Raw genomic sequence first — 72089 nt, forward strand, 5'->3', positions numbered from 1 at the left:
TTTGTTGATGAAATGATGGGTTTGTGCGATGATGTTTCAGAAAGGCGTGTTAGGGGCGGGTTTTAGCGAAATGGTGCGGAGCTTGTAGCCCGACGGTGGCTTTGGGCTCGGTGATACAGGTCCGAGGCCATTAGCCCAGCCCGGTAAGAATCATGAAATCCTCTTTACTTCCTACATCATTTTACTAAATGAACTGACATTCAAGCTATCACGTGGCACATGCTGCATTAAGCCTTTGTACATCAAAATCATTCCACACAGAGGAAGGCTGCAGAACTCTTTGCAGAGGAGTCGTCAACAATTATAGACACTTCACAAAAGGACAGTCAGGGTCATTAGATTAGCTGTCAATGAGTGTTTTCAGAACATCAAAGAAGAAGTCTCCGTTGACAGCTCCAAGTTCTTGACTCATATCCAACACATTCACAGCAGCATGCCAGTGCAGACAACAGTGGAAAAATGACTAATTAGTGCGTGTCACAACTTCGGTTTCACAGACTCTTTCTGTTTACTGCTCAGCACAGGAGGAGTTTGAATAACATGTTGGATGCAGCAAGAATAATTATCTCTTGAAGGCTTCAGTGGCTAATTAAATGGATAACCATGCCGCAATGAGATTCAACTGCATCCATATAGTAGCTCAAAGAAAGAAGATGTAATTTTGACATGGAAAACAAACAGCAACCAATGCCTTCATATAAACCTTTGTGGTTGGTTTATCGTGACTGATTCAAGATTTCACAATTTTATAGAAGGTAACAAGATGTACCGAACCCAAAATTCCTGTCGTAATCCTTCTCCATGGGATTTGAAATGATAAAATGGCCTTCGCCTCAGCCTCTTAAGCTTCTGGTTATGTTTAGTGAAGGACTGAAAAGGGATTACATGCACATGAATTAAAGAGTAGAAAGAGAATAGGAGAATACTCTTGATAAATGAAGAGTGTGACCTGTGAGGGTGGTAAGTGCTGGTGCGTTTGAAGCTAATTCGTGACTGTAGCTTTCAGTTTTGGAGATTCTCCTTAAAGTGCACAGTGAAGTAGCTGATTACTCACGCTCAGACTGTGGCCCAATGCTATTTGTTGCTGAACACTTCTAAGAGAAGTTTGACATATACTTTGCACTTTGAAACTCATAAAAAGGAAAAACTTCCATGTTAAAACTAAGATGGCAAAATAATGGCATTAGTTCAGCAATATGTGAATCAGTCACTGCAAGTCATCACTGACACACACACACACACACACACACACACACACACACACACACACACACACAAAAAAAAAATATATATATGTTCTTTTTGAGCTTTGTTTGAGCTTCCAAACTAATGTTTGGAACTGACTCACAAGTGGGCGAACTGTGAAAATGAGCAAGCTTCAAGGCAATACGTCAGTCATAAAATCTGATTACGCCTCGGTTCGTTGCTCATATGAAGGCATGCCAAAATAAGAAAACAAAACCCGATGCTTGAAACACGCCAATCCCTACTAGCTACTTCACTTTCTTACACTGTTCAATTCATCGAGAATGTCTGCAATATAAAAAAAAATGCAGAAAACCTAAATTTGTCAGAAATTACAGCCTTAACTGAGGTATAGGCTAATCTTAGTCGGTATGCGTCATATCATACGTTGTCATGTAAATGGTGAAAGGACTGAAAAGAGTCACCAATCGACCAATTTCCTCCACTGAACAATCTCTCCAACCTCACAGCACTACAATAAGCTCACCTAAAGGTCACACTTTGTCAATCTGCATATTTGCATTTCATTAAGATTTAATCTCCTTCCTGAAAGGACATATGAACATTGTGTATAGACTATGAAAATGAGGATGTGCCATATGCATGGCTAATCTGTGTGCACACACATACACAAATAACTTTTGCTGTGAATACAGTAATAACATTGTTGATTGGCGAACAACAACTTATATTGTGTCTCACTCTCTCTCTCTAAATAAGTCTCTAAATGTGTGAATATTAAATGATTCATTCACTTAGCCCTGTGATTAGGCATGAGACAGTATCTTTGGTTTAGTCTTGTGAGTTAGTCTCTACCTGAGGATCTCCTTTAATCAGCACATCATGATGTTGGCTGGTTGATACGAACTGTTTATGTTTTCTCTGCTTACAGTAGTTTTTTTTATGCAAGCTACTTTTCTCCTATGATGATGATAGAAGACTTTTTACTTCGGGAAAGATACTTGCTCTTTTGGCCCTGTTCCTGTTTGGAAGAGGAGTTATCATCCTGTGCTTGGTAAAACTTTAAAATAACTAAGTGTCTATTGTGTCTATTCACACTAAGAGCAAATAGTGTGCCTTGGTGGCAAGTGCTATTTGCACTAGCTCCGCCTAACAATGCCTGGCTGTGCCAAACAACATTAAAAATAAAAAATAAAGCATGCACAATCCAACATCCTCAGTGGCGCAATCAGTATAGCGTAGGCCCTATGCATTGTGAATGGATCACTGTTTTTGCCGCAATTAACACAGCTTCGAATCTGCATTTGCAAAGCTTGCTCTTCTCTCTTTTCTCATCACAAATCACATCGGAAAGGCATTTCCAATAACTAACGTTAACAAAGATTAACAAATAAAGTAACAAATGTACTGCTCATAGTTAGTTCATGTTAGTTAATTAACAAATTTTAACTAATGACCATTATTCGAAAGTGTTACCCTGTGCTTTTTTGGACATATACACAGTTGTAGGCCTACCTTTCTTCAAAGTTGAAGAAAGGTATTTTTTGGACTCTTTGTATCACATGTCTGTTCTGTCTTGTGTGCACATGTGGCCGTGTGCTTCTGTCATTGTTTGATCCCTCCCAACATGTTATCTCATTATTGGCTTAATTTGGCCACCACCTGTGTTCTTCGCGATTCCTACTTTCAAACTTTAGTTAGTGTGTAATGTTGCTGTTAGAGCATAAATAATACCTGTAAAATTATAAAGCTCAAAGTTCAATGCCAAGCGAGATATTGTATTTAACAGACGTTCCCTTTCAAAGCCTACAGCGAACGGCCGGTTTGGACTACACCCCTGCACTTACTGCTGTAATGATGTCACTAGAACCGTTTGTTGACTAACCCTCCGCCCACAAGAACACGCAAAATAGGTGCCGTGGTCTCGTTGCTCTCCCACGTGGAGAAGAGCGCGCATTCAGCGCTTGCATCTCCCCGTTATGGTAAGAGGCGGGACCTTTCCGGGCAAAGTGCGCTAAGCTGCTGTCCAATCACAACACGGGAAGCGCTGGCCCAATCAGAACTCGTTACGTATTTCTGAAGGAGGGACTTCATAGAACAAGGAAATCATCAGGCCGTTTTTAGGACAGAGGAAACAGCGCTGTACAGATAAGTAAATTGTGTGAAAAATACTGTGTTTTTTTTTACACGCGAAACATGAACTCATGTTATATTGCACACTGTAAACATAATCAAAGCTTCGAAAACACGCGAAGAACGGGACCTTTAAGACTACAATAAAGTATTGAATGAGAATGTAAGAAGAAGCACATTCTTGCCATAACGATATCTACCGTGATCTATAAATTATAACCATTTAAGAACAGGTTACATAGACCCTAAGGAAGCCAAACTACTAAATTATTATTATTATTAAAGAAAGAAAGAAACGTTGTATATCATTTTGAGGACATTTATTATGAAAAACTGTAATTATACAACATAATGTTGCATAAATACAATTTAAGTACACTAGCTGCAGAGACTTTAACAAAGAAAAAGCTTAAACGTATAGTTCTCCCTGAAATGAGAAAAAATAAAGGCATCTTTTACTCACCCTGCTGATGTTCTAATGCCCTATGTCCTTCTTTTTCAGACCTTAAAGTTGGGGTAAGTGTTTTCTGGTAACCGTTGTTGACATTTCAAATCACCAAAACAAACACGCCATAGAAACCAAGAAACCATATTATTCCGTCAAAACACTGAGCTCAGATTACGAGATCATTGCATTCAAGTTTCAAAATGTGAGGGTGTTCATGTGCATTTGAGATAATTTCGAGAGGACGCGCAGGCAGCATCACTATTACTTGCACTATTGTCATGGCACCAAGGATTAGTCGTTTCACCAGCTCCTCCTTTTCACTTTCAGCTGTGTTTACCCAAGAAGACGAATACGATGCTGCGTTGCTCTTGGCTCTAAATTTCGCGGGTAGATTGCGCCATCATCACGCATTATTGTGCAATAGAATTAAAATATCTATCGTAGGCCAATTTTGTATCATATCATTTATATCACCCCCTTACTACCGTCTTGTGCTTCCCTAGTCTTGTGTCAGGTTCTGATTGGTTGTTTTGGTCATGTGTCACATTTTTATTGGGTCATTGTGTTGATTACTTTCTAGGGGTGTTGAAATTAATCTATGCATTGTGATGCGGACACTGATGCAGTAATAGACCATAATTGATTACAGGCTACTGATGTTTCTCTGACATCATTTGTCATATACGTGCTTCTCGCGCTAGCGTAAAGTGGCGGCGGGAGGCGAAACACAAAAGCAATTAGCCTTATAAATACACCCACTATTTTAACAGCCTGTTAGCATGTGCGAGGCTGCATGCATGCAAGTGTGTGTGTGTGTGTGTGTGTGTGTGTGTGCGCGAGGCTGGATGGGTGCGCGTGCGTGTGTAAGGGTGCATGTGTGCGAGTGTGTAAGGCTGCATGCGTGCGAGTGTATTAGTGTTATTGTAACTGCAATCTGTAACTTTTTTGTGTTCAAAATTTACAAAATGTATATAATGAGCGAGTATAAATAATGAATTCATTTTCCAAACCGTGTTTTTGCATTATCCTGAATCCCTACGGTACAGATATAATAAGTATTTATATTCAGACTATTTTAGACTGGTTCGGGTCGGAGTAGCACAGTACCTGCGTGACTTAACAATATTGCATCATAATTTGGTATGCAATTTGTGAATGTAAGCAAAGTGTTAAACAAAGCATTGTGCATGGCATTGTTAAAAAGATAGGAGGAAGAAACCACGCTGTCAGTGTCAGACAAAGTCTATGAGGTCATTGTCAGCTGAAATGTCAAGTAACTTCTACTTTTTTTAGCATCAGCAGTGAGATGCTTATTATGCCACTGGTGATGAAACAGCTTCTGCTGGCCCAGCCGCCTCCCAAAGGGGATGCTGGCAAAAAATAAAACCAATCTCATGATGTGTAGTGAGGAAAGAGTCTGGAAAGGAACAGGAAAAGGCTGACAAAACAGGGAGATTAAATATAAAGGTGTTTTTTTTATGTAAATACCTTGCTCCCTATAATTAAATGTCAATTGAAACAAGGCTATGAGGACCTTTCATTACAGACAGGTTGTAATGTCTTAAGGTCCTATACAAAAGTGCAGAAAGGGGTATAGTGGTGACACATGAAAGGGGGTGTCAAATAATAGACTAATTAATAATAATAATACAAATTATATTTTATGTGAATGGATATTAATTAATCTTTATATATAGTTTTAAGTGGGCTCACTAGCATTCTTAAATTCTTACAAGCACTTGATGTAACATCCTGAAAAAATAAGAAACTTGTTCTTATACTGTAAATATTTTCCATGCCTGAAGGCCTGTTACAATGCTTGTTTTGTCTTTTGTTCTTGACGTGCATGTGTGTGGGGTGGGGTGGGGTAAAACAAAGGTTTTCAAAGCTTTGAATCAATTTAAACAATTGCGTCAACAGTTTCGAAGCATTCAAAACACCACACGTGGTTGACTCCTAAAAGTAAAGTCTATCAAATGCAACAAACTAATCATCCACTAAGATTAAATATTTGTATAATATCACACGTTTCTGTATGATGTGTGTTCTTAATCTGGCTTGTTTTGTTTGTTCCATGGATGGCTCAGCTAAACAGGCCAATAAGAGACTATTAACTATTACCGCCCAATCAAAACATCTACAAATGTATAAAACCAACTCGGTCTCACGGCAATTCGTACATATTTTACGAGGTGGCTAATCCATACACCCTCACTTAATATTCTGAACTGTTTTGCTAAATCGTACATATTTGCTGAGATGGACAATTTGTATGATTTCGCATGAATGACCTACGCCTACCCCAGGCCCCAAACTGCAGTATAGACAAATCATACAAATTCATACGAGTGAGGTTGTATGAAAAAGCTACCTCATACAAATTTGTACAAATTGGTCGTGAGATAGCAAAACCCATAGACACTTGAGGGCTGATCTTAGTGAATCTGCATCACTGAAATGTTGCTTTAGTTATGAAAGTTATGAAAAAGTTATGATGTAATGAAGCCTATTTTACTGAAATCACATGACTTTGGCAGTTATGATATACGCTCCGAAACACTAATCCATAAAGATTCACAAAGGTTTCGAAGCTTTGTGAAGCAGTGTTTCTGTTTGCTTGGGCTTTGTTTCGGCCAGGGAGTTAGGTTAGTATATTGTAATTTATTTAATTTGTTTCATTTTGGTTAGGGTTTAGGTAAGTGGTTTTAAAATGAGAAATTGTTTTTGTTATTTTGGCTGGTTCAGCTCACAAAGTTAATTTCCCTATTTATTAATTTTATAGCATATGTAGCAGTTTATACCAACCTACTAAATAGTCTGCTCTTTTATCCCTCACTGGCTCATTTTCATTAAAGTAAAATTAAACTTGGCATCTACCCTGACTTAAGTCCTTACGGCCTCTTCTAACTAAAGTGGTGAGGCCTGCAAGTCTGTGACAAGGACCTCTAGCCACCGAAACCCCTGAGCTAAACTGTATGAGAAGAAGCAAAGAGACTTGGAGACTGAACAAAGAATCGAGACGAGGCATGGTCAGCCTTTGCAAAGTTTTGAGGTCTCAAGGAGAGCCACTGAAATTGGGGAAGGATTTGCGTGTTTGTACGTGTGTCAGGTGGATAGAGGCCCCGCTTGGCTGTTTGACATGCAGCACACTGGCATCTGGCTGCAAGCATGGCAGAGAAACAGGCACAGATCCTGTCCTTCTGCACAAAGCTGAGGGATTGAGTCTGTGCCCTCCACTCTGACACCTCTCTGAGTCACCTCCATCCCTCAAAGCTCTAATGCTTCAAATGGGCCTCTCAGGAGGTGGGAGGGAGGACAGATTGCAGTTTCTCTCTTCTTTCGGCAAATGCCTCGACCCATGGGCTGTTTCTTCTGTCTGAAATAAGAGGGACGGGGTTTTCAAGGGTTCTTGGTTAGTTTTAAGTCTTCAAGGAATAGTGGACTTCAATATAAGCTAAATATACAAAACATCAGTTTTGCTTTTCTACATTTAAACCCTCGAAAATGTATCCTGGATACCACTTTACTGCAATTGTCTCACGTAACACTTCCTTTTTTTTAAAGAAAACAAAAATGCTGTTGATTGCGCTTAATCTGTTTTGAACCTTGAGTACTGCTTTAAATATTTTTAATAGTATAGAATCAATCAGTGAACAATGGGATGTGCACAAAATATCTTGGCACTATCCTGGTACAGTACAAATTCTGGGTATTCTGTTCTTCTGAACCATTCCCTTAATGTAATCTGTTCAAAACAATGGCAATTGATATGCATTATCCTGCTGGAAGAAGCCATCAGAGGATGGGTACATGGTGGTCATAAAGGGACGGACATGACCAGAATCAATGCTCAGGTAGGCCGTGGCATTTAAACGATGCCCAATTGGCACTAAAGGCCCTAAAGTGTGCCAAGAAAACATCCCCCACACCATTACACCACCACCACCAGTCTGCACAGTGGTAACAAGGAGCAAGGCTAGAGAGGAGCAATTCAATTGACTGATAGACAACTACTCTGTAAGTGTTTGTAACTTTTCTCATTTGATTGTTTGTTCATTTGTTGTTGGATAAGTGTGTCTGTGTAGTGCTGAGGTGTGTATTATTAGTTTTGGTATATTCTCTTGGTGTGTGTGTGGGAGTTAGCATTTGTTGAGTTAGCATTTGTTTGGTCATTGCCACGTTGGGAAGCGAGTTTGTTGGGGGCGTGGCCAGCGAGGTATTAAAAGCCTTGTGTGTTTGAAACATTTTGGCTAGAGAGGAGCAATTCAATTGACTGATAGACAACTACTCTGTAAGTGTTTGTAACTTTTCTCATTTGATTGTTTGTTCATTTGTTGTTGGATAAGTGTGTCTGTGTAGTGCTGAGGTGTGTATTATTAGTTTTGGTATATTCTCTCGGTGTGTGTGGGAGTTAGCATTTGTTGAGTTAGCATTTGTTTGGTCATTGCCACGTTGGGAAGCGAGTTTGTTGGGGGCGTGGCCAGCGAGGTATTAAAAGCCTTGTGTGTTTGAAACATTTTGGCTAGAGAGGAGTAATTCAATTGACTGATAGACAACTACTCTGTAAGTGTTTGTAACTTTTCTCATTTGATTGTTTGTTCATTTGTTGTTGGATAAGTGTGTCTGTGTAGTGCTGAGGTGTGTATTATTAGTTTTGGTATATTCTCTCGGTGTGTGTGTGGGAGTTAGCATTTGTTGAGTTAGCATTTGTTTGGTCATTGCCACGTTGGGAAGCGAGTTTGTTGGGGGCGTGGCCAGCGAGGTATTAAAAGCCTTGTGTGTTTGAAACATTTTGGCTAGAGAGGAGCAATTCAATTGACTGATAGACAACTACTCTGTAAGTGTTTGTAACTTTTCTCATTTGATTGTTTGTTGATTTGTTGTTGGATAAGTGTGTCTGTGTAGTGCTGAGGTGTGTATTATTAGTTTTCGTATATTCTCTCGGTTTGTGTGGGAGTTAGCATTTGTTGAGTTAGCATTTGTTTGGTCATTGCCACGTTGGGAAGCGAGTTTGTTGGGGGCGTTCCCAGCTGCTTTCAATAACGATACTCAAGTGAGTATAAATAGCGTGATAGTCCACGGCAGCGGAAGCGGCAGTGTGAAGCCCTCCTTGTGTGAAGACCGACGAGTGTAAAGACTTCAACTCTTCCCAGTGCAACTCCTCCCGAGCAAGGACCCCGGCAAGGCACTTGAGTATCATCTTCCTTTTCATTATTTGTGTTCGGCTCTAATTCCTATCTGGCCTTTTCACCATGTGCTTTCAAATCTCAACTATAACTACTAGCACTCGTAAATCACGCTCCGTACGCATGAGACGCCGTAATCCTAATAATTTGCGCTATATCCTAACATCCTCTGCTACTTTACTCTTTATTCCAATTGGTCTCTGGAATTGCCAGTCGGCTGTAAACAAAGCAGACTTTATTTCATCTATTGGGACTCATTCTCAGCTTAGCCTCATGGCCCTAACTGAGACCTGGATCAAACCAGAGGACACTGCCACTCCTGCAGCACTCTCAAGCAATTATACTTTTTCACACACTCCTCGGCCTATTGGGAGGGGTGGGGGTACTGGTTTGCTTATCTCAAATGATTGGAAATTTGATCCATTACCGTCTCTACCGGCCAATTCATTTGAATCGCACTCAATCACTATTACTCACCCTGTTAAAATCCATGTGGTAGTGGTCTATCGTCCTCCAGGTCACCTCGGTAACTTTGTGGAGGAGTTGGATGTGTTACTTTCTAGCTTCCCTGAGGATGGCACTCCACTGATTCTGCTTGGCGACTTCAACATCCATCTTGATAAACACCTAGCTGCAGACTTCAGCACTCTACTGACTTCATTTGACCTTAAGTTAGTATCTACTACGGCTACTCACAGATCAGGTAACCAATTTGACCTGGTCTACACACGCAACTGCTCCACAGACAACACTTTAGTTACTCCATTACACACCTCAGACCACTTTCTCATCACTCTTAACCTCATACTGACTCCTGATACAAAACGTACTCCTACACAGATTACCTTTCGGTGTAATCTACGCTCACTCTCTCCCTCTCGCCTATCCACTATGGTTTCATCTTCACTCCCTCCACCTGCTCAGTTCTCAGCACTGGACACTAACAGTGCTACCGACACTCTTTGCTCCACTCTAACATCCTCCTTAGACAGTTTTTGCCCCCTTTCATCCAGACCAGCCCGCCCCACCCCATCTGCCCCCTGGCTGTCTGAAGTTCTCCGTGAACATCACTCTGGACTCAGGGCGGCAGAGAGGAAATGGCATGAATCTAAAAACAATACTGACCTTGCCTTTTATCAGTCTCTTCTCTCTTCTTTCTCTACAAATGTCTCCACTGCTAAAACAACATACTACCACAACAAAATCAACAATTGCTCTGACTCTCGCCAACTCTTTAAAACATTCTCCTCTCTCCTTTGTCCACCTCCTCCCCCTCCTTCATCAACTCTTACAGCTGATGACTTTGCATCATTTTTCACCAACAAAACAGCTCTCATTAGCAAACAGTTCTCCTCATCACTAACTGACACGCACACCTCAACAACTAACACAAACACGCTTCCATCCTTCTCTCCACTCTCCGAGGCAGATATTTCTAAACTCATCCTTTCCAATCACCCTACTACCTGTCCACTTGATCCTATTCCCACTCACCTCCTTCAGGCTATTTCTTCTTCAATCACTCCTGCACTCACTCACATTGTCAACACTTCTCTTCACACGGGCACCTTTCCCACAGCATTTAAGCAGGCTCGGGTAACCCCACTGCTTAAGAAACCCTCTCTGAATCCAGCACTTTTAGAAAACTACCGACCGGTATCCCTTCTGCCTTTCATTGCAAAGACCCTTGAGCGAGTTGTGTTCAATCAACTCTCTATGTTTCTTGAACGGGACAACCTCCTAGACAACAACCAATCCGGCTTCAAAAGCGGCCATTCGACCGAGACTGCCTTGCTCTCGGTAACTGAGGCACTGAGACTGGCAAAAGCAGCTTCCAAATCCTCAGTGCTCATTCTGCTGGATCTGTCTGCTGCTTTTGACACAGTTAACCACCAGATCCTCCTGTCAACACTTAAGAGGACGGGGATCTCAGGATCTGCTCTCCAGTGGTTCAGGTCTTACCTCTCTGGTAGGTCCTACAGGGTGTCATGGAGAGGTGAAGTGTCTAAGTCTCATAATCTAGCTACTGGGGTTCCACAGGGCTCAGTCCTTGGACCACTTCTCTTCTCCATCTACATGTCATCATTAGGTTCTGTCATTCAGAAACACGGCTTCTCCTATCACTGCTATGCGGATGACACTCAACTCTACTTCTCATTTCAACCAGATGATCCTACAGTCAGTGTTCGTATCGCTGCCTGTCTGACAGACATTTCTGACTGGATGAAAGAGCATCATCTTAAACTCAATCTTGCAAAGACAGAATTACTTGTTTTCTCAACCAACCCAGCACTTCATCAAAATTTCTCCATTCAGCTTGGTTCATCGACCATAACTCCATCAAGGACAGCAAGAAACCTTGGAGTTGTGATTGATGACCAGTTAAACTTCACTGACCACATTACTGCAACAGCCCGGTCCTGCAGATTTGCTTTATACAACATTAGAAAGATTAGACCCTTCCTATCAGAACAGGCTGCACAACTCCTGGTTCAAGCTCTTGTTCTCTCCAGACTGGATTATTGTAATTCTCTTCTGGCTGGGCTTCCAGCATGCACTATCAAACCCTTGCAGCTGATCCAGAATGCAGCGGCGAGAGTGGTCTTTAATGAGCCGAAGAGAGCGCATGTTACGCCTCTCTTCATCAAACTGCACGGGTTGCCAATGGCTGCTCGCATCAAATTCAAGGCACTAGTTATCGCCTACAAAACAACCTCTGGCTCTGCACCAATATACCTAAATTCACTTGCTCAGACTTACACACCCTCCAGAAGCTTGCGTTCTGCGAGCGAGCGGCGCCTCGTGGTTCCATCCCAAAGAGGCATGAAATCGCTCTCACGGACATTTTCCTGGACCGTTCCTACCTGGTGGAATGACCTGCCGATCTCAATTCGTGCTGCCGAGTCTGTAGCCATTCTTAAAAAACATCTTAAGACACATCTTTTCCATTTGCACTTGACCAATACAGAATAGCACTTACTGATCACCACAGCAACGACCAAAAGCGCACACTCCTGGATCATATCTACGTCTCTCATCCGGATTTGTGCCTTCAGGCGGGTATGTTACATAGTTATCATAACTATCAGAATCCAGTGTTCTGTATATTGCGTACGTGAGTTTTTGTTGTAGATGGCTATTGCTGCGCGTTTAGCTAGAATACAAAACCAACCCATTGGGCCACTGAATCTGCATTAACGACAACAGCTGGGGCAACAGCCTTAGTCCTAATGGGTTGTAGCTATCTTAGCTATCAAAATCCAGTGTTCGGCACTTTGCGGACGTGAGTTTTTGTTGTAGATGTCTGTCTTTAAAAAAAAAAAAAAAAAAAAAAAAAAATTGTTGTGTATTGTGCTAATTAATTGAGATTTCTTACAGCTCTTACAGGTTTTTGGCCTTGTCTGTTCTGTTGCTTCTATTACTCTCCCCTTTTTTGTAAGTCGCTTTGGATAAAAGCGTCTGCTAAATGATTAAATGTAAATGTAAATGTAATGCTGGATCCATGTTGTCATTCCATTTACGCCAAATTCTGACTCCATCTGAATGTCTCAACAGAAATCGAGACTCATCAGACCAGGCAACATTTTTCCAGTCTTCAACTGTCTAATTTTGGTGAGCTTGTGCAAATTGTAGCCCCTTTTCCTATTTGTAGTGGAGATGAGTGGTACCCGGTGGGGTCTTCTGCTGTTGTAGTCCATCCGCCTCAAGGTTGTGCGTGTTGTGGCTTCACAAATCCTTTGCTGCATACCTTGGGTGTAACGAGTGGTTATTTCAGTCAAAGTTGCTCTTCTATCAGCTTCAATCAATCGGCCCTTTCTCCTCTGACCTCTAGCATCAACAAGGCATTTCCACCTACAGGACTTCCACATACTGGATGTTTTTTTCCTTTTCACACCATTCTTTGTAAACCCTAGAAATGGTTGTGCAAAAAAATCCCAGTAACTGAGCAGATTGTGAAATACTCAAACCAGTCTCTCTGGCACCAACAACCATGCCACGCTCAAAATTGCTTAAATCACATTTCTTTCCAATTCTGATATTCAGTTTGGAGTTCAGAAGATTGTCTTGACCAGGACCACACCCCTAAATGCATTGAAGCAACTGCCATGTGATTGGTTGATTAGATAATTGCATTAAAGAGAAATTGAACCGGTGTTCCTAATAATCCTTTTGGTGAGTGTATATGATGTATTATGTTATTATGAACTATAGCCCCGTTTCCACACTTAAAAGTAATCGGTCAGGTCATTTCCATGGTGAAAAATAGACTGTAAAAAAATGAATAACGAGTGTGGAAGAGATTCAAGCTGTGCTGCTTTTGCTGATTATGTATAGGTTTACTAAAGAGGTAATTAACAACGACAGAAAAGAGCACATGCATATTCAGAAAGCTTGTAAAGCTAGATTTAAAATGGCAATGTATATTATTATCAGCTATTACGGACATTGAACTTGAGATGGCTGAGACGAACACGTGCCATCAGACAGAGAGCAAGACTGATATTTACTGAATGCAGAACGAACTGAAGTTGTGAAGTTATGCCTTTCTCCACTGAAGTTGTGAAGAGTTTCTAAGGATACTACCACTGAGCTAGAATATTAAAAGGCTACACAGTCCTGACTTATACATTATTTATTGATTTAATATAAATTTGTTATCATTGTTTGATTGTGAAATTATTATTAAAGTGCCCTATTACGGATATTTGAAAGTGACCTTAATGCAGTGTGTAATGTAGTAGTATGTGACTGTAAACAGTCTGCAAAGTTGTAAAGCTGAAAGTGCATCATAAAGTTATGTCATCCCAAAAGAAAGAGTCGACTCTGAATCATGAATCAAGTTGTTTGGACTTTGAAGTTCACACTTCACAAATTACATTTGCATAATGCCCACATCTTGCTGTAAGCTCGCTTGTGTGGATAACATGTCAAGACGCTGTGTTCTCCGCTATGAAAGCGGTATAATCCCAAACGTTTGCTGTTTTCTCTCAATGGGGGATTCATAAAACATGTTGCCCTTGAAAGATGGGTCAGTACTTAGTTTGTTTGTGTAGGTCTCCGGCTAACCCACATTATTACTTACTGAAATTATTATTAGTCTAACTGAAATACTTCTGCAAATCAGCTGTGGGCCACTATAACCTAACACTGTGTCTATTAATCCAGATCTTCTGCTGTTCTTAATACTTTGAATAAAGATATAGGATGGAGCAAGATTCGTTTTGCACAATCCTTCACGTTAGGCTAACGTAGGCGCTGTTTTTGATACAGTTCCTGCATGTGCACCACAGTTAATTAGAAATACAAGCATCGAATTAAAGGGGTACTTCAGCGCTGGGAAGATGAATCTGTATTTAAACTGGGTCATCAATGTAGTAGAAATGTGAAATTATTTTTGAATTTGGTGCCTTCTAGACTGAGAAAAGACAAAAAAATTGTTGTCTCATGGGGATGAAAGACTACAATTCCCAGAATGCTTTGCTGCCCTGTGAGGCCATTCCCAAAGCCACCGCTACTGGATTACAGAGACTGAGTTGGAGAAGACACTACAATTAAAAACTGAACGTGTCTGTTCAATATAATGAGTGAGTATCACAGCACTGAGTATCACAGCACTGAGCACTAATTGCAGGAGTCAGATAAATGAGCTGATGAGCTCTCATAATGAGAGCTGAGGTAATCGCGACTACACTCACGGCATACATTCACAACGCAAGATCAGTCTGGCGCGTTTCAGTTCATGCCTTTGCAAGCTTAACTTTCATAGAAATTAATTTGAGAAGTTAAAAGAATTACATTGCTCACCATAGCTCCGTTTAAATGATCCTGTAGCTGCAAGCTGAGTGTTATCTCCCAATAATGAGTGCCTGTAGCTGAGCTGAGCTGTGAGTGTTATCTCCCATCCCCCATGCGCGAGTTCAAAACATGTGGAAATGGCTCCCTCTGCTGGCTGTAGTCTTTAGCCTTTGGCCAAAAATTCCTCCTATGATGCAAATATCGTCAATTTGCACCATAGGAGGAATTTTTCCAGAAATAAAATGCATAAATCTCTTGTCTCAGGGGGATATGATGGGGGAAAGCACAATCATTTGAATATACTCCAGGGTTTCTACTGATACAAAGCCATATGCTAATCGCTGAAGTAACCCTTTAATGATGGACGTAGCCTACATTAGTTAATGCTGATGTTGAGGAATTACAGCTGCAACATCTCATAATGTACCTCAAAATGAGTTGTGTATCACTGAGAAACGTCATGGCTCAAGTTGTTCTTGCAAAAGAGTTTTGGGTAGAATAACAATTCCTTTCAATGTTTCATCATCCACTAGGACTTGCGCTGGGATTGATGAAAAATCGAAGTCAACGTTACTGTCTTTACAGTGTGTACAATCACTGAGCTTTAAAAAAATCTCAACACAGAGATGATGTAGTTATGGTAATGGGCGAAAATGTATGTTTTTTTTATACCTGTGATCCATGTAAATCTGTTGTTGGAGACAAAATTAGGAAACTTTAAAATAGCATAATATGAGCATTTTAAATTAGAATATTTTCTTTTGAGCATTAAAAAGTCTATCTAGCTCTCTATTAAATGTAATTCCCTTAAACCCAGGCACCCTGCAATCTCTCTTCTCTCTCTCTCTCTTTCTTCAACTGAGGTAACTAGAGAGGACAGGGCAAGGGCACATTGTGTACGTGTGTATGTATGTGTAAGCGCATGGATGCATGTCAGTAGGTGACAACAGACAGGGCAGCTTTCATCTATACAGCTTCTTTGCTCCCATGGGCAAGCAGGCAGATCAATGCTGATGAGTCTTTCAAAGGGAGGACATTGGGCCCGCCATACCAGCTCTGGCTTGCCATTTAATAAAGACTATGCGGAAAGCTGCGCTGGAGACAGCCGGAGGACTCCTGTGCAGTCTTATCTCTGTGTGGCACGGTGTGTTCTGGACTGTGGTGAAGGACAGATTTTATATGATGCAATTTATGCAGAAGCTAGCAGAGCTCAGCTGGATAACCCATGAAAGGTCTGGTTGCGCTGTTTGTCAAAACCTGCTAAAAATAATGATAATATATGAACAAAAGGACGATAATAAAAATGTTGTTTGTGTATGTATGTACTGTATATACAATGATCAGGCATAACATTATGACGTTTTCACACCTGAAAGTCCGCACCAAGGTCTGAACCAAAGTTCGTGTTTTGATACATTTGTATCCATTTGGTTAGTTTTGGTTTCCTTTCACATTGCAGTTATGCAAGCGCACTAAAGAACTTTACATGACGCACTGGCATCCTGTCGTCATCATCTATGTGGGCTGCATCTTAACATTGATTGGTTTGTTAGCAGATGTGCGTCTGGTTTCAGTGTGTTGTCAGTTCAGCGGGTAACTTTGAAAAGAATAAATGAACAGATGCATATTGTTGCCAATACTGTTACTATTATGGCATTACTATCTGCAGCACCAATACTCGAGGATGGTTCAAAAAATTCACCACATGAACGTCCTCATTGTGCAAACATTTTATCGGCGCCGACAGGAGAGGAGGAGAAGATAGGCTACTTTTTTAGCCAAACAATGTATTTTGTTTTATAGTTATGTTTAAATATTATAATGTTATTTTTAAATTTCATCTAGGCTATATTGATTATTAAACGCGCACAGATGTGCAATATATGTCAAAGACATCGGGTCAAAATTATTTTGACCACTTCATTAAGTTTTGTTTTGTAGAAAGCTTTGTATAAATTATATCTTAATTTTAATAAATGTTTTATCATTTGCTGGAATTTAATAAATAAGCTTTAATAAATAATATAGCAGACAAACCGTGACGGAGCGATCATTTGTGTTGCACATGAACTGGAGTTTAATCTGTTTTTTCACTAATCCTACATCAGAATTTCCTGTAAATGGTCTGAAAGTCCGAACTATACAGAAAATGCTTCCACACAAGAAACGAACCGAACCTTTGTTCAGTTTGATCCGGACCGAGACTACCTCTTTTCGTCGGACCAAATTTCATCAGTTTGGTCCGAGGGAGGTTTCACACTTGTAATTTTGAGTCAGACCGAACTGAAAAGTCAGAAAATCCAGACCAAACAAGGTAAGTGTGAAAGCACCCCAAGACATCTCCAAAACTGCAGCTCTTGTGGGGTGTTCCCGGTCTGCAGTGGTCAGTATCTATCAAAAGTGGTTCAAGTAAGGAATGGTGGTAAACCAGCGACATGGTCATGGGCGGCCAAGGCTCACTGATGCACGTGGGGAGCCAAAGCTGGCCTGTGTGGTCCGAATAAACAGACGAGCTACACTCTTAAAAGTAAAGGTTCTTAAATAGTGCAAAACGATTCTTTAGACTATAAATGCTTAGAAAAAATGGTTCTTTAAAGAAAGTTTCACAAAACAGTTATTTGGGGAACCAAAAATGGTTCTTCTATGGCATCACTGTGAAAACCCATTTCTGGTTCTTCCTGGAACCTTTGTTTTTAAGGGTGTGCTGTAGCTCAAATTGCTCAAGAAGAAAATGCTGGTCTCAGAATACACAGTGCATATTATTTAATAAAATAAATGCAGCTTTGATCATAAAAGACTTTCAAAAACACAGTAAAATAAAATAAAACCTTTTTAATAGTGTTTATTAATTTGTTAATAGTTTTTATATTTAAAAATGTATATAAATAATACAAATTATACTATAAAAATGAAATAATTACCTTTTTTGTTAATTAGAAATTATTATGTAGCAGCACATCTGCAGTATTATGTCTCAAACAGAGCATTAATATTAATTTCTCCCGACTCTCTGCATAAGTCTGAATGTCTTAAATGTCCTCTGCAGTAAATAAGCAAAACTCTTTCCCACCCTCAGACTTCACGATGAGGCCAGAGGTCTGTCTGCAATGAAGATGACAAACAGATGCTCTCCTCCTCCTTCCTCTGTGAGTCTATGAGATCTGCCAGAGACTCTCTGCTTCATCAGGGCTAAATGAGGGTTTACTTTATTGTCTGTTTGTTGATTAATGAAGTCTCAAATGCAATTACTCAGAAGCAAACGTAAGGCTACAGACCAACCCTTAGCATTCCTGATTGAGTGTCTCCGCGCAGACGGATCGTTTGTTACAATCTGGCTGTCAGTTGCGCATCTTATTACCTGAACAACGACGCATTTTCCCCAATTGTGATCTGAGGGATGGAGAGATGTTGCTACTTTAAAAAACTGATTCATTCATTGTTATCTCTTTCTAATGACCTTTGCAGAGGTTGAAGCATCACCAATAGGACTGTACTTATCTACTCACTGCTGGGTCACTACAAAAAAACGAAACAGAGGTATGTTCTGATGGAAATGATAAAAGACAGTTAAACCATTTAATCATGCTTTAGGGATTGCAAATTATAATTGCTTAAAATAAAATAAAATCCAGCCCAGAATACATGAATACATGAATAAAAAAAAATTATATTATGCCCTTTTACAAAGTCTAGTACATTTTGTTTTTATGGTCTACTAGAATAGGTTTTAATGCGTGAATGTAAAAATTAAATAATAATTATTTAATTTAATAATTTGATTTTTGAAAATGTTATAATGCATAGTAGGGCTTTATTTCCATGAGTGTGTACATTTATTCAACAGGATACAAATGAATACAGTAACAATGCCTTTTGTTGAAACAACAGTCAAAATGGATGGCTTGCAACATGACTGTTTTGAAAGAATTACAGTAGAATGGCAAGATCAGGTTGTCTCTGCAACTTCATACATCATCTGTCTTTATTGTTTTAGATCTGAAATCTAAAACAATAAAACTGCATAAATATGCAGCTTAAAACAAAGCATAGATGAAACGTAAATGGTCTCAAGTGTATGCAACTGATCTCTAATTTAAAACAGATTCAACTGGACACAAGCAAATGAAAATGTGTACATTTATATTCAAGGAAGAATTTGTACATTTTAAACATTCAAAAGTTTTTGTGCACAGTTGTATATCCACAAATTATGTTTTGACAAATGTTGATGTTTTGGAAATGTCCCGCCCCTTACCATAACCAAGAGTTTCAACATACTTCTAACCCAACTGAACCAGCCCTTGCCCCCTCTACTTTGTGAATGCCTTGGGTGGGAGTACGTTAAATGAGGAACATGTGTATGTACATCCCAGAAAACAACTAAAGACTATAATCTAGGAGTTTCAGGAGGTGTGAAAGAATGCTTACTAAAATAGACGAGAAGCCACATGACAGCGATCACGTGTTACGTGTTTATTCTAAAACCTTCAGTGGGACTAATGCTCACAAATAATGTTTGTAACAGTAAAACCATAGACTGTAAAAAAAAAGAAAAAAAGATGGACTTAGTGTCCTTGCCGTCACCGAAAGAATTCTGAAGGGCAGTTTTGAAGCATAAAGTAGGGTCGAGCTGGCTGTTGCCATCTTGCAAACATGTCATCTAGTGTCATTCCAGGATAACAGAAATGGGCAAAGAGGCGGAACGTGGCTGGAGCTGAGGTGACGCGATGACTAATAAACAGCAGACAAATGGCTATCCACCTGTCACTCAAAGTAGCCATGCCCTTAATTATGCAGAACTTTAAGGCTTTACATAATGTAAACGAATGAGTTATAAAAAAATTCACCCCTCTCACAGTTGTCATGAAGTAGCTATAGACCAAAAACCACAGTTTGTACCAAGCTGTAAACATGCTTTTTTTCTGCTGTAAAGTTGGGCATTTTAACCTGAGATTCTGCTCCCTCTTGGAGCCTGTCTCTATCGGCTAGTCGATGAATTGTAGTTTAATTCACTTCTGTATTGGCTTCAAGAGAAACTGGGGGAAGTTAGCACTTGGGTAAAACCTCATTTCACCAGTGTTGCCACAGTTACTTTGAAAAAGTAATCTGATTACTGATTACTGATTACTCCTTTAAAAAGTAACTTAGTTACTTTACAGATTACTTGATTTTAAAAGTAACTAAGTTAGATTACAAGTTACTTTATTAGTTACATTCAGGAGTTGCCGACAACACCCCTGCCGCCTCAAAATAGAAATGACAACCGTTTTTGGCAACACACTTTATTGCATTTATGCCAGAGCCTGACGGCCCCGACTTTTTTACGCCCCTTTTTTAGGCTTCTCCTTCGTTTTATATTTATTTTAATAATTAAAATGAACAATGAGATGTGCTGGTGGAAACAACATGAGACCATGATAGCTTGCGCCACTGTCGAGAAATGGCTCGCGCAGGGTTAAAGAGTCCGTTTCTTCAGTGCAGCTGCTAGAGTTATGGCCTTTTTACAACCGGTTCCTTCATTCGTTTTCTCTGAGCAGGTATCTATCGGATTGCTAAATGACCAGGAGTAACGTTAGGCCTAAATGCCTTCCGAGAGTCTTTCGAGACGTATTTAATTCTGATCACTCAAACAAACCGATTCAGAAGGTGCATGAAAGCATTTCAAACTAAACCGGACAAATGTAAATATATCTGGTTGTTTAAACCACATGTGTAAATTTTACTCCTGGCAAATAATTAAGAAATAAATGTGTGAGAGCGTGTTATGGTGTAGTCAGATAGATATGACGGTGCTACTGCTACATCGCTGCAAATGAGTAAAGCAAGCCAACGCAAATGGCCGTTAATGAAACTTTAAAATAAGTCACACAAAACACAATCATCTTCAATATAAATGAATGAGACTAATGATCTTACCAGTGCTTAGGTCGCTCTCTCTCATATTGCGATCTTTGAATTTGAAATGGGCTGCTGAATAAAATGCTAGAATCTTTTGCTTTGATGTAAACTCCGTTAAATGAGCATAGGCTATACCGCGGGAATTGAAGATCGGATTTATATTAATTTAGCTGAAGTCTAAGGTAGGCTATAAGACAACCTGTATGTCCTTTTTTTTTTTTTTTAGATTGTGTAGCCCGTTTCGTTGTTTTGAGCGCCGTTGCGAGCAATAGGCTAATCTATCAGCCTGCCTCAGCTCGTCATAAATGCCTTTGTGGTGGTATAATAACTAGCCTACTTTGTTTTTAATGTCAAAGTGGTTATATTTCGTTTCATTTCTTTATTGAGTTCATTTAGAAAAATGTTTAGAGCAATTTTTGTTTGTTAAATTAAAGTTTTAATTTTTTTATGTGACGACCCAGTGAGTTAACCGCATGTTTAATAGCCTAGTCTCTCAAACCAACTCTTGAATTGTCTTGCCTATATAAACTTTAATTTAACAAACAAAAAATTGCTCTGAACATTGTTCTAAATTAGGATAAAAAAGAAACGAAACGAAAAATAACTACTTTGACATTAAAAACAAAACTGAACTATTTTAATGGCTGCAACAATGTAAAAAGTAAAATAAATAAATAAAAAACACTCCAGCCGGACTCGGGCTGAGAATTTTGATAAGCTGTCGGTTTTTACAAAGGAAAATGACTAAAATAGTAACTCACAGTGACTTGGATAAGTAACTTTAATCTGATTACTGGTTTGGAAATAGTAACGCGTTAGATTACTCGTTACTGGAAAAAAGTAGTACTATGTAACGCGTTACTGGCATCACTGCATTTCACATAGTTGTGATGTTATATTGTGTCATGTTTATCAAATTAAAACTAATTTAAAAACATAGACCCACGTCAACAATAGTTCACTTATGTTGAATTTTATCATTCAATTTTATTATTTTTTATTATACTGAATTTTATTGGAACAGCCAATGTCGAACACACCTAAGACATTTCTTTTGAAGTAGGCTTTGTGCAGACCTTTTTCATGATCAAACAGCAATATTACACACTAAAGAAATTTGAAAATGTAAAATGCATCATCTTTAAATAAGTGGGTTCATGTTGCAGCAATATTACTTGAGAATCATGCATCTAACACAGAGATGGTGAAAGATTTACCCATTTGGATATGGCACGTGTATTTTATTTTCAGAACAGAGAAGACTGCTAAGTGCTAAAAGCAGTTGAATCAAGGCTCCAAAAAATAGTTTGAAAATTCTACCTTAGACGAAACCCTAGGAATTTTAAAGAGCGGCCTCTAACAAAGACTTGTCAAATGTTGAGAACCTCATTAGATTTTCCAAAGAATACATTTTAAAAAGAAAAGGAAGAGCTTTATACTGTCAAATATTGGATTTGACAAGATTTAAATGGGTGGTTCTGTTTTTTTTTTTCTAGGCTTGTTCGTGTTTATGGGGTGCAGTAACATGTCTGTAACGCTGTATTTTTCTTGTATTTTACCTTTATTCCACACCACTGTCTCCACTGTCCTTTGAACGGCTCGTTTGAAAATCCCTCCGAAAAAACTTATTGGACTTAGATTGGTTAGATGGCCAAATGTAGTTTCATGTATTTTTATTGGCTGAAGTGCCAAGCACAGGTTGTCCGGAAAGGCTACGCCCCTTACCATCACGGGCAGAAGTCACATCTGGGGCAGTGTTTATGCTAATAGCAAGGGTTTATGATGTCACCAGCCCGTGAAGAAGCTCGTTGTAGTCCAAACCGGCAATAAACTGCCATAACTTTAAAAGACAATATCTCTGTTTGTATAGAACTTTCAGCGCTGTAACTTTGCAGATGCTGTTTATGCTCAAGCAGCAACATTACACACTAAAGTTTCACAAGTTCACACTTACATTTACACACTTACATTTGCATAGAATGCATATTTGTATGCATAATGTTTTTAAATGCATATTTGGCATGCTGTCCGGGGGGAGGGATTCGAGCTAGGAATTTGGCCTGAACCCAGAGTACCCCCCATTTATACATACCTCTTATTGCTGATTAGCTGAATACTCTCCACCTGTGTCAATTATCTGATAGTGCTCCTCCCGAACCTTGATAAATAAAAACATAATTAAAAAAGTAAAATTGCATGCAACCACCCCTTTAACAGTGATTTGTTTCATATATATCTACAGTATGCATTTCATGGCAGTATAGCTCAGTTGTTTTTAAAGTAAAAAGAATAAGCTTTTTTTTGAAGCCTCTTTTTCTGTTGTATAATGCAAAAGTAATGGTTCCATATACTGTAAAATTAAGACTATTGTTGAAGAATAAAATGAATACTTTAGAAAATTGAAAATTGTCTTTAGAAAATAGTAAAGATATACAGTCTTGTTCAAAATAATAGCAGTACAATGTGACTAACCAGAATAATCAAGGTTTTTAGTATATTTTTTATTGCTACGTGGCAAACAAGTTACCAGTAGGTTCAGTAGATTCTCAGAAAACAAATGAGACCCAGCATTCATGATATGCACGCTCTTAAGGCTGTGCAATTGGGCAATTAGTTGAAAGGGGTGTGTTCAAAAAAATAGCAGTGTCTACCTTTGACTGTACAAACTCAAAACTATTTTGTACAAACATTTTTTTTTTCTGGGATTTAGTAATCCTGTGAATCACTAAACTAATATTTAGTTGTATGACCACAGTTTTTTAAAACTGCTTGACATCTGTGTGGCATGGAGTCAACCAACTTGTGGCACCTCTCAGCTGTTATTCCACTCCATGATTCTTTAACAACATTCCACAATTCATTCACATTTCTTGGTTTTGCTTCAGAAACAGCATTTTTGATATCACCCCACAAGTTCTCAATTGGATTAAGGTCTGGAGATTGGGCTGGCCACTCCATAACATTAATTTTGTTGGTTTGGAACCAAGACTTTGCCCATTTACTAGTGTGTTTTGGGTCATTGTCTTGTTGAAACAACCGTTTCAAGGGCATGTCCTCTTCAGCATAGGGCAACATGACCTCTTCAAGTATTTTAACATATGCAAACTGATCCATGATCCCTGGTATGCGATAAATAGGCCCAACACCATAGTAGGAGAAACATGCCCATATCATGATGCTTGCACCTCCATGCTTCACTGTCTTCACTGTGTACTGTGGCTTGAATTCAGAGTTTGGGGGTCGTCTCACAAACTGCCTGTGGCCCTTGGACCCAAAAAGAACAATTTTACTCTCATCAGTCCACAAAATGTTCCTCCATTTCTCTTTAGGCCAGTTGATGTGTTCTTTGGCAAATTGTAACCTCTTCTGCACATGCCTTTTTTTTAACAGAGGGACTTTGCGGGGGATTCTTGAAAATAGATTAGCTTCACACAGACGTCTTCTAACTGTCACAGTACTTACAGGTAACTCCAGACTGTCTTTGATTATCCTGGAGGTGATCATTGGCTGAGCCTTTGCCATTCTGGTTATTCTTCTATCCATTTTGATGGTTGTCTTCCGTTTTCTTCCACGTCTCTCTGGTTTTGCTCTCCATTTTAAGGCATTGGAAATCATTTTAGCTGAACAGCCTATCATTTTTTGCACCTCTTTATAGGTTTTCCCCTCTCTAATCAACTTTTTAATCAAAGTACGCTGTTCTTCTGAACAATGTCTTGAACGACCCATTTTCCTCAGCTTTCAAATGCATGTTCAACAAGTGTTGGCTTCATCCTTAAATAGGGGCCACCTGATTCACACCTGTTTCTTCACAAAATTGATGACCTCAGTGATTGAATGCCACAACTGCTATTTTTTTGAACACAACCCTTTCAACTAATTCAACTAATTGCCCAATTGCACAGCCTTAAGAGCGTGCATATCATGAATGCTGGGTCTCATTTGTTTTCTGAGAATCTACTGAACCTACTGGTAACTTGTTTGCCACGTAGCAATAAAAAATATACTAAAAACCTTGATTATTCTGGTTAGTCACATTGTACTGCTATTATTTTGAACAAGACTGTATAATAATCTAGAAAATACACATATTAACAATGACATTATATTTTTACAATCATTAAATAACATTGTCTGTGATTGTGTGTTGTTTAGGCCACACCTAGGCATGCATATATATATATATATATATATATATATATATATATATATATATATATATATATATATATATATATATATATATATATATATATATATATATATATGTTATCATTGTGTTATCATAAATCATAAATATCAACAACTACAAAAAGCTCAGTTTTACCCCAGTATGTTTATTCTGTGAGTTTATATTGCTGCTCACTTGTTTTGTTTTCTCCACGAATGTCTCTCACAAAGAGACAAGCAGCGTGAGCCTCAATGCAACTTAACGTACCAGAGGCAGAGATACACTCATCAATCACTGTTTACATTGAATATAATAAAAACAACAACAACAAAAAATCTGAATCATTCTCGCGTTTCTAGTTATTTTGATATTTTATTTGTCCCAGACAAAGAATGTCAAGCCCTTGGCTTACAGACAGCACTGTATTCTCCTGTGCACATGGACATGAACATGGTTTGTCTGTATGTGTATTCAGAGGCAGTGAGCAACGGTATTTATTATTATATTAATATAATAATAAATAACTATGTTAATGCGCGATAAAATAATTGTCGGCATTAATTAATTAATGCCTTAACGCGATAACGCGTTAACTTGCCCAACCCCAATATATAAATAAATATATATATATATATATATATATATATATATATATATATATATATATATATATATATATATATATATATATATATATATATATATATGAAGTGACAAATGCCCAGAGGCTCATTTTTGTTCTTGCAGCTGTATGGATGGAAGTAGGCTGTTTGTTGTAGCGAAGGAATGCTTTGGTCAGCAACAAACATGCAATGAACTCTCATTACTACCAGAGACAGCGCTGGTGCTGTCCACCTCCAGCCAGCCTACTCAACATGTGGGCTATAATTCAACACCAGAGAGCTAGTGCACATGTAAACACACAGCGTAGTAAAGCAATAACCTGCTGATCAGAAAGAAAGCACACCAAAGCCCATGCCAACACACAACCAAAGAGATGTGTCACCATACAGTTGTTCTGTCTATTTTATTTGTAGAAATTAAAGACAAAAGGGACAATACATATTAATGAACATTTTTCACAAATGTAAATATGCTAGATTATAGCCAAAGGCCAATTTCCATCTGCAGACCCCCAAACAGGTAGATGTTACACATAAATACACATAACTACATACAGACACAATATGCACAGGCTATATACAGAGAAGAAAGGACAATAACAGTGATCACAACATACAAGCCCATAATACACTATATCCATGCTATACTAACTTCTATTACACAACCCATATCACACTGATAGTTCTATCCCCTTTACTTTTATAAAACACTAACTCTATTTTACATCTGGTATATATACTAATGATTACTAAACATTGCTCACATATTTGTGTGTCCCTCAACCATACTTTTAAACGATTCCTAAAAATAGGCAAACTTGTGCTTTCCCTCACTGACTGAGGGATACTATTCCAGGGATACTCAGCTTACCCCCTGATACGATAGAGCGTTCTGCGAAAAGGATGTCCGCCTAAACGCCAAGACACAGTCACCTCTCATATCGGCTCTAGTCTCTCAAGACCCGACAGCACTGATAGACTTTTGTTTAATAAAATCACTCAATGGTGGAGGCGCCAGACCATGTATAACTTTATAAATTAGACAGGCTGATTTAAATAATTTGAAATTCGCAAAATTTAAAAACTTATATTTATCAAAAATATTACAATGATGGTATGATGAAAGTTTCTTATCTAATATTTTCAATGCTCTTTTGTAGCATACCTCAATTGGCCCAATCGCAGCATAACTCGTATAAGACCAACTTGTGACACAGTACTCAATATGAGCCAGTATCATAGAGTGCAAGAACGTAATCGCTGCTGTATCCGTTAATGATGTACGCATTTGTTTAAAATTCCATAAATTAACATTTACAGTATTCACAACTTTTTTGATATGCTTTTTAAAAGATAATTTCGAGTCTATCAGAACTCCCAGATACCTAAATTCCTCAACATTAGTTAATTCTTGTCCCCCCAAGCAAACCTTTACTGTGGCCACAGTTGTTTTAGGTTTACTAAAAAACATTGATACAGTCTTTTTTAACATTAAGACACAAGCATGAATCATTCAGCCATTTTTGCAAATCATTTAAAGCGAGTGAAAGCTGATGGGCTGCATCCTCAGCACTTTTGGCATGTGTAAAAATTACTGTATCATCAGCATACATAACCGTGTCAACATTTTTGCATACATTGGGCAAACTATTCACATACAGTGAAAACAGCAGAGGTCCTAAAATTGATCCCTGAGGAACACCCTGTGTATATTGAAGATAGGGTGACTTACAATTCTTTATTTGCACACATTGTTTTCTATCCGATAAATAAGACTGTATCCATCTAACTGTTTGATTACTAAAGCCAAATGTTATCAGTCTAGACAAAAGCTTTAAGTGATTCACAGTATCAAACGCACGCTTAAGATCAACAAAAACAGCAGCAACATAACTGTTTTTATTTAAATAGAACTTCACCTTCTCGACAAAAACACAAATAGCCGTTTCAGTTGAGTGAAGAGATCGAAATCCAAATTACATAGGGTGCAGACCCGGATTGGAATCATTAAGATGTACAATGATAGAGTTGGCGACCCATTTCTCTGCTATCTTAAAAAAAAAAATAGGAAGTATGCTAATAGGTCGATAATTAGCAGGGTCTAGTTTATCACCCGATTTTTATATTGGTATGACATTTGCTAATTTTGTGTTTGACCCCCTTTTTCCTTCAGAACTGCCTTAATTCTACGTAGCATTGATTCAACAAGGTGCTGAAAGCATTCTTTAGAAATGTTAGCCCCTATTGATAGGATAGCATCTTGCAGTTGATGGAGATTTGTGGGATGTATTCCAGGGCATGAAGCTCCCGTTCCACCACATCCCAAAGATGCTCTATTGGGTTGAGATCTGGTGACTGTGGGGGCCATTTTAATACAGTGAACACATTGTCATGTTCAAAAAACCAACTTGAAATGATTCAAGCTTTGTGACATGGTGCATTATCCTGCTGGAAGTAGCATGATGGGATGGGTACATGGTGATCATAAAGGGATGGATATGGTCAGAAATAATGCTCAGGTAGGCAGTGACATTTAAACGATACACAATTGCCACTAAGGGGCCTAAAGTGTGCCAAGAAAACATCCCCCACACCATTACACCACCACCAGCAGCCTGCACAGTGGTAATAAGGCATCCATGTTCTCATTCTGTTTACGCCAAATTCTGACTCTACCATCTGAATATCTCAACAGAAATCGAGACTCATCAGACCAGGCAACATTTTTCCAGTCTTCAACTGTCCAATTTTAGTGAGCTTGTGCAAATTGAAGCCTCCTTTTCCTATTTGTAGTGGAAATGAGATGAATACTTTTCTGTTTCTTATGGGGTGTGTTTCCATAAACACCAAAGTTTGTCGTTTTGTGTTCATTCTAAGAACACACACACGCTATATCATGTTTAGACCTTCCCATACCTACCAATTGTTCTTAACTGTCATTTTAATTGTAATCGTTAGCATCGTATCACTTGCCAAAAAAAAACATTACTATAATGGGCTTTTAGATGGTAATGTTAGCATCTTTATTATTAGTAGTATGCGGTCTGATTTTTCCCATTGCTTCTGTCGTTAGTAGCAACCATGCAGTTTTATAGGGGTATGGCTTATCTAAATGCCTTATTGTCACTCCCAGCAGGTGAGAACAGGTGAGAACTGCAAAACTTTAGAGGCTGTTTCCTCTGGTTTACACTTTTCTAAAGAACTACATTCAGATGGCCACAACTTCTCCAAATATTATCAGATTTCCATGTGTTACACATCGTTGGAAAGCCTGGAGACTACACTTTCAGAATCTGTGAATAACTCAAAACTCTCCAAGAACCGACTTGTGTCCCTACTTTCAATTTCACATATAACAACGATTCAGTGTTGTCAACCACATCATGTTTATTTTAGGTTTAAGACATTTAAATGCACATAAGTAGCAGCAAAAACATGCTGATGTCCATGGAAGTGGAAATAACTCCTTTCTGACAGTTATAATTTGACTGTGTTTTATTCATATCAGACACACATTATATACATTACTATATAGTTTACTTTTTTTTTTTTTTATTCTTCTCGGAGTTCACCGGTCACTTACTTTCATGTATTTCGTGAGACAAGGATGAATTTACGGGATGTAAATCTGAAATATGCGAAACATCCAGATGACAAAACTGATTCACTTACACATATTTGAAAATCAGAATATCAGATAGCTCATGACACAGGTAACAAGTTTGTGAATATTTTGAATAAAAAAGAAAAAAAAAGAAGAAATAAACCGATACAGCTGAGCTGTCATTCAGCGCTATTTGCGGCTGCTGTGCTGTCATGCGAGAAGCACAACGTGTTGCCATGGAAACAACAAGGCAATGCGTTCTTAAATATTTAGCCAGAGAATATGGTCATATTAATGCAAAATAATCCTGAACTCAAGCTGGTTTGTAGCAGACCAAGAATACAGACTACTTTGCTGTTATTAGTGCTGTAATATCACTAGTATTCGTGCTGTTATTTAGTGTTAAATTAGGCCTGTTGTAGTTGGGTTAGGTGGCTTAGCTTTTACTGTGAATTCAAGTAAATAGTGTTTTGTATCTATTTATATATTTAAGTATACTTTAACTTTTAATAAATTGCTCAATGAAAAGAATTGAAAAAATCAATAAAAAGCCATTCTTTAATGTCATCCACCTATTGGTTCAGGCACCGGTACCGTTTTAAAAGTACCGGTTTGGCACTGGAATCGTAAAAAACCCAAACAATACCCAACCCTATTCACATGCAATACTGATGTGTTTTTTTTCTAGCTGCCTCATGCCTGGTACGCATTGTATGATTTTGGGCTGTCCCAGATGAAAAATGAACAATCATGGCTCCAAAATGATGGTCTTACATCGTATAGTGAAAGAGGTTAAAAAATGGCCATTGTCACAGTCTCATGATCAAAGATAGACTGCGATCATTTTCTGACAGTGACAGAAATTTAGCGTGATCATCTCTCAGTGTGTCTGCTGCTATGACATTTAGTACATACTGATTAGACAATAAAAATGCAATATGAAGTTGCGTATTGATCAACGCGACATGGCGTTAAAACTTTAAACTAATTACCTCAAGCTCCATTTGCAAAATTGGCATGCCAAGTTGTCCTCTTTTCCCTAGCCATATTCTCCTCTTTCACTTCTTCCTCATTTTCCAGCACACATAAAAACCGCAATTGCCAAAATGTGATTCATCTTGCTCTATTTGTTTACCACTAGCACACGCTGATGACATTTATTTTTCTATGCTTACTTAAGTCATAGCATACGATTCAAAAGGTGTCATCATCGCACAGTATACATACACGTATCCATGTGTATCCATGTCGTACAGTGTGATTGATCTTATACGGTTGCTGAAATCACAATCTGTAGCAGGCACTGGGCTAAAATATTGTATTTTCTTCATAACAACTTCAAAATCCAAAAGGTCAAAACACCTTGATATTACAGTAATGAAAAAAATGCACTTTTGTTGTAAGGAAACTATGCAATGCAATGATGAACAACGACCTTGTGGCCTCATTTTGAGTGGACAAAAGGTCTCTACATTCATTTTGTTTTCCCCAAAAGTCCATTTCAGTACTTCATGCTCTTTATTAGATCAGAAGACACTGCAAATCATCTCAGCTGGAGTCTGACACAGCACTTCATTCAGTATACACAGAGGAACAGTAGGAAACAAAAGTGACTGTCTGTCACAATAACAAAACCTTGTTTTTATTCTAAATTGAGGGTTTCCCCTCACAAGAAGGGTCATCAAACACTTAGATTTCCGTTTATCAGTTTAAAAATGTTTTCCCTGTATGTACTATTTGAAAGTTACTGGACTATGCACCAATCAACTGACAGGTGAAGTGAATAACACTGATTATCTCTTCATCACAGATCCTTTTAGTGGGTGGAATATATTAGGCAGCAAGTGAAAAAAAATCATCAAAGTTGATGTGTTAGAAGCAAGAAAAATCGGCAAGCATAAGGACTTGAGCGAGTTTGACAAGGGCCAAATTGTGATGGCTAGACGACTGGGTCACAGCATATACAAAACTGCATCTGTGTGTGTAGGAATTGTGGAAACACCAGACACAAATGAATCTTCCAGATGATTCGTTCAAACATAATTCCACACAAAACCCAACTCAACACTCCAGTGGGCGTATTACAGAAAGATCTTAACTTAAGAATACTATCTAATCTGTTTGGTAACCATGGCAATTTCAGTAAGGACCACATTCATTCAGGACAAAGGCTATTACAGAATGACATTTCTTAAATGCATAATCCTAACTTATCTATGGATAGGAAATGGGTATTACAGAAGCATCATAACTCGACAAAAAATCCTAAAAGCTGTCTTAACTACAAACCTTTTTGAAATCCAGCGGTAAAAATCACAGTACAAAAATATTTTTTTTGAGAGAGTATTACATTTATTATATAAGCTGAAGAGCAGTGGCGTTTGATGGTGGAGAGACTTTTGGAAGACCCACACTGTAAAAAAATATTTCGAAAAAAAAGTTACCTGGTTGCCTTAAAATGTTGAGTTCATTGAAATTAAAATTTTGAGTTAATACAATGAACATTTTTGGAGATTCGACAACCTTTATTAAGATTATTAAAAGATTTTGTAAGCATATTGGGTTATTGTGTGTGTTTTATTTTTGATGACGCAGTGAAACATGCCAAATAGTGCTATTTTCATGATTTATCACATTTTTTATGTGGTTCAGATACAAAAATATTTTGAGTTTCTATTTATTGAACAAATTTCCTTCATTGTATCAACTCAAATTATTAAGTTCAATAAACACAGCATTTTAAGACAACCAGGTTACTTATTTTTTTAAGTTAAACCAACAAAAACCAACATTTTTTTTACAGTGCAGCTAGCGCTGTGCTTTGATGATAAAATGCTTGTAAATAATTACAGACTCCCACAACACATGATTTTTCAGCTAGTAGACAAATTGCGACCAACATTACAGAGGCCAATGAGCCATCACAGAGCATTAGCCTACCGGTCGTTCTTCACTTGCGTAAAGTTGGTTTGACGCTGGATGTTCGATATGCGCAAATTTAAGGACCATTTCCAAAGTTACATACAACATTGGTATACCTACACAATTCTAACTTCAATATAATTTTAAAAGAAAAATGTCAAATCATAGTTGACATGTAGCTGAACACTTTAAAGTTGGTTTCGATACCAAGTCATTCCATTCAAATGCTATTGAAGTTAGAACATTTGTATGTCGTATGTAACTTTAGAGACGGTCCCTATATTTGTGAATATCAAAAACAGCCTTTAACTTTTCAACATAGTTTCAAAATATAAATCTCAGCCGCACTGGATTTAAAAGCAAACCGTTGTTTCTCCATTTTAATTTTAGGTTTACCTCAGAAGCAGCTTGTGATTGCCAGTGGTTGCTTGGTAACAGACCTTTTAAGTTTAAGATCTTCTAACAACAGATAAGATTAGATTTTGTAAGATAGGATAAGAATCCTAAATCAAGCGAAGATTTGCTTCTGTAATAGAAAATTGTGAAAAATCATGAATTAACTTATCATATCTTAAGTTAAGACCTAAGATCAAAAGTTTCTGTACTACGCCCCCAGACCCTCAAAATCAACCATCCATCACCGGAAAACACACCAGTCAGTCTGCATCAAGCCACGAAAACCCAAGCTATAAGAGCTTTATTGTCCTGCAAACTTTGACAAAAACGATAATGCTGAATTTGTTTGACTCCCAAGAAAAAGAGTCAAACCAGATCACCGTTGTCTCAACGACCTTTAGATGAACTGTGAGTAACACGGAAAACCCAACAAAAATTGTTGTCATGTACAAACTGTACCAAATCACAAAAGATGAGTTTTGGACTTACATTCAAACAGCCTTCAACCGCATAATTATTTATCATGTCTATAACCAATACACGACCATTATGCATATCATTCACAGTTCAGGCAATTGTTATAACTATTGAATGGTTCATTGAAATGGTTAATTGAAAGTATGCCTTATCTGATCTGAATTGTAAACAGAGATTTACACTTCATAAGATGGCTTCAGTGAAACCTGTGTAGAATGCGTCACCCTCTTATAATAAGAAATCATGTCTAAATGCACTCTCTGCTTAGACCAGGAAGCTAGAAGACCATAGATAACAGGTAATTTATTCACGTCTGGAACCAAGACGATATCTGATTGTTGAGAATCCATCCATGAAGATGGGCCAATATGTGAGTATAAGGCTGCATTTACACTGCAGGTCTTGATGCACAATTCCGATTTGGTGACTATATCCGATTTTTTTGACGACCCGCTTACATCATCTTTTCAAACGCGACCCGTATCCGATATTTGCATTTTCACAGTGTACTGGCAAAACAGCCAAAGACGTTCTTAACCAGTGAAAGGAAGTAAAACAGCGCGATATGCAATGGACGCAGAAAAAATGATTGCACAATGTTTTGCTGTCTGCACAGTTCCACACATCTTTAAAGGTCGGCAAAACATTTCTCTCTTAAGGCGGAGAAAAAGAGGAGAGCCCTTGATGGGGTTGCCAGGTTTTCACAACAAAACCAGCCCAATTGCAACTTAAAACTGTGTAAAGTAGCCCAATTCTGCATGAAAACCGTGGACTTGGCAACACAGGATCGCAGTTTGTGTCCACCTGAGTTGACGTCATCGACCTCCATCCTTTTTTCAATGACGTATGACTCGCAATTACAGGGGAATATCCGATCTGTCCGCTTACATGGCAGACGCTAATGCACGCATCCAAATCATATCGGATTTATTACCACATATGAGTGAGGCCTGAATCTGATCTGAGGATATCGGAATTCATGCGTTTTTTACTGCTTACTGTGCCACATGAGAGGAAAAAATCGGAATTGGGTCACGTGAACAATGCAGTGTAAATGGGGCCTTAATCTCAGAACATGAACAAAGAAATCAGATGAAATCAGTCTTCTTAAAAAATGTAGAAATCAGTCTAAAAGAGAAATAGACGATCAGACGATAGTGGCAGACCAAGATCAGAGAAAAGGGGTTAACGATCTAGAACTTCTGAGTTTCGTGTTCAAAGTTTTGCTGCAAAGTTTCTCTCACCGAATGTACAGCGAGCTCGCTTCAACTTCAAAATCATGAGGCTTTCCATCTAGCCGCCAACACGCCACATTATTGGCTTCCCAAGTTGTCCATCAAAGATAGGCAAGACCGTCAGCGAATCACCGAACCTGGGAAACCCCTACAGCCAGGACCAAAAAGGGAATTGCCAAGACGACACAAACGCAATTAACCTCCAGATTCTAAACTGAACTGGTGCATTGATATAAATTAAGTTAATCAATAAATTTATTAATAAAGTAAATCAATAAAGTGTTCTTGTGTTATGTGCTTACGAATTTAATGTCTTAAACTGCTGATCTATGTTACCTGGCTGTTAAATAGTGTTTCACTATTGTGTGGATATTAATATCCGCTCGCTGATAGAGTTAATAGTTACGGCCCATTCAAATGAGCACTGGATGAGTCATTTGCTCTGCCGTAAAATAGACTCTTTTAAAATTCCTTATCAATTTATTCATAAATTAATTTGAGCTAAATAGACCCGTTTCCCTGATACAGAGTTCTTACAGGTGTTCCAAGTCTGCAGTGGTCAGTACCTATCAAAAGGGGTCCAAAGAAGGAACAGCGGTGAACCAGCTACAGGGTCATGGGCGGCCACAGCTCATTGATACACGTGAGGAGAGAAGGCAAGCTCCTGGGGTCTGATCAAACAGAAGAGCTACTGTAGCTCAAATTGCTCAAGAAGTAAATGCTAGTTCTGATATAAAGGTGTCAGAATACACTGTGCATCACAGTTTGTAGCGTAGCCGCAGATTAGTCAGGCTGCCCATTAGGGTGGTCCGCAATGTAATGTAAAAACATAAATTAAAATCTTGCATGGTACCCTTTGTTATTTTACCCTTCACCCCTGCCAAGTTTTATTTTATTGAATTTGAATGGAGTTCAAAGGTTGCTCAAGATGAATTATGGTTCACATGTACGATTTCCGTTGGTCGATATCAAGAATCCAGGACTCAGGCATGATGTGTTGGATTATTCTATTTATTTGACTTATTTTCTAATTATCTTGTTTACACATTAACTTTACTTCCTGTTATACATTTTATTGGATATTATACAATTAGTAAAAATTTAGTGAAAAGGACCAGAAAACGGCAGCAAACCACATAAATTTCACAATTCGATTAGATTCTATTAGATTCTAATTAGATTAGATATATATACACACTCACCTTAAGGACTCTTAGGAACATATATATAAATGATATATAAATGACATAAATGATGATATATATATATATATATATATATATATATATATATATATATATATATATATATATATATATATATATATATATATATATATAAATGAAAAACTAATACCGGTAAATCTAGTATTGGTCTAGTATACTGTAGATTAGTTAGTCGAACAGAGAAACGTCACATGCAAAACGGAATTCTGACTTATGATTTGAAACTTTTTGAATTTAATTAAACATGTTCTACTTTCTCCATCTTCATCCTCCAGCAGTTCATTACTTTAATATGTTGTTTTCTAATACATATTGCATTTGCTGAATACTTATTTGATGTGTTTAACTTTCTTCTTTACACCTTCCGGGATTTGGAGGTGAACAACGGAAATAAACAAAACTCGAGAGCACTGAGCAACCTCTAAATGTTAGTCAATTAAACCAATATTTTTCAGCATAATTCCAAAAGGCTTGTAACAAACTGAGAGGGTACGAAATTACATTTTCATTTTTGTGGGAATCGTTTGAGGAGCACAACAAGTTTGAGGTGTTGACCTAGACTTCAAATTCCCCAGATCTCAATTCAATCGAGCATCTGTGGGATGTGCTAAACAAAAAAGTCAGATTTATGGAGGCCCCATCTCGCAACATACAGGATTTAAACGATCTGCTGCTAACATATTGGTGCCAGATACAACAGTGCACCTTCAGGGGTCTAGTGGAGTCCATGCCTCTACGGGTCAGGGCTGTTTTGGCAGCAAAAGAGGACCAACGCAATATTTGGTTATAATGTTATGCCTGATGGGTGCATATCTTGTATTAAAAATTTCTATGGTATCTGTGTTCTACCAAAACAGATTGAAATATTCAGATATAGATCAAGTGTGTGTTAATTTTATATTAATCAACACAGAAACAATCCTAAGGCAACAGGAAGCCCATAAGGGTCTGAGTGTATTGTGTTTGTGTGTGCACAAGTGCTCAAGCACATTTACACATTTGTTAGGCGCGCATGTTATGGCCCGTCTCTTTTCCAGTCATGCTTGACCGTAGAGTTGTATCCAACTGAGAGGCGTCACTGCAGGGCAGCAGGCAGTGGCATTAGCCCCGTTCAGCTCGACTCACCTCGACACTCACTGCCCAGTGGGAACCCGCACCACCTCCAGCATCACAACTCTTCATCATGCATTAATGTGGCTTAAAGTGGTAGCTTAAAGTGGCAAATAAAAGGGAATGAAACAAGTTCCTTGGATGTGTTTGCATTGAAAAGCTCCACTTACTCCTCCTTTCTAGCATTCCTACATTTCCCCATCAGCGACCTAGCAAAGAGCGCTTAGACCAGCGGTGACAGGCCCAACAAGCTACAGATCAGTGCTTGCCTGTCTGAACCACTCCATTACCTTAGAGGGTAAAGACTTTAATGAGTAAGAAATGAGAACAGGCTGTCAATGAATAGCACTGGTAACTGGGGACACAGAAAAAGAGCCTTGGTGGGATGAAATTCTAAGGAACGCTATTCCATTGGAAATATGTGACAAAGAGCATTAAATACATTTAGGATTTTAGAAGATAACCAGCTTAAGTGAATCCACCTAGATTCATCAATGTTGCGAAGATTGATACCAATCTAAAACTTTGACTGTCAGCAGTGTGACATTACAAATGCCCTTGAGCATAGCAATAGTTAATAGCTTCTCCAGATAAATTCCACCCAGCATGCTGTGTTCGAAAATGTATAGAGTTGTGAAGATTTCCATGAAATAGTTTTTTTTTTTCAGTATACACCAGACAACAGGAGTTTGTTTCATACATTTTTAGGGTGTATTTAAATATATATAATCATTACAGTTGTGCTCAAATTCTGTTCTTTTCACATTGTTCGAATACAAATAAGCAAAGACTGACACGAAAAGGTAGTAATTTCACCATAAATGCATTTAATTAAACTCTGTGTTTACTGTGTTTTAGTTTCAACATATGCCTTTAGGCCAAGGGTAAAGCCAGAAAAACTACATCTCATCAAGGCGACAATGTACGATGGCACTCTTCATTGAGGTGAAAAAAACAAGTTCTTTATGACCTGCAGGATTTCTTGTATAAAGAGTTAAATGCATAAGAAAAGGCATGAGAGTTGGCTGTTTTTGTTCATTGAAAGTTTTCATTGGTGTCATGAACTGTCTTTAAAAATAAATATATACTGTTGTCTAAGGTCTACTAATGACGTTTGTGTGATTTTTGCATTCAAAAACATCATAACTAATAAGTAATAGGCTATTTTTTACACTTGTTTTGAAGCTCTCTCCTGAACGCTGGGTTTTGATGGGCATGACGCACTGGAGACTTGGAAGTAAAAGCCCACAGCTAGGATTGGATAAGATTTGCATATTTAAAGGGTTAGTTCACCCAAAAATGTAATTTATGTCATTAATGACTCTAATGTCGTTCCACACCCGTAATACCTCCGTTCATCTTCAGAACACAGTTTAAGATATTTTATATTTTAGTCCGACAGTGTATCTAAGTGTATGCACACTATACTCTTCATGTCCAGAAAGCGAATAAAAACATAATCAGAGTAGTCAATATGTTACATCGGTTAGTTAATAAGAATCTCTTGAAGCATCGAAAAAACATGATGGTCCAAAAATAACAAAAACTACGAATTTATTCATTGTCTTCTCTTCTGCGTTTGTTTTCAAACCTAAAAAAAAGATTAAAACGGTCATGAATCAGCGGATTGAATGAATCAATACGCTGATTCATGACCATTTGAATCTTTATTTGAGGATTGAAAACAAACGCGGTTTGTAGTAAATAGAACAGCATGTTTAAATGTTTTGCCACTTGCTTGAGCAACTTAATATGCAAATCTATAGAAGTAATGCATTGAATAATACATTATTTAAATTTAGTGTGTTTAAACGCAAATATGTCTACGAAAGATTGTATAACTGTACTGAAATTAGTGTCACAATGTTTATGTTCTTCACACAATTAAAGGGGGGGGGGGGCACTCAGTTTCAGTCAATCTCATGTCAATCTTGAGTACCTATAGAGTAGTATTGCATCCTTCATATCTCCGAAAAGTCTTTAGTTTTATTATATTTATAAAAGAAATATGGGCTGTACCGAGTCTTTCCGGAAAAAAAGCACGAGCGCCTGGAGGCGTATCGTGTGGGCGGAGCTAAAGAATGACGAGCGCAAAGCGTTGACGTCCTCAAGCGTGGAGAAGCCCATGGCTATCCCGCTCAGCTAATACAGATAATAATCCAGAATCATTCGGAGGCAACAGCAGGACGTCCGTCTCTGTGGTATGTACTGTATTTACTCTTTGCACGTCAGACTAGTGTACATAGAACAACACAATAGAGTCCGTCAGCACATTTGAATGACGAAGCACGCGATCGTGTCGTTTACTGATGTTTACTCACGTGACGAGCCAACAGCACAGACATTTGAAGCAGTTTTAACGTTACTCACCGGCTGCTTCCAAAGCACGACCGAACCTTTATCGCTGGGACCGCTCCGTCAAAACCACACTTCTTTGGTATGATTTGGTGAAGTCCTGTGACAGCAGTGACCGTGGAGATCCGCGATGTTGTGAAGCTTCCAGTCATTTCTGCGTTCAAATCGGTTCAAATGCAGCGCTGCCTTCTCGGAATGCTGTGCTGAAGCGTTGAAGTCGCTTGAAGTCACCCATAGGAATAAAGTGGAGCGCGGCGCCTGGATCGACTGGATCTGCATCTGAGCGAGTGTTTCCGGGCGTGCATGTCCTCTCTCGCTCTAGTAACGCGCGCGCGCACCCTACCGGGAGAAGAGCCCGCACGGCCCATACAAGGACCTTCCGATCTATTAACGTCAAGTAGACCCATACTCGTACAAAACTCGCCGAAACTTGTGAGAAACCGGAAGGAGTATTTTTAACACAGAAATACTCCATCAAACGTCCAACATTAGTTTTTGAAACTTCTTTGTTCTAGTGGGTGTTCATAGACAAACTGTCTATGTTTAGGATGGGAATCCAAGTCTTTAACAGTGTAAAAAGCTCAGTATGCATGAAACAGCATTTCACCCCCCCTTTAAAGTAAAAAGTGTCTAGCTTTGTATGGGGCTCAACGTTTTTCAAAATACCTGCTTTAGTGTTTCACAGAAGAAGAAGAAAAAGTCATACTGGTTTAGAATGACATAGGGGGAGTAAAATGACAGGCTTTATTTTATGGTGAACTGTCCCTTTAATGACACCATAAAATGACAGATTGCTCACTCTGATGTCTGTTATAGACCATTCACATATAATGTATTTTTCTATTACACTGCTTTACTTTTCCATTGTTTTTTCAATGTAAACACACACTAGACTTGGGTATATACAGTCGTGGTCAAAATTGTTGGTACCCCTGGTAAATATGATCAAATATGGCTGTAAAAAAATCATCTGCATTGTTTATCCTTTTGATCTTTTATTTAAAACATTCACAAAAATCCAACCTTTCGTTTAAGTAAAATAATTGACAATGGGGGGTAAATCACATTATGAAATAAATGCTTTCCTCTAAAACACATTAGCCACAATTGTTGGTACCCCTAGAATTTTAAATGAGTAAAATATCTTTAAAGTATATTTACATTAATATTTAAATTTTTTAGCACACCAAGGTGACAAGGAACATGAAATTGTCCAGCTAGGATGTCTTGTTTCACTTATATTCATACTTGTATAAATATAAGGAGGCATAAAAGCCAAATTCCCTTAATCATTATCACAATGAGAGAAACCAAAAAATATACTTCTGATGTGCAGCAAAAGATTGTTGAGCTTCATAAAACAGAAAGAGGCTGTAGGAAAATAGCTAAAGCATTGAAAATCCCCATTTCCACCATCAGGGCAATAATTAAGAAGCTCCATTTAACTAAAGATGTTACAAATCTACCTGAAAGAAGATGTGTGTGTATATTGTACTAATGCACTGCGAGGAGGAATGTTTGAGTGCACAAAGACTCTCCAAGGATCACAGATGGAGAATCGCAGAGATTAGTTGGGTGTTAGGGTCAGAAATCCTATTTAAAAAAAAATCACCACATATTGTTTGGGAGGGATTCAAGAAAAATCCTCCTCGCTCATCCAGAAACAAACTCCAGCATATTCAGGTGTCAGACACGACTGGAAATTCAAAAGGGACCTGGTTCTGTGGTCAGGATGAAACTATAAAATAGCTTTTTGGCAGCAAATCTACCAGATGGGTTTGGCGCAAACAGGGATAAAAACTTCCCCATGCCCACGGCTAAAAATACAACTGGATCTTTAATGTTGTGGGCCTATTTTTTTGCTGGAGGTCCTGGACATCTTGTTCAGATACATTGTATCATGGATTTTAGCAAATACCAAAAGATAAAAAATAAAAACCTGATGGATTCTGCTAGAAATCTTATAATGGGCCATGGTTGGATCTCCCATCAGGACAACGATCCAAAACAAACATCAAAATCAACACACAAATGTGTCTCTGAGCACAAAATGAAGCTTCTGCCATGACCATCCCAGTTTCCTGACCTGAACCCTATAGAAGATGTGTGGCTGAACTTAAGAGAAGAAGCACCAACATGGAGCTGGGAATCTGAAGGATGTGGAGAGGTTCTGTATGGAGGAATTGTCTCTGATCTCTGGCCAGGTGTTCTCCAAACTCATCAGGCATTATAGAAGAAGAGTCAGAGCTGTTATCTTGGGAAAAAGGAGGTTGCAAAAAGTATTTAATAAAAGGTTACCAACAACTGTGGCCAACATATATATATATATATATATATATATACTATAAATATTTGAATTGTTAAAATGTTATACATCTCCATCTTGGCAGTGCTTTGTAAAAGAAAGAAAAAAAAAATCCTCATCAAAAATAGTCATCAAAGATCCAAGATCCAGAGCAGTGGCATCTGAAAATGTTTTTATAAAAAGAATAAATAGACATCCCAATTAAATATGAATATTAAAAGGTAAAATCTGTTGTTGTTGTTGTTGTTTTTTTAATCAAGCTATCTTTATTTTTATGTGTAAGGCCGGAAGCAGAAAATATACTTTCAGTAGTATTTATATTTACAAATATATATTTTATATTTTGCTTAAAATATCTACTAAAAACAAACAATGTACATCATCAAAACAGCATGAGCAGAAAACAAAGTTAACTTGAAATTTCAAAGATTATGTTGTCTTGCCATCTAAAAAACTTTTTCCCCCAATTATACCAATTATGTTTATTTTCAAATGCTCTTAACGTGCAGATTAATAATGCTAAGTGTAGATGCAAAAAAAATCTTGTCATGTATGACAGATAAAAATGACTATATTTGCAACATTGTTGTTTTCTGCAGTGTTTTTGTGAAAGTATCCATCAGTTTTACAAGTTTTTATACCACTGTTCACTGTGGCGCTTTAGTGAGAAACAATGAGCATGGAACAGAAAGAGCTTCAATAAAGTTGTAACAACAACGACTCATGAGTTTAATGTCTCGGGGAATAATTAACTCAAAAGGGATTTAATATTCAATATTCATGAATTTATGAATATTATTTGCCAGTTGTTCATTACGTATTAAAATTTTCCGATAGGGAAAATTGTTTAATTAAATACAAGTAACCCTTTATGAAATTGCTTGAAATTATCCTACTAAGTTTGTCCTGCAAATTAGTTATAGACTTTTCAAATCAATTCTCAATAATGGATTACTGCTTTACGAGCGCATAAGAAACATTAACTTTACTGATCAGGATAAGTTCAATATTTCAAATGGTCATACAGTTTACTTTACTAACATAGTAGCATAAGCAGTTAGGTAACGTTTAGATCGCAAGTTTCATTGACTTTGTGTATGTGGCAGAATAACAGATTCAACTCATTAAATGCCTTTTGGAGGTTTAATAAACACAGACTAAAAATAACATTACAATTCACACAGAAAGTACATACTAAATATGCATCAAGAGAGTAGAAGTATAGATATTAACGAAAGAATACATAAAAGAGAATAATGAATAGACTGAAGTTAGAGAGAGATAAAAGAGAGAGAGAGAGACAAAGAGAGAGGGAGAGAGAGAGACAAAGAGAGTGGGGGAGGGTAAGAAACAGCTTTCCTTCAGTTCAACCAAATACGACCTTCACGGAGTTAATTTATCCCAACGGGAGAATAACACACCCTCTTTACAGCAGTAAGAATAAGAATACTTGCATTCTTTTTGGTTTCGTTTTGGCTTCTCGCTTGTGTGCGTATGTGTCTCTGCGTGTTCAAATGTCCTGCATGTCCGGCGGTCCTTTCCGAGGTTGGGAGGGAAGCGGCTGTTTGCTTTAGCGATGCTTCGTGTTCTTGAAGATCGGATTGTAGAAGAGAAGATTTTTGGAAGAGATGAGGCCTGCTTGGAGGGCCTGCATTGGTGGCATGGCTTAAGTGCCAGCCCCCCCCCGTGGGTGTTGGCTCCCACAGGAGAGAGTTGAAGAAGTAAAAGCCAGAGAGTTTCGGAGAAGAGAAGAGGAAGTGAGGAGGAGGGCATCCGAGGTCCTCCTTTTATGGTCTGGCCGTAGTCCCACCCTCCAGGGTTAGACTTAACCAATGAGATTGTTGGGATTTCCCGGCGGGAAATTCCTCAGCAGATTTATGGCTCTTTGTTTGAAAGTTCGACTCAGTGGGTCTCTGAGTCTTCATACTATAATTAATGCAACAAACACACATTGCATTTTCTGAATAAGTGATATACATGGAAGTGTAAGTCGTGAAGTGAGCATTAATTTGATAGGAGACATGACATATATGAGGTTATCTGAACTAGTACTTTGTTAAGACACAGACAAAAAGATGCAAAATACCATACAGAAGAAACATTTTACAAAACAGTTATGTGTTTACATATAATGTCCTGGGGTGCATGTTCATCTATAGATGGTTTGTCTATAATTTGAGGCAAAAGCTCTGTGTCTTAAGCTCTTTGTGTCTGAAACTTCATGTGGCCAAATTCCTTTCGGGGCCATAAAAACACCTTATCAGATGGTTTCCAGGGTGACTGAAGAATCTCCCTCTGTTGTGTTGGGGGAAGGTCTGCCATCAGCACAACTTTCAAAGCATATTTGTTAAATGTAACTGGCGATTGTGTGTTTGATTCGCCTGAGTCGCTACAAAGTGTTTTTGCCTCTAGATAAAATTATTTAAGGATGTAGTGGCAAAAGATCATTACTATCAACAAAGCTGAGCGCTTGAGGTGTGTACCGCACCATTGTTTTAAAACTCTAGAACCAGTGAAATGGTGCAATAGTTTGTCATATGTCTCGTGGTCAAGTAAGAAGCAAGCCAGGGTCCGGATGTGATCTGCCATTTGAATATGCCTGCTCTAGAAGGATGTCTTTAACCTTTGCACTTGCGTCTTGTGTATTTTGCTGCATCTCACACAGCATTAAAAAACTGGGCTCTCAAGTTAAAATAAGTTTAACGTTTTTTCTGTTTCACTGACCTGCATCTTATGTTTTTTTTTTTTTTTTAACAGCAAAAACAGGTTCTGTGTGAACCTGCCCTTGGGAGTGTTAAATAAACTTCTGATGTTGTGAATGTGTTTAGAAATGCAATTTAGACTATAATGTTAAGAGACTAAATCACTTGAAAGTTGTGATTATGCAAAAATGAGCATCCTTTGATTGTTTTTAGGGCAACAGCTGTTTCCTTTAAGAATTGGTTGTTTAGATATGCTTTGATTAAAGTTCTTGAAGCAGAACATACAGCCATGCGGTATAATTGAACCCTAATTTGTCACTCACTTCATTGTTACAAGGACTCCACCATCCAATTAACTCAACATCCACTCTAATCAAGTAATTAAGTAATTCTGATGCAAATCTGAGCCTGTAATTGGTTTGGGAGAAGGGCTGATCAATTACCAGATCAAACTTTAGGCAACTCTTATCTTGCAAGCTTACATCTGCAACTGACGGACAAACAAAATACCAGGAGCGTTGCTAATGTCCAAGATATAACAGATCATGGATGACTTTGTTGATCTCATAAGCCAATAAATTACATGATTTATGATGATCATTTAGATGAGAAAAAAATGTATGTTGGATTAGTTCCTTTTTCAGTTATTTAACACAGATCTATTGGTCTGCATGTGGTGAAAAATCCTCATCTTGACAACCTTGGTCCATGGAGTATTAAGAACACCAAAGACTATTCTATTTATTTCAATAGATTACTAAAATAAACCAATTTAATTGAAGCCATCTGTGCCATAAAAAAATAAAAATAAAAATAAAAATCTTTCTCTAGTGGATTCAAATCTATCCCAGGCCAGTTAGGCCAGACTTGCTAATATTAAACTAATGCTGTAACACACTTTAATTCCTTCAGTTGATTATACACCATAAGCCTATGTTGTTTTTGTTGTTGTTTTTGTATCAGAATATTTCTAAAGTTTCAGAAAAGACCAATGCATCACTCATGTAGTATTTTCTATTTGTGCTATATTTTTGGAAAAATCATATGACTTTTATGTGAGAAACAGACCAAGGTTTGAAAAGGAATGCATCATCCATAAATTAAAATTGTTATTTATACCCTCATGGCATTATATATATATATATATATATATATATATATATATATATATATATATATATATATATATATATATATATATATATATATATATATATATATATATATATTCTATTGAATCATCTGAAGTGAGAATGTCATTGGAGTGATTTTTTGGAGGAAAAAAAGCTTGAGAACACCATTGTAAGAAAGTTCTCCAGTAGCCTTTTGTGTCCATCTGTGGGGCTTTCAACTCCGGGTTTACGATGTTAACAATTTACAACCTGCTCTAAAAGTGCTCACAATAAACTATTATGAACTTAACAGATCTTGTCTACAACAGTAAACGTCTAGGTTACCTACTTGTTCCCTGAAGGAGGGAACGGAAACGTACGCCAGATGTCACAGATGAATTGGGATCACTTCTGAGGCCAATGGCCATTGGCGTGAGAGATTTGCATCTTGTGTTTCTCCCTGCAGCGCGGGTATGAATACAGAAGCGGATGTAGCCCACATTTGTTTTTCACTGAGAAGCCGAATTAGTGACTCAGCCCTGTAGAGCAACCGTGGAGATGGGATGTACATAACCGAGACGCTCCCTTTCAGTCGGTCCCGTTCAACGAACTTATGGACTGAAAATATGGACGGAGTATCCGTGACTTCACCCATAGGATTCTGATAAGCCGTTCTGAAGCGTAAAGTAGAGACAAGCTATAGGGCCCGGACAAAAGAAAATGGTTAAAGAGGCGGCATGTGGTGATGCGATGACTAACAAACAGCAGCTAAATGGCTATCCACCTTTCAATCAAAGTGGCCACGCCTTTAATTTTAAATGAGTTATAAAAAAAAATCCTCCTCCTCACAGTTTAAAGGGGTGATGAACTGAGAAATCAACTTTCCCTTGAGCTTTTGATATATAAAAGGGTCATGTTTATATAAGATTATCCTATAAGTTTCAGAGCTGAAAACTTCCTTGTTAGTCAAAGAAAAGCTTTTATAGACACCAGGCCCAGAAAACGATCGTGTGCTTCATCCTGACGGCATATAGTGGTGAAACATCGCCTCTAAATAATAATAAGCATGTGTAATTCAGTAGCCCCGCCCACTGACTCATCGGATCACTAGCCAGCAGTAATAAACATGCCGAAGAAGATAGCAATATATTATGGAAGAACAGTCACTGCATAAGCTTCCTTTTGATCCTAATATAAGGAATGTGTGATACTACATTTATTTTTAATGAAGTTCCAGCTCACGTGGGAGAGAACATTTGTGTGTTCACTTCATTTCACTGCGGAATCGTTTGTAAACAAGTCTCAGATGCTGGATTTGCAGACACAATATTGCGCCTTCTATATGGATCCGACAGGAATGGTGCAACAAACTTATGTGAGTAAAACGTATTTTTTAAATGTAATAGTAGTCCTGGGGCTGTGTGTTTTCCAGTGTGTGTGTGTGTGTGTGTGTGTGTGTGTTCACGCTTATACGCTTATATCCACAGATCGTGCGGGCCATGTAATATAGAAATAATATTCCAATCAATCGTGGGTGGATGAGAAATAAATCATCGTGTTTGTTTGATAAAGACATTTACGAGCTCTGTGAGAGAATCATCCCTGCTGGTTTCAATCTCTCCCTAATGTGAACTGAACTGAACTGAACAGGGGAGCTTAAGCTCATTAAATATACAAATCTTATCCAATCCTAGCCGTGGGCGTTTACGCGTCTCCAGTGCGTCACGCCCATCAAAACCCATCGTTTTGGAGAGAGCCTCAAAACCAGTGTAGAAAATAGCATATTACCTATTAGTTATGATGTTTTTGAATGTAAAAACCAAACAAACGTCATTAGTTGACCTTAGACAACAGTATATATATATATATATATATATATATATATATATATATATATATATATATATATATATATATATATATATATATATATATATATATATATATATATATATATATAAGCTATATATATGAGCTGGGAAATTTAACATGGGGCTCAATAAGATTCTGCTCCCTTCTGGAGCCTGTCCCTAGTGGTCAGTCGAGTAATTGCAGTTTAAATTACTTACGTATTAGCTTCAAGAGAGCGTGGGAGGTTGCCGCTTGGTCGGACGTCACTGACGAATTGGGGTCTCTATGGAAAACGTAACGGCTGTTTCTACTTCCAGCACGCTTCGTGAGCCCCTTAGACCCTCACCTTTTGAGGTGGGGAAGTCACCCAAAGTCACTGCTGCTATTCCGCAAGACCCACTCAGCAGGGAAACTCATAGGGTCCTCCTATACCCCTTTTCCACCAGAATGAACCGGGTGCTAGTTCAGAGCCAGTGCTAGTGCCAGTTTGGAGTTGGTTCAACTGACGAGTCTTCTAAGAACAGGTTTGACTTTCCACGGGCTAGAGAGCCAGCACAGAGCCAGGTCTTACCGCTACACGTCTCATCTTTCTCAGCAATGCTAGCGAGGCAGTGTGAAATACAAACATGCCAGGCTTGTTCGAGATGCATCAGCGCTGGTTCCTGATTCAAATGCATAAGGAGTCGTATGAACTATTATTAATTTAGAAGGTCATGTCTTCAACTTGGTGGGTTGTACCTATAACATTTTAACCGACTAAAGGCCATAATACACTAAATGACTGTTAAAATATGAACAAATAAAATACACTTGAAGATTTTGTACATGGTTACAGAGAAAAACTGGGCATCATACACTAGACTTATAAATTGTTCCAAACACAAGCTCACTCAGAAACACATGCCTTGTTACAATGGTTGTTAGAAGTGGGTGTTGTTAATCAGTTGTTTCGTCCATGCTAAGGAGTCTATTTTTAGCAAATTTTTAGCATTTTTTTTCATCTTGGCGTAGCCATCCAGCGTTTTTTATGCAGTATCCCAAAATGCACATAAAAATAGGTAGATGGAAACACGGAAGAAAAAAACGTCTGAAACAAAAAATAAATAAAAATAATCGGACATTGTGCCTATCATACAACTAAGACATTTTCGGAGAAATCTGTTTACTTCGACTGGCACAGACTTTTGGCACCTATTGTTGACTTATCCAGGGTGCAAATCAGGGCAAAAATCTGAAGAAAAGTTGTGTAATGAATTCCAGCATTAAAAGACACTTACTGTTCAACTGTCAGTCTAATCAAAGTTTGTGATTTTAGACTAGACATCCATATTAATTTTGCTTTTGGCTGCAAAAGTCTACAACCTGAATTGTGCACATTGGGACCCAACAAAAAATTTGAGGTGTTTGTCAGTGCGCTACCCAACATTAGTACATGACTTATTTTTGCAGTATATTTGTAAGTTGTAGCAAATCATAATATAATAACTGCACATAATGTAAAACTACACATAATGTAGTAACTATTACATTATTATTATTGTAATAAAATTTTTATAATTTCTCAATGTAATAAAATCTTCATTATGTAATAATTATTACATTATGAGAAAATTATTACATTATCAAGTTCATGATGGTGCTGGAAATGGCTTCTTTCTCTGGTCTAACATGAAATGATGGGGCTGTTTTAGCCCATCAGAGACATGTTACACATTTTGTAGTTTCAACAGTGTAGTATATGTACAAATAAACTAGAATACACACACTAGAGAACCATGCAGAGCTTTTCGTCTTAAAGTCAACATGAAATGCATTTTACTGTCTTATTTAAAGTCCAATAAGATTCTGTGAGGGGGAAAAATGCTACGCTGGAACCCGGACTTGAAATTATTCATCAGGAATCGATTGGATCAGGAAATTGAATTTTAAATTCTAGAATAAAATCAGGTAGATGGAAAATTATTATGGATTGGTGTGGCGTCAGCAGAATAGTAAGGTCACTTCAGAGGTGACAAGTCAGAGATAAATAGAACGATAAATAGAAAGATAAATATCTTTCACACATTTACTACTAGTTGTGGTAGCAGTATCAGTGATCTGGTGGATTTTGTAGGCAAGTTAAGACTGGATTTAGGTTTTAAAAATGTACTATAACAGAATAATAATTGCATGAATATTAAAATCTGTTGCATTTCACATGTATTTTAAAACTTGATGTATAAAATGACTAAGGTCCCGATCAAACAGAACGTGTTTTTTTTAGATTTGAAAGCACGAGGCGCACTGCACTGCTTTTTTTGTTTGATGTTTTTTATTTAGAAAATAGCAGTGCATTTTTTTTATATTACATATATATATATTTCTAGGCAACCCCCGAATCCGCTGTCCTGTCTGTCAAATCAAGTTAACGGTCAACACAACAGAAGGCCTACCTCTCCATTCATTCGATTGGAATATAGGGGGAAAAAACACAATGACTTCAAGCGATTTTCCACTCAGAGTGTTCACGCGCTCTGAGCGTGCCTTCAAAAGCGCGAGGTGCAGCAGGTGGTTAAAACGTGAGATGCCCAGGGCACATACGCAGCACGCATAACGCTCTCTGCCAACCGAAATCCATTCAAAAAAGGCGTCTCTCGCTGCAAAAACGCGTTCTGTGTAATCGGGCCTTAATGGAATACTAATATTTTTATGTTCTAAAAGCTATTACAATAATGAAAACATTACATGTTTTGGTGTTTTTATAATGTAATACATGCAGTTATTACATTATAAGTTGCTCATGAAGTTCAGACACCTAATGAGAAGTTACCATATCATTTGGTAGGCAATTATCAAAATCATCCTCAAAGTATATTGTACAACAGTGCATTCAAAAATACAGCACAGCCAACAAGAAGTTGGAGAAAAACATGTATTTTCTAATAAATGTGTGGGAATGAAAAGTTCTTCTGTAAGACTAGTTTCCATTAGCTTTTATTTAATCCATCTAATTATCTTTAATGTGTATACCTTTACGTTCTCAGTGGCACTTTCATACCGCCTACATAAGTGTTGGTGAGAAACCTCCGTGCCAATACTTTCTTAGAATTAACAAGGCAGCATTCAGTGACTGAAAAATACAAACTTTTATATACATGCTGCTCATATTTTAAAATACAGTGTAATCAGTCTTTAGGCCATGAAAATGTAGCACAAATGTCAGGGCATAATTAATAAGACAGTCAAATGCAGTAAACAATCAGTATACAGTAAACTCATCAGCACTCAGAGACAAAATATTATTTTCAAAAATAATTTGTAACAGGAAGCTAGAATCAATTGTTATAGCAGAAATTATCAGATAAACCACATTATTTATGCTTGTAGTAGCTCAGCCACACTAAAAAATAAGAGCTTTTCCATGATACTGAATTATGTTTTTCCAACAAAATCAAATTGGTTTGTTAATCTTGTATGAACTCAAATTCATTTATGAGTTTCATGTCATTAAATGATGATAATAAATTTATTAAAATCATGTCATTCCAACAAGATAAAGTAGGATAAAGAAGGGTAGAACTGATGACCATATCTAGACTGTGGGAACTAAGAGTCAACAGAGTCAACTAGCGCAGTTACAGCTTATTGAGAACAGCATAGCCTATAACTAGACAGGGTAAACCCAGCCTGATATGCCAGAGATATGATTCCGCCCTGCAGCTCAGTCTGGAAACCTGTACATTCATTTAAACTGCTTCTGTCACACTTTTGCAGGCACCAATCACAGACTTGCATATTGCAATAAAAGTATATTGCATACATGGCGTGCTATTGGCAGGTTTAACATGATGATGGATAGAAAAGGATGGATCGTTAGATGCTCGGTACCTGTGTAAATATGCATGGTGTATGTAACTCACTGATGCACCACTGTTACACCTTTTGATTGTGGTATCCAACTATCTATTTATTATTATTTAGATTTTATTTACTTTTTATTACTATTTATTTTTATTATTATTATTTTTTTGTAATGTCATTCTCATTATCTAAGGCAATTTGTTTAGGGATGATTGGGGAGGATTAGGAAAAAATGTAAAAATACAGTTCCTGTACAAGTAACAGCTTTTGCCTTTGGAATAAAATATATTTACAAAAAAAAAAGAAAAGGATGGATCGATGCCTGATAACGCCTCTTCTCAAAAAATCTTAAAGGTTGTCTTAACTTCAGGACAATGCCACTGATGTCCTAACTTCAAACCTTTTTAAAATCCAACAGTAAAAATCACAGTAAAATATTTGTATTATTAATTATATAAGATGAAGAGCAGCAACGTTTTGATGGTGAAGATAATTTTGGAGGACCCAGCAGATGTGCTGTGCTTTGATGATAAAATACTCATATAAATCATGTAAATTATTACAGACTCCCATGACACATGATTTTGCAGTTAGTGGACAAATTTTGATCAACATTACAGAGACCAACAAACCGTCATGGAGCATTACCGGTCATTCGTCAAGTGATTAACGCCATACTTTTTTTTTTTTTTGGCAAAAGGCAAAAATGTATTTATTTTTAATTTATAAAAGAGGCTTTACCTTTTCATCAGAGCTTATAAATATATATATCTGCCACACTGAAATTAAACGTGCAGTATGCAACTTTTGGCCACTAGGGGTCACTCATTCAAAATAATAACAACTGACGTACTTTGATGACGTCGGGAAAGTGCGTGGGCTCATGGGAGTTGTTGTCATTATTGCCACTGTCAACCAGCGAATCTGGCATCTCCAGCAGAAAACATGTTCACTGACAAGGTAATTGATTGTTATATTACATCTCTATTATTGTTAAGTTTAGTTACGGCTTTTCACTTTATGTAATGTCAATCTAATGAAATAGCAGCAAGCTACCGTTACTTAACAAACTTATCAGTAACGTTAGATAATGTGTGAGACAGAATGTTGAGCGGGCGGTCGCTGTGCCAACATACCTATAAGTTGGTAGGCTATGTTGACATATTAACCGCGCATCATAATTTGAGTTACTCAAATTATAGATATATTGACATGGCATCCGCGATTGTCGAACATTCTGTATATCAACTGTTCAATACGGAAATACATTTCAATTTAGTTTATCACTACCAACATAAAACAGTAAATGAGAGAACCAGCACCTGCAATACGTTGTTCATTGGAACACGCGCTGTGTCGCTCCCCACGTTCATCAATCATTCTAATAAACATTTATTTTGGAACTCGGAGATATATGAATAAGTAGATCATTATTAAATCAATATTATATGTAGCTAGTATTAACATATGATAAAAGTGACGGTCACCTTATATTAATTGACAAAGATAGTGGCATATTACCTTATGAAGCTAACGTTACTTTCTCCAGCTACATATAAAACCAATAATAGCTAGTCCATCTGCGTTTTACACATGACATCATCGTGTCACCAAATATACGGATAGAAATACTTTTGAATCAGTTTTTAAAAAAATAGCTCTTTCAGTCTCCAAAAACAGAGAATCCGCCTGTTTGAAAAGCCGATACAAAATGTATAACATTACGTATTCAGCTAAACGCGTCTCAATGTGGTCAAGATCGCTATGCAATATGCAAACATACAGCATGTTATGATTATATGATTATTATGTTAGCTGAATGGTTACTTAAATGACCTGTTTATTAAAACACAAGCGAGATCAGCATCTCTCTGCAGTCCGAGCTTGTCACGAAGATTTCGCCATCTTTCAAAGGCTTCTCCAAGGTTTACACGTCTCTTGCTTCTTCTACTGTCCCAAAATCTTCTCGGGTCATTTTTTTCACCCTTACGTTTGCGCTTTGTTGAGCTGACAAAACGTACAGGCAAAGAGTAGTCATGATCCATTATCATACAGACTTTTTTATACGGGGGTTCCCCTTATACTGTCTGTCAGTGTTCCTCTTTGAGTTTGGCGGTTCCGCCGAGTTCCGCAGGAAGCAAGACGCAAACGTGGATATGACGTGAAAGACTGGCGACATAACGGAAATAAAGACACGGTCCGTGTCTTCGAATTAAAATATTAATTTCTCTGGATTTAGAAGTTAATTAGAACTGTCGGGATAATGTAAACACACAACTTTAAAAAATATATAACATAGATATAGTGATCTTTTATATTTTTAATGCTGAAACATTACATATTGTGCCTTTAAAAGTACACTGTTGTTTCTCCATTTTGATTGTAGGTTTACCTCAGCAGTTTGCGTGTAACGGTAACAGACCTGACAGTTGATTACCATAGATGAGATTTTATAAGATAGGATAAGAATCCTAAATCAAGTTAAGAATTGCTTCTGTAATACGAAATTGTGAAAAATCCTAAATTAACTTATCATATCATAAGGTACAACCTAAGATGGAACGCCTCTGTAATACGCCTCTTGATCCAGCCCTATGCAAATCATGCTGGGAACCAGGAATACACTGCTCAGTTTCAGTCAGTGCAACATAAATTATTCATATTGTACCAACACAAATAGTTTAGGTTAACTTAACATTTTACAAATTCATAAAACATCTTAAAACTGAGTAAAATGGCAACAACAACAAAAACTTGAGATTTGTGTTCATCGTTGTTCATTTTTCTGAGTGCATATTTCAAGGTCTTAAATGATGAGTTTTGATAACATTGAGGGGGTAGATAAACCAGTCAGTGCAGTCAATAATGAATGTGAAAAAAATGTACTTAAGCGACATCCAAAAGAGCTGAGGAATTTTTTGTAGGTGATGGAAAGACCTGAAAAACTATTTCGTATTTGTTTCTCACATTTTTGTTGTATGAATATCCTTACAAAAACCAAAGAAAAGAAGAAGCAACAGGGCCCTGAGAGATAGGACTACAGAAACAATAGCACAAGAAAATGCTACCCTCTGTGACCATTTAAATAGCAATGACTCACTCATACCGCAAATTCAGATTAGCTGTATAACGGATAATATAACAGAATGCAGATAATGCTTTCTTTTATATTCTACTAGACAATCCCATACATATATAGTATTATTCTCAGATAGGTACAGAAAGAGCAGCGCTGGTGCATTTTGCCCTTTCAGAAGTAAAAGATCACGCTTTTTGAATTGCAGGGATTTATTTATTTAAAAACACTTCTCGCTGAAATTCTGGCATTCTGTCAAGTTTGTAATTAAAATAATTTTATAGCAGGCTGCTTTTACATGCTTCTGAAAATGAAAGCCAAAAAAAAAAAAAAAACGGTGTGTTTCGGTGTTGCCTGGCTGACATTTACAAAGCGAAATGGAAAGAGATTTTTTTAATCACACTGATCTCAGTCTTGTAAAAACCAGCCCGACGCACACTCACACACACACACTAAGGAGTGTAATGAAACTTCAGTATGCTGAAAATAGAACATTTCACTGTACTAGTAGGGACAATGCAGACAGAACAAAAGTGTTAAAACACATCTGTTTAATAATTGTGATTCTGCTCGAGTACAAACTGCTTCAACTGACCTTGTGAACAATATTTGGCCACTGCTATAGCTCACAGCACAGTATGAAAAAAGGTGACATTTAGATTAGCAATGCAGTCATCTAATGACTTAAAGCTCATCTTCAATCAATTTAATAACACTAATTTAATAACACCATTATGTGTAATCTTTAGCAAATCAGAACAAAATTTCATTTTTCATATTGTACATCATAATGTTGCAATACCTCACAACCCTCTATGCACACCGTGGCAATAGAATCAACATTGGCTAGTACATTTTTGCATTTTTTTGAATATCAGTCGCCAGACTGATATTCTATGTCATACATGATAGAACTTTATTTATTAGAACTTAAATTTGGTAACCACCAAAACAGGGACTTTAGATGAGCGATCATTAGTCCGGCATTTCTTCTGCTTTTTCTTATATGCTGAATAATTTCACATTAAAGCTGTTAAATGAAAATACAACAAAGAATATTGTTTATATGAAGTGTGTGGTCGACTCTACGTGGTATAAGACTCTCTTCCCAATGGCTAATGATAGACAGTGAAGGTTTCGCATATGCAAGTGATTAACCTCGATTCACTAATAGCTTTTAAAAGGTTGATAACATTTTATTGTTCAATAATTTAGACAAAATGCAACATTTTAATTGGCTGTTGAATTTTTTTATTTGCCAACACATTAATTAATTACATTTGCTAAACACTTTAGTTTAGGCTCCAGTTCTCACTATTAACTAGTTGCTTATTAGCATGCACATTACTAGCATATTGGCAGTTTATTCAAACTTATAAAGCACATATAATGCCTTATTCTGCATAACCATATTCTACATCCCTTAATCCTACCCAATACCGAAACTTAAATGTTGCGACGTTCCAGAGCTCCAACATTCCAACACATTTGCGGCAACAGCTGAGAAAACACAGACACTTCCTTATTCAGTGAAGAACAGCTTTTCATTCACTTTAAAAGACCAAAAAGAAGGTTTTGTGCATCCAGTCTTAAAATAACAGAGAATCTGAAGGGGAGTATGCTAATCATGTACAGGAGCTAAAACTTTATCATGGCCGGTTCTGCACTTACTTTCGAATGTCTGTGAGACAATTTGAAGAGCTCATACAGAACCAGTAACGTTAGCACCGCGTCTGATGAGACTAACACACACTTCAGGGAATCAATCGATCCGGAGCAGATGTTTCCAGTTCAGTCATAATGTAAACATTTAAGTGCCACAGACATACTGATGGCAACACGTTCACTTTCCATAATTGTGGACACAAGGTTTAAAAAAAATAAAAATCTACAATTTAGAAAAAGTTATGTTATTGCTGTCTGTTAACACAGTACTAAACACAGCCGTCGATGTACAGCTTTAATAACTAGAACTACAGCTGTAATCTCATGAGAAATGCCATAACTGGCAAAGGTTAATGTTGAGTGAATAGCTAATGACATCAACTGGACATTTCGTGACCTTTGTTGCCTTGTATGTGATTGGTTGAAGCCGTTTCTAGAATTAAAAAAAAAAAAAAAAAAAAATCGACATCGAAACAAAAACAAATGAATGTTGTTTTTTCTCCGCAGCACATTCACCTTCGGTGTGGAAGGACTCATTACACAAACAGCTGATCAAAAAATAAAACCATTGCGCAAATTATTTGCATGTCAAAATCGCGCCCAGTGTGAAAGGGCCTTAAGGCTGGCAAAGTTAGTTTTTGTTAAAAAAAAATCCTGTTCCTAGTCTATGACAAAAGAAAGATTTTTAAGATGCCACAAACACCTTGATAATGACACGAAGGGAAATGTGAAAGGAAAAGGTGTAAGCAGTGAATTATTTTCACTCAGCAAATTACAAAGATCACATTGTGTATATCTGTGTATAATGGCTTTCTGCTTCCAAATCACATAAGCAGAAGACTATCTTCACCAAGGTCAAGTGTAGATCATTTTCCAAAGCGAGGAGTCTCATCTCAGATTAGAAGCGTTCACCACAGAGTGCGATATACACACTGCAGAAATTACTTCCCCCTGAAACACATTTGCCTTTTTACTTCAATCATTTCCATTGTTTTGAGGTTAAGCTGCCAGCAGAGCTGAAGATGATCTAAAAACGCTGTTTCTCAAAATTGCTGTGCGCCTCCAAGGTGTCAGTATAATAGCAAGGACAATTCCATAGGGAAGCAAGTACTAGGCAGAGCACCATTTTCACGGTGTGATTTACACAAGTCAATGACTAAGACGGTCAGGTCTGTTAGATAAGACTGAGACGATGTTCTTCACCATAACAGTAAAAACCTCCTACTCATATATTACGGTAAAACCGTGGAGAAGGGCCAAGAGAAACTGTCTAAGGCCAAGGAAGCTGTCCTGTCTGAGGGTATGATAGCTAACAGGCACTGCTGAACATCACAGAGGATTTTCACATGTTCTCCGGCACATTCTGCAGGTGGTAAACGGATAATTCAGGGAAAGCAGTGCAGATTCTTCTTCAACAGCAACATCAGTAAGTGTCTAGTGTGTGTGTGTGTGTGTGTGTGTGTGTGTGTGTGTGTGTGTGTGTGTGTGTGTGTGTGTGTGTGTGTGTGTGTGTGTGGCAGAGTAAGAGAGACATGCAAATGGAGAAAAAAACTGAAATGACTGTCTCTTTAGATGTTTGTGTGTCTGTGTGCTTGTGTGTGTGTGGCAGAGAGACAGCTCCACCCAGTGGCCAACACAGTTTGGGAAACAATAAAGCAGCCAAGGGCCCTTAGGCTTTGGTCACACTGCACATAAATCAGTTCATTGGTCATTCTTGTTAGTGATGAAATCTGATCCATTTGTTCAGGCAGTATAGAAAATATCTGATATATCTACTTTAGTAATGACTTGAAGAAACAGAGCACATTTTATTCAGCCTAGTGTAATTCCAACACTAATTTATGTTCTTTCTTCGGTGGAACACAAAAGGAAGGTTTTTACGAACTGCACTTGTCGCTCTTTTCCATGCAATTATAATGAATAGGAATTGAAACTTCTGAGCCTTAGCACCAGAGCCAAAAACACCATAAAAGAAACATAAAAGTGGCCTATACAACTCATATGATAAATAATATAATATGACTGCTGCATTATACAAGTCTTTTTGTGTTCTAAAGAAGAAGGTTAGTTATATAGGTGGCAGATGCGGTTTGGATTTTATGTTTGTTGTAGACTACAAAAGGCTTAATGGATTGAAGTAGGACATGCCTTTTTTTCTTGAACAAAATGTCAGCCTTTATGTAAGAAAATTACACATATTCAAAGGCATGGCGTGTCCTGACCACTAGAACAAAGCAGACTCCAATACCTGCAGTTTAGAGTGTCATAACACATACAAATACAAACAGTAGAACAGTAGGGGATGATCACAAAGTAGCATTTGATGAGTAACTGATGGAAGGAACTAGCCTGGCTCCGCCCTCCTACGTACCTCCGCTCAATTAAAATTTTCCTTCAGTACTCGGTCTGGAATTGCGGTAGCCTGACGTGGTCATACTCTATTCTAGTCAGAATATGAGTCTGAAACTGCTCCTTTGGGCTGTGATTATGGGGCGTGTTTCAATCGAACCAGGAAAGACCTCAATTGGATAGACATACAACCAATCAGAGCAACGAAGCGACGCATTGTCAAATGTTAACAGAGCTCAACTGCATTGTGTTGCCAAGTCCGCGTTTTTTTCCGCGGGTTGTTTTCTATGTCCACGGGTTGAAGCGACTTATGTGATATATAGACCCATGTGTACGAATTTTAGAAGGCAACCTTGCGAAAATAACACACATTTTACACCCCAAACACCTTTTTTTTTTTTTTCGGAGAGCGATGACATTGATGCCATATGTTAGTTTAAGATGACGTTCGTCACAACCAAACGTTAGCGATTGATAATGGCAGATTGGCTCTGGGCAGATACAATAGTTTTAAATATAAGCACAGTATCAGTCTTCAAGGAAGTTAACACTTGTCAATGGAGAGTAGCCAGACTCTCTGTACAAATTAAAATGTACGAGTCTGGTAGGACCAGGCTAGCGCGGAGCTGCTTTGAACCTATAAGAAATATACGCACACAGTCAGGGGTCTAAATAGCGACCATTTTAGGAGCATTTTTGCCTACAAATTACCGCGTGCGACTGTGAAAAAATATTTACGAGCACCGGTGCGAGTGACCCAATCGATTCTCATGAATAGATACAATCCGGAATAAAAACTACAACTGGCCAAGTGCATCAACACTGAGAAACTGTTAGGCTACATTTCCTACTGCAATCAACTGCTTTTTGTGCCTTCAGTCAGCAGAGCAAGTGCAAAAACGTGTGCGACGGACTACACTTCTTTACAGGCAAAGAGTAGTCATGATCCATTATCATACAGACTTTTTATACGGGTGTTCCCCTTATACTGTCAGTGTTCCTCTTTGAGTTTGGCGGTTCCGCCGAGTTCCGCAGGAAGACGCAAACGCGGATATGACGTCATAGACGGGCGACATAACGGAAATAAAGACATGGCCCGTGTCTTCGAATTAAAATATTAATTTCTCTGGATTTAGAAGTTAATTGGAACTGTCGGGATAATGTAAACACACAACTTTAAAGGGGGGGTGAAATGCTGTTTCATGCATACTGAGCTTTTTACACCTTTAAAGACTTGGATTCCCATCCTAAACATAGACAAAGTTTCAAAAACTAATGTTGGACGTTTGATGGAGTATTTCTGTGTTAAAAATACTCCTTCCGGTTTCTCACAAGTTTTGGCGAGTTTTTTTCGAGTATGGGTCTACTTGACGTTAAATAGATCGGAAGGTCCTTGTATGGGCTGTACGGGCTCTTCTCCCGGAAGGGTGCGCGCACGCGTGACTAGAGGGAGAGAGAGGAAATGCATGCTGTAAACACGCTCTCAGGTGCAGATCCAGTGAACACTTATGACGCGCCGCGCTCTACTTTATTCCTATGGGTGACGTCGAGCGACTTCAACGCTTCAGCACAGCATTCCGGGAAGGCAGCGCTGCATTTGAACCGATTTGAACGCAGACATGACAGGAAGCTTCAAGGCATCGCTTCAGTCGCGTCGCAAAGTGGATTTCCACGGTCACTGCTGTCACAGGACTTCACCAAATCATACCAAAGAAGTGTGTTTTTGACAGAGCGGTCCCAGCGATAAAGATTCGGTCCTGTTTTGGAAGCAGCCGGTGAGTAAATCAACTATAAATGTCTCTGCTATTGGCTACCGTCGCATGAGTAAACATCAGTAAACGATAGGATCGCGTGCTTCGTCATTCAAATGCGCTAACGGTTACTCCATTGTTGTTCTGTATAACACTAGTCTGACTCTGACGTGCAAAACCGTTTTGCTTGCTACCTCTAAGGTTTAGTCACATACAATAGTCCATAAACCGAATCATGTCCTCATAAACTGCGCGTAAAGACACACAAAGGCCCCTAAATACAGTACATACCACAGAGACGGACATCCTGATGTTGCCGTTTCTCCTGTTCAATTTATTTCAGCCTCAGATTTGATTGTGGATCATTATCTGTATTAGCTGAGATAGCTGAGATGGGTTTCTCCACGCTTGAGGACATCACCGCTTTGTGCACATTCGTCATTCTTTAGCTCCGCCCACACGATACGCCTCCAGGCGCTCGGTTTTTTCCGGAAAGACTCGGTACAGCCCATATTTCTTTTATAAATATGATAAAACTAAAGACTTTTCGGAGATATGAAGGATGCAATACTACTCTATAGGTACTCAAGATTGACATGAGATTGACTGAAACTGAGTGTTTCACCCCCCCCCTTTAAAAAATATATAGATATAGGGATCTTTTATATTTTTAATGCCGAAACATTACATATTGTGCCTTTAAAGTGTCTACTTTTTTATGTACACACAAAATAAAAACTAAATGTTGTGCTTTTCGCTAAATAAAGAAAACAAGCAGGATGCACGTTCTCCCGTCTGTCTCCCTGTGAAGTCCATTCTGAAATACATGTGAAAATATACTCAGAACTTAGAGAAAACTTATCTCACAGACACGAAATAATCTCTTTATAAAGCTTGGAATGTCTACTTTTAAATGAAGTCATTTATATAAAAAAAAACTGATATTCTCTTTTTATGTAATCCATATGAAAACAGAGAGGTCCAGTTTCTCCAGCGCAGTCTCATTAACTTTAATAAGACCACACCCACACGCGCACAAACGATTCACATGCAAATCGTCCATGAGGAAGGAAGGCAAACCTGTAAACGCCTCCTCACATCAAAACAAAGAATCAACTTCATCATTCTTCTTATTTCATCGAGCTCAAAAGACACTGCAAGTTTTACTTGGATTTACCTCAAAATAAAAAGTTTTTTTTAAGGTAAAACATTTCATCTCACTTATATTAGCGTTACTGAGGCATAAACTTCACATTGTAGGCTACTAGTTGAACTATTGCCAGACTTCAATGCGTGACATCAACGGAAACATTGAAATATTAAATAGGTAGGCAACCTCAATTCCAATTTATAAATTTTGATACATACCAAATTAATACTAAAAACAGCATGATATAAAAGTAGGTTTGCTAACTGTCCTGTACTAGCCAAGACGTCCCGATTATTGGGCCTAAATGTCCCGTATTACTGATCCATTTATTTACTGCTATACGCTGATGCACTGTTCATATGTTGCGTTTTTTGCATGTTCAAGTTCGTTATTTTAAATGTATATGCGCTCAAATAGAGAGACAAAATAGTTTTCATTCATCTTGCAATGCACATGCCTGTTTGCTATGAATGTCTATGTGCTGTTTTCATGTGTAAACCCAAGTATAGGCTACACTACCATTCAAAAGTTTTAGATTTGTCTAATGTTTTCCAAAAAAAGTTCATCATCTTAACAAGGCTGCATTTATTTGATCCCAAATACAGCAAAAACAGTAATATTGTGAAGTAGTTTTACATTCAAAGAACAGGTTCTGTCAGATTGCGTCTTTGATAATTCACACTGTGTGACTGTCACTCGCGTGACCTGAGCACCAATTTGCCTTAGATTTTCGGCCATGTGCCGATTTCGCAAAACCAGTCGGCAAATGAAAATCTGTCAGCATGAACTCTGAATTACCTTAGGTATAGTTCACCCAATTCTGTTATCATTTACTCACTCTCATGTCGTTCCAAACTAGGGCTGTCCTTTTTGAGAAAAATCTAATTCAAATGTATATCAAATATCAAGTATTGTATTCGCATATTTTCGAATATCTATTAGCGTCTGGCCGTCTGCTGTGTCTCTGATTCCGCTGCCTCATTTGGATGGTAACTCAACAGGCGAGCGTGAAGATTAGATGTCGAGGATGTGTAAGCAAACTCGGCAAACTACCTTATCTTCACCATCTACGCTGTCCAACCCAAAATGTTTCCAGACACTACTTTAAAGATGGGTTGGGATCGTAATTGTGTGCTCATGCTGGCCGTTCTGATAGTTATCTTCCATTTTCAAAACAGACTGGCTATTATTCGCCTGATTTTGTCATGGGCCTAAGCTACAATACATTTAGAGCACCCTCTATTGTATGAGATGGCAAACAATAACATAAAAAACAAACAGTCTAATCATAGACTGGAAAAAATGCACTACATGGCACTTTAAAAACAGGATAGTTTATTTTTAATTTGATAACGGATATTTCATGCCATGTTCGAATGCACATTCGAATATCGAATAAAAAGTGACAGCCCTATTCCAAACCCTTTAGATTCACGAGACTTGGATTAAACCCCTTAATTTATATGGATTCTGTAGAACTTTCAAGTTTTGCTGCAGGGATTTCAATTTCAATGCAGGGACAGAAGCCTCTCGGGTTTCATTAAAAAATATAAAAAGTTATGAAAAATATCATAAAAATCACAAAAATGTGCTTTTGTACTTCTACAAAAGTAGAGGTATGGTGCTGAGATGAAAAAGGACAGAAACTTCAGAATGCTTTGTCAGGTTATTCTTGAAATTACATGTGATTTCAGCAAATAGCCCTGCATGTTCTCAAGAATAAATGCCATTAATAAAGGCTAAAACTAAAGCACTGTGTGTTCCAGCATGCTGTCCCTTTTTTAAAAGGATAGTTCACCCCAGAAGAAAAAAAAACTCACTCATATCGTTCCAAACCCATAAGACCTTTGTTCAACTTTGAAACTGGTTTCTGTCATCTAAAACGTTGATGGTGAAAAACATTCATAGATTGTAAATAAAATCTTCTGAAAAGTCTTCACTTTACTGTATATGATGAACACATTAAAAAAAAAAAAAAAATTGGGGTGAACTTAAAGGTGCACTATGCAACTTTCCGTCCACTGGAGGGCACCTATTCAAAACAAATGCGTAGTTTGATGACGTTAAGTTTGAGCGCAGCATCTTGGGACATGTGGTCTTCACCTCACAGCCGGTGGAAAATAGGACTCGGGCGGAAATCATGTTCATGCATAAGGTTATTAACGTTACTGTAGTGTAAAGCAGAGCAGGACAGAGTGTTGTGGAACGGAGCGCGGCCGCTGGAGCGATTGTTATGCACTGGAAGTATGCAAATTGGGACGGTTTTAAAAATAAAGATACCAGAAGATTTGAAACACACATTGCAGAGCCAATTTCTGTGTAAACCACTGCACAAATCCATTTGTAAACTGTCCCCTTAAATTGAATGCTAATGTTTTGTTTGTTTGTTTGTTTGTTTGTTTGTTTGTTTGTTTGTTTGTTTAATAACTGCTGAAGTTCAAACAGAGCATCTGAAGGGGAAGAAAGGTGATTTAAGTGACTTTGAAAATGACATGGTTGTTAGTGCCAGACGGAACGGTAAGAGTATTTCCGAAACTACTGTCTAGTGTCTACTGGGATTTTCATGTACAACTCTGTCTATGGTTTACAGGGTTTACAGACAATGGTCTATTCTTGAGAATATATAGAGAAAATCTCTAGTGAGTGGCAACAAAAAGGTTGATGCCAGAGGTCAGAGGAGAATGTTTTGACTGGTTTGAGCTGATAGAAAGGCAACAGTAACGCATATACCCACTTGTTACAACCGAGGTCTGCAGGAAGACCATCTCTGAACTCACAACACGTTGACCAATGAAGCAGATAGGCTTCAGCAGCAGAATACATACCAGTTGCCACTGCTGTCAGCTCACAACAGGAAACTGAGGCTGCAATTCACACAGGCTCACAAAAATTAATAAAACATTGTAAAAAAAAAAAATTGTAAACATGTTGCCTGGTCTGAGTCTCCATTCCTGCTGCAAATTTTAGAGGGTAGGGTCAGAATTTGCTGTAAACGACATGAAAGCATGGATCCATCCGGCCTGGTTCAGGCTGCTGGTGTAAAGGTGTGAAGGATATTTACTTGGCACACTTTGGGCCACTTAGTACCCCTAGTAACAGCACAGACTACTTGAGTATTGTTGCTGACCATGCCCATTCCATGACCACAGTGGATCATCATCTGATGGCTAATTCCAGCAGAATAACTCGCCATGTCACAAAGCATTTCAAAATGGTTTCTTGAACATGAGTTCACTAATCTCAAATGGCCTCACAGGCATCAGATCTCAACCCAATAGAGAAGCTTTTTATCACCCCAATCCAGATGCAGCTCGTGTAGAGGAACAAAAAAAGCCCTTCCTGTTATCCTTCTAAACTTGTAGCCAATCAGCAGGTAAGGGGCGTGTCTACTAATGATGGTGAGAAAAGAGCGCTCAGTCAGTGCATGTCATTATTCAAAACAACACAAACGACACACATGACGGACATTAGCCAAGAACTAATATATACTGGCTTTTGCTTGAATATGCTCACGTGTCATGTTCGTTTGTTTGTCTATTTGCGTTCGTATTGTCGCTTACTTCAACGATGATAAAGACTTGTTCATTTCCACACCGTATGGAGCATCTAAATCCCCTCACTCTTTCAAGCATCAGCTCATCAAATGTGTCCAACAAGTAAGATACTATACTCCTAATGTATGTTTGTTTCCTCTTTTCATGATCTATATAACGGTCATAATTGTAATAGGTTGTTAGCTGGACTGTCGTGCTTGTGTACTATCGAGTTTTTCATGAGAACGGTTTGTGTTTTTGTGATGGAAGGGGTGGCTTTTTCATTGAATATTCGACCTGGATTAGTTAAACACAGATTCTGCTATAGTCGTTGCCTGGGTTACGTATGTGTGGGGCGGAGCTATCATATAGGGCCGAGACCCTTTTGGGGGTAGGGGCGTGTTTGTTTTGGTGATTTGAAATATCAACATCGGTTACCAGAAAGCACTTACCCCACCTTTAAATGGTTAAACACATTTTGTTTATGACATCTGAAAAGTTCTGCCTTCACCCAGTGTAAATCACCCCAAAAAAGATCAATGCAACTTAATTTCTTAAGTTGTCAGTGTTATGCTTACATTGCAGTTCCAGTGCAGAAAAGTAAATGGGTATGAATAAAACAGTAGAGTCTTGTCAAATGGAAGGCTTCACTTCAATACACCGTCAAATACTGTACTGTAGATTCAAATTAATATAATTATAACATAATTAATAATCATATACAGTATAGTCACAAAACCACAAAAAAATCTTTAAAAAAAATGGAATCCATCAAAACAGTCGCCTAAGGAAGAATCTTTTTTTTTTTTTTGATATATGACTGCTTGTTAATAAAAGGAGTAGCAAACCACTTCAAGGTAGCATGGGGAAAATATGAAGTCAATGATGCGATAGACAAAGCATTTTGTAAAATAGAATAACACATTCCATTTACTTTAACCAACATATTAAAGTATGCATATTTGTCTTTTAAAGATTCTTCCACAGTTATTAAACAGAATAAAATGGCACTTCTTCATGAATCCATGTTAGTCTTATCTGAACTAGAAGACAAAATAATAATTATGATAATAATAATAATAATAATAATAATAATAATAATAATAATAAAGATCAAATGGCAAAAATAAACAATTAAGCAATGTATCAGTAACATTAATAGTGAGGCAATAATGTTCCCACCTACACAGAACTAACTAAAAAAGAGATAATTTTACTGGGGGTGGGGGGGGGGGGTGGAATGTGTAGAGTTAGCAGCTAAGTTATAGCTCTTAGAATGCTGATATTATCTGATCCGTCTCTTTCCTCGCAGCTATTATTTGGTCTGAACCGAATGTGCTTGTTATAAAGCAGGTGGGTGTCTCTTCAACTATAAGGCAATTTTATTTTTATTAAAACTAACCGAACAGAACTTTACTTTCCTTTTTGTTATATGAAAGTCATATTAAAAAATGCTTTGGAAAGTTTTCACCATGTTTTTTGCAGCTTTTCAAATTCATTTTATGTAGCACAAATGAAGATATTTTTGATGAAATCCGAGAGCTCACTGACCCCTCCATAGACAGCAATATGATTAACACTTTCAAGGCCCAGAAAGGTAGCAAAAAATATGTAGGGAAGAGAAATTAATGACAGAATTTAAATTTTTGGGTGAACTAATCATTTAATCACTGTCCTACACCAGATTTTTTAATCCTAAATTTAAATCCTATCATGTATTTAGCACTGAAGTCTTCCACCTAATATTGTCAGCCCACCCTTTGTATGGTCATCCTCTTCATTCTTGTATTCTTACTAATAGTTTATTTATTTTTTAGAAGCTTTTATTTTTCTGCATTTACTTTGTGCATTTTTTGAGTGTGAAAAAATGGGCTGGCTGACGATCTAAACTTGAGAATAAAATGAACAACAGGGCTAGGGCTCGGTGACAGTTGGACCTCAGATTTATTGACATTACCTCCAACCCCTTCACAATTACTGCCTAAATTAGTAAGCAGAATGAGTCAGGCCAGGATTAAATATGTAAATAAATGTTATACACTGGCGTCCCACAGGTGGATCGCCCCGGCAGGGATTCTCACACAGCTCCAGATGGCCAGACCACTATACCGCCCCCATTGTCATTTTCAGTGCAAGTCTGCTCAGTGAGGCTGGTTGATCTTTGTCCATTGTCGCATGTTTTGACACCTGTTGAGATTATCATGAATATGCTCTGGATCTTTCCCATCACCACTCTCCACTGAGATTTGTGCTAATGTAAAATCTTTCGGGGATTAAATGCATGTGAAATAAGATGATCAATTCAATATCAGGGTATGAATATTTTTATATTGATTAAACAATTAGGCCAGGTTTAAAAAATATTATTACCGGTACATTAAAAGCCCCTCACCCAAAGAGGCTTTAAATGGAGAAAATGTACTTGAGAGTGCCGTAAGTTTCTCTGCTTGTGCTTTCACCATTTAGGTCTCATCATAGATGCTAAGAGCAATGTAAAAACTGCTGGCAAAAAAATAAGACAAATCAAATTACTTCAAGAAAACTGCATTTTCATTGCCAGTGTTGTACACGAGATAACAGGAGAGAAAATATATGCACAAGCTTGTCTTTATGTACAAATGAATATTCAAGGGCGGTTCTGGTACACCTGCAAGGTGCAAAAATAATGTTTTATGTATTTGAGGAGCGGAGAAGAATGCCTTAGTCTGCACTGGCTGTTAAGTAAATACTGTCTTAAATAGCCTGTGTGCAGCACTTCATCATTTAGAACGTGTGATTTTGGACAAATGACAGAAAAAAACTGAGCTTCCACATTGCTACAATAATCTTTATAATCTGTAAATTGATGAAAACATCATGTGAATCACTTACTGCCTCAGATGAGGCCGCTCTAATGAAAATTCTGATAAAACATTTGCTGGTCGAGATCCCTTTAAAAAGCCACTATATCAACTTTTTAAACAATCAAATTTCACATTTCCCGAAAACTAGCAGTTTTGGATATTCAATGTTTTTAGACTACACACACACACACACACACACATATATGTGTGTGTGTGTGTGTGTGTGTGTGTGTGTGTGTGTGTGTGTGTGTGCATGTGCGCATGTGTAATAGCTGCCCGAATCCACATTTCTAGTTTTCAAGAATATATCACTTCAAAATGCACCGTTTATAATCCTTTTTGACCACTGCAGAGCACCGTACGGTTGCGCTTTGCTGTTATTTGGATGCATTTCTAGACATCCAAATAACACACATGCTCTGTTTTTGCCTTATTTGGAAGGGTTATTAATATTAATGCAGAGTTCTGCTCTGATTGGCTGTTTCTCTCCACTGCTGCTCAATGACAGCTAACACATATATACCATCCGTCATGGCAATGATTTTACAATGATACCTTCTCAACTTTGAATCACGAGCTGGGTAGCGCGTAAATCTATTGTTTGTACAGTAACGTTATAGTCTGACAGTAGAGTACTGATTTAAAAGTCGATTTATTTAGCCAAAGAAAATAATGTAGAAGCCACAATAGTCAGTGTCATGTTTACTTCTCACCCGCTGCAAAATAATAATACTTCAGTTCTCAAAAATGTATATTTATTTAACAAATTGACTAGAAGCCTTGTCAAATGACTATCGTTTCAACTTAGATGGTGGAGAAGGTGACGTCAGCTACAAGGCTCGAGTGAGCGATCTGTAAGTAACTAAACAGTAGTAGCCTAGTAAACGTAGTTAGTTTCTGAGTTATGTTTTAATGATGAAATATAGGCTAATTTAGATTTCAATCCATCAAAAGGGATCAACATACGTATCTACTGTTGTATTTTATGACAACACTGGCAGGAAATAATATTAACCTTTGTCATTTGACAAACTGTTATGTAACCTACTTGGAGTTTCCAATTGTTATTTTACTAGCATCTTGCATTGAATCTAGACAACACAGGGGATATTAGCGTAATGTTATCTTACTAAGAAACTTTCAATTTAATCAGAAATGGGTTTGACATTCAATAAGTGGATAAAATCACTACTTACTACTTGCAGGAATACGGTTGAAATCGGCTCTTTCTACAGTATCAGACGCTGAGCGAATCCTGCTATATTGCCCCGGTTAGAAAAACTCTCCATGGTGAAATGGGCCAAACAAACGATCAACTTTGAATTAAATTGTTGCGGTAACCGATTGTAAATAAACATCAACCATGACTGTTGACATTGTTTATCTGTGGGAAGGCTATGAAAAGTCCTGCACAGCCTGGAACATGACATCTGTGATGATCTGCCGTTTTCGTGTTTATCTGCCGAACTCCTGACGGGTGCGCACTGCGCAGTTCCACCTGAAAATGAACATGGGCTGACATGCAAACGTTGGGGGCGTACATATTCAGGATTTCAGCGATTGCGTCACAGTTGCCGTTATGTTGAAAATAGCCTGTTTTTCCATGGTGTTTTTCACAAACAAGATTTACATAAGAAGTAGCAGGCAATGATGTTTGAGACTCGCTGTATGTGATATCCATGTACTGAACTCTTGTTATTTAACTATGGCAAGTTTAATTCAATTTTTCATTCTAAGGCACCTTTAAATAAAAGCACGTAAACATTTGAATTGGTCCATTATTTATAGCAGCATTTATTATCATACCAAGCATAAGACATTTTTTTTTACAACATACAATCATGTTACGGAACACGTGAACAGGCACGTTCCTGATCACAAAACTCTCCCGTGCACCGTGGCGTGAATAAATCACAATCCGAATGCACAAGTTTTAGGTTTTATCACTGAGGTGGCCTGCACATTTATTTTTACGGATTTCCATGTGTGAAACCGGTGAAGGGCGCATGACATATGTCATGACCAAACGTTAGCGATTAGTTATGGCAGATCCAATAGTTTTAGACTTCAACAGAGTACCTGCCTTCGCAGAAGTAAACGCTTGTCAATGGAGAGTGGCCAGACTCTCTTTACAAATGAAATGTACGAGAGTCTGGTAAGACCAGGCTAGGGCTTAACAATAATGGCAGAGTTGTGACGGTTCCGCGTGCTACTTGAAAACAAAGAAGCCGGCGAACGGCGGTCTTTCATAATGGCTTTGGTCGTGACTCTGGAAGACTTGTTGTTAAGCTTTTCTTTGAGAAAAGAACAAAGAATGGTACTGCATTCATTCTTATGAAGCTGCAAATTCCTCCATCCAAGTCAGCTGCCTCCGTAATAATATTCTAATATGTGAACTGCAATCGCTCGGGCACGGCACAAGGCAACCATGCAACCAGGTACAAGTGTGAGCACATCCTTATAGACAATAGTGCAGTGTCGCGTTAAAGAAAAAAAAAAACTCTAGCAACATTTTCCGCACTTCCTGCTTTTCCCTGGAAAATACTGTATTTGGCCCGGACCAAAGAAAGTGAACTAGTAACTTTCCTGGTATAAATACACCCTTAATTAAATTGAAATTCCGTGCAGTTCTATTAGACATGTCCTTTAGAACTTAGCTACTATATAGAATAGTGACTCAAAAAACATCTATATAATGAAGCCTTAGCATCGAGAGCTACTCTAAATACTAAGCAGAAGAAAGAATATACATTTTAATTTGTTTTGAGATACTCTGGAATGAATAATCTAATGACTTTGCTGGCAGTTCCTTCATGCAAGCATTTTTAGATTAAATGTTTTCCATCAAACATTTAAACACACATTACATTATAATTTGCACACATCAGTAGTCAGGAAGCGAGAGAGAAACGAAGAGAGAACCAACACGATTTTACCCCTCAATTCCTATTGAAATGTATTTATTTCCACACAGATAATTATTACAGATAACCAAGTGATTTGAAAAATGTCCCGCATGTTTGAACATACTCACTCTCCAATAATAGAATGCATGAATCTTCCTCCAAGTGAAGTTAGTAAACAACAACAACAACAGAAAAGCAGTTGATGTATTTATCCCAGTCTCTCCACTGCAGTATCACTAAGATTGTGTTTTGTATGCGCACAGACACACGCCAAAGAGAAAGAAAATCCAAGTTATGATCAATGACTATAAGTCTTTAGGCGGATGTCAAGGCCTCCTCGTGTGAATGAGAAGTTAGCAGGAATTATCTAATGAAAACAGATAATACACATGGCTGTGTGAAGATATTAAAGTGCCAGCGTCAGAGCTGCTATCTGGTATAAAACATGACATGTAGAGACCCCACTGACACACACCATACGCACAACGCCTGATGTTCAAAAGGAGCTGCACACGCTTCCGGATCGGAATCTCATAGAATGTTGATATGCTTGACATGACAGACGACTACAGTCACAGACCAGTCTTCCACCTGCTCACGTTCACCTTCACGACAAGAAAATCGAAAAATAAATATATAAAAAAGACTGCATTTTGACATGACGTGCATGGCAAGTACACCGCAGACAACCAGAAAAAGCCCTCAGTTGCCTCTGTCATCGTAAATTGAAATACTGAGTTAGACCCCAAAGACAGAGTGCAAAATGACTTCTGAAATGTAAAGATCCTATTGGGAGAACAAGTGATGGGAAACTTTTCCTCCTTGATGCTTGTCTCATTGTTTCCTCCTCTGTTTGCTTACTAAGGGATAGACTTGACATTTCAATATAGGCAGTCAAAGTGCCTTGGGGGGTGGAGGGCAGTAACAGAAAGTGAGATTAGATATTTTAACTTATTACAAACTTTTGTGATGTTTCCTGATATTAGGGTCAGTGACAAACTATAGAATTAGAATCTCCATGATGATATATATATATATATATATGCAAAGGGAAAAAGTATTGTTTTTAAATATAGTTTTTAAAACGTGCCAGACTCGTTCAGACTTTTTTAGGTTTGATAATTTTCCTTGCACAATAAATACATGAGTAAACATTCTTAAAAAATATTTTTCAAAAAAAGAATAATAAAAACGTTACATAAATTAAAATATCCCTAATAAAAAAATCATAAATATGACTTTTTGTACATTAGTGTTCAAAAGTTCAGACTTGTGAGATGTGTATATACATGCACGGTACAGAACAAATATACACACTTGAGGCTACATTTATTTCATCAAATAAAGTCAAAACAGTAATATTGTGAATTGTTACTACAAATTAAAACAGAAAAGATATTAAGACTACGTTTACACGTTACACTGTTTTCATTAACGGACATTTCAACCGCTCTGGTTTTGAAAAATAACATCGTGCACACATGTAAGTTTTCAGAAAAGTGTTCATTTACACGTAGCCATGTATATATGCCGTCAAGAGCATGCCAAACCTGTAGGTGGCAGTGTAACAAGAAGCTCAAGCCCATGTAAAGCAAATCAAAATGCCAAAAATATCGACGACGCTGGCAGTGACAAGGACTGGTTCTTCGTGTTGGAAGGAGAAGTTGTTGCAAAATTGCTTACCTCTGAACACCCATTCGTCTCTGCTCCTCGACATAATGGAGCAGCTGTATTTGCAAATGCAAACACACGATTAGATTTTGTTCCAACACAAATGCGACTGCTACTCTGAACGCTTCCCTGATTACATAGGTCGCACTTTTGACGTAGGTGCAAGCACTGGCGCATACTGTGACGTTGGCTGCCTAAACACCCGTTTGTCTCTGAGTTGCTTTATTATTCATTTATTTTCCTTTACGAAATTGTTTAATGCAGCATTCTATATGTATATAGCTGTTTGGGTTGTTTTAAATGTTTTTTAAAAAACATTAAAATATCAGAGTTGTTTGTGGTGGGATAAATTAAACGCGATATGCAGTGATGTCCCAATTGTGTTGCATTGTGGTATATGAAGCTGCCTGAAGTCAAATAGTTATAATAATCTTACACTGTAAAAAATTTAAACGGAAAATGCACTGGTAATTTTCTGCCAGCACATTATCCAGTAAATGTCCGTTGACCCTTAAAACACAAACTAATGCAATGTGTAATTCAAAATACAGG

This window comes from Pseudorasbora parva, chromosome 4 (genome assembly GCF_024679245.1).
Source record: "Pseudorasbora parva isolate DD20220531a chromosome 4, ASM2467924v1, whole genome shotgun sequence".
Lineage (NCBI taxonomy): Eukaryota > Metazoa > Chordata > Actinopteri > Cypriniformes > Gobionidae > Pseudorasbora > Pseudorasbora parva.